Source organism: Coffea eugenioides, chromosome 2 (genome assembly GCF_003713205.1).
Source record: "Coffea eugenioides isolate CCC68of chromosome 2, Ceug_1.0, whole genome shotgun sequence".
Classification (NCBI taxonomy): domain Eukaryota; kingdom Viridiplantae; phylum Streptophyta; class Magnoliopsida; order Gentianales; family Rubiaceae; genus Coffea; species Coffea eugenioides.
The window spans coordinates 29,595,844-29,667,932 of NC_040036.1; the positions used below are offsets into that span (position 1 = coordinate 29,595,844).

The window sequence follows — 72,089 nt, forward strand, 5'->3', positions numbered from 1 at the left end:
ATAAACTTTGCTGCAAGAACCTGAATATATAGTCATTTAACTAGCCGTTAGTATCTACCGTTAGTATCTACCGTTACTTCATATATTGTTGGTAAACTTCATTCAATTGTATTTACACTCCTTGAATTTTGCTAATTCTTAATAGCTTTTAATATTTTGTCATTCCTTTGTTAATACAACTTGGCAAGCAGCATGAAGGGTAAATCTGGTACAAATTTCTCAATTCACTTCTTAAAAATTTTTTTTAATGGTAACTTTTTTGGCATGGACTGAATCTGCAACACAAACCTTAAGTTCAAGGGTGTTAAGTGCTATTTTCTAAATCATGAGGGAGGTAAGTGATGGTGTCAGAAACCTGAGGGAAGGTTTCTGCAATTATCCTTTTCGTTTATCTACTGAGCAATTTCCTACAGCAACGTTGGGTAGACATGGATTCTAATAGAGCAAAACTCGAAAATTCAGATCAGTCAAAGGTTTACTCCTTTTTTTAAAAATTTTTACCAATCAATCTAATGTTTTCTTATGAAAATATATTTGAATTTCTCATGTCCTGCTAAGAATCAACCATGAGGTCCATAACAATAATCAAAGTGACGGAATCTATTTTTAATGGTGGAGCCTGTTGTAAAAGACTGATAACCTAGACATATAAATGTAGGTAGAATAACATTTTAACCCCCTGTGATTATATTTTTTTTAATAAAATTTTCCTATAATTTCAAAATCTGTATATAACTCTTATGCTTAAATGCACAATTTCTGCCATAATATGGAGTAATTCTAGACATTTCATTGGCTACTGAGGGCAATTTTCGTCATTTAATACTTCTATCTAAGACTCGAATATGATATGTTTAGGCAAAAGATTATTTAGAATTTTTTTGTAAAAAATTTTGTAGCATTTGTTTTGTGATTTAATACATGTGAAATAAAATATGGTTAAAAAATAAAAATGTGATTAGAAAATGTATTTAAGAGACAACAAATACAATCTTTTCCACGTAATAAGCTATCTAGATAAACAAATTCTAACAGTTTACATGCAAACCTAAATGGAGAGATAAACCTCAGAAATCAAAGATTGAAGGACGAAACAGGTACAGAAGTTGGAAAAGATGAGTTCAATATCAACGAATATATATATATATGTATATTATCTTATTAAGTATTTTTTATGCACATGATTTGTACCAATGTCCAAGAATGTAGCAGATTCCCAAGTCCCCTTTTGAGGATGTTTGCGATTTGTGTCAAGGTTTGTGATTGATTTTGTCTTGATTTAGATTCGGGATCTGACAGGCGGCCTATGCAAGGAAAACATGTAGTTTTTTTGGCATAATGATATTGACATGCTGTAATGGGAAATCATGCCAGTCTTAAAACTTCGACTAGATTACTGATTTAGCTAGTTAATACCTTCTTTCTTGGAAAAAACCGAAAGAGAAGTGAGATTTAACACTTTGTATAAATGATCTGCTGAGCAATTGCCAGCAGCAAGAGTGTTGAGACATGGATTTTGATCTAGCAAATCTGGGAATTTCAGAAAAATTTTCTGGGTTTCCTGTAACTGATGAAGAAAGCCAATTTCCTCTTTTACTCTTTGAGGAAAGCTAATTTTCTCCTTTATCATCAATGGAACTTCTGAGGCAACGAGGTGCAAAAGGAAAATGTTTGGGGGATGAAAAGTTGAATCCTGAGCAAAGCTTTGATTCACTGTCATTGCCGACTGAGAGCATCATGAGGCTAGCGAGAGCACAAAGCAATGGCAAAACTCTGGTACAACACAAAGCAATGCTTCTAGCCCTCCAAATATGTCAACTGAAAGCATAGTGAGGTTAACAAAAGAACTACTTCTTCAGTCAAATTCCCAGAACGTTGATGTCCTCCAAAATTTTGCTGGTTCCATAGGAGCTCAATCTGGTCTCCCTTCTGAAATTTCTGAAGACCTCGAACTTGCACTATTATTGCAAGCTGCTGTTGAAATGGTTGCAAATCAACAATTTGTTCACGCAAGAAGATTGCTTAGCGTGTGTGACAGCTCTGCTTGTAAAAGCAGGAATCCTGTTCAAGGAATTGCATACTATTTTACAGAAGCTTTTAATGAGAGGATTGATTTGTCAGTGGGGAATCAATTCATCCAAAAACCTGGAAGGGCAGCTACCGATGACAACGGACAAGAAAGTGGCTCTAATTAGTCTGCAACCTGTAGACTGTAGTGTTGGCAGGTCAAGGAGCATCTATTCGCCCTAATAACTCAGTGTGCAGCAACTGAAACCATCCTGGAAAATGTAGCATCAGCAAAAAGGCTTCATTTAATTGATTTTTTGATTGATAATGGATCACACTAGACTCTAATGATGCTGCCCGATGTGAATGTCCACTTGATCTTCTCAAGATAACTGCTGTAGGAAAACCTGTAAACAGATGATGGAAGAGACGGGTAAGCGGTTGTCATCTTTTGCTGAGACTATCAATTTACCTTTTACATTTAAGATAGTTTTGTCGAACTTGAAGACCCTTAAGGAGGATCTCTTCAGGCTAGAGGTTGATGATGTCGCGCCCATTTTTTTTTAAAAATAAAAATCAGAATTAAATGTTTTGTAGAAAAATGAATTTTGGCTTATTTTTTTGATTGAAAATGAGTTTTTGATTTTTGATGAAAATGAATGAAGAAAAATGAAAAGGGGCCTAAATGGAATTTGAAAGTGCGACGATTTGGGCCCAAATTATAGTTTAAAAAGGGTTTTTTTATAAAAAAATCGGAGTCGCCACTTGGTATCGAGTTAAGGTGTACCAAATCACCTAAAAATGAATTTTTTAAAGAAAAAGTAGAAAATCCTTTTTAAACGACTCCTAAGTCTACGAAAATCAAGAAAGTGTTCGGTAGTCACATTTGAAAAAAGGGAAGGCAAGGATAAAAATCCGAGACACCCTTTCGACCTAACCAAGGCTAGTTGCGTGATTTAGTCAAAGATTTTCTTATTTTTAACCCAAGAATTTATCACATTTGGATGTACTATATGGATGCAAACCTTAGACCTAAGAGGATGTCGGGAGGTCGGAATTTCTCCTCAAAGCTTAATAGGTGCCAATCACATTAATTGTGACGCCCATTAGGGACTCTTTGAAGAAGTCACGAATAATGCAAATAATATGAGACTCTAAGAAAAGAAAAGAAAAATACTAAAAAATAATCATAATTATACAAATATACATGTCCTAAAGGAATACATCATGTCGGGTACGAGGGACTAATGTTCGTGATTCAATTTTCCCTTTTAATAGAGGGAATACGAGCGTGCTAAGGCTAGAAAAGCCAAACTCGTCCATATCCCATGTCCAAGGGGTTATTTCCTAATCTAATCAAGCAAATGTACTAACATAGTTCTAATACTTATATGAAATGCAAGTCTAATGTCATGTTTCCATACAAAGGGATAAAGAATATACATATAAGGGGGAATACGGGATAAGGACTATACATATAATAGGGAACATGGGGTAAGGGGTATATGTATAAGGGGGAATGTCATGCAGAAGTGATAAAAAAAACCTAGAACATGCATGAGATGAAGTGTTTTTATCTAACCTAATCAAGCAAATGTACTAACCTAGTTCTAATACTTATATGAAATGCAAGTTTAATGTCATGTTTCCATACAAAGGGATAAAGAATATACATATAAGGGGGAATACGGGATAAGGACTATACATATAATAGGGAACATGGGGTAAGGGGTATATGTATAAGGGGGAATGTCATGCAGAAGTGATAAAAAAAAACCTAGAACATGCATGAGATGAAGTGTTTTTATCACATAATCATGATCTAACGTTCGAAGGGCTCCTAAGGGTCTAGCGTTGGACTAACCCATATCTATGAATTCTCACTAGCATTGGACTAGTGAAAAATTGTAAAAAGGGACCACAACTAGCGTTGGACTAGTGTGGTGACGGGAAAGGAACCACAATTAGTGTTGAACTAGTGTGGTGACATCGCACATCAATTATAACTAGCTAATCATGTAAAACAAAACAAGTAAACACATAAGATCACGTAACACATAATCATGATATCTAAATACAAGACCCTAAGAAAGCGGTAACACGTAGCACGTAAGCATGCAAATCACACCAAGCAAATAAAAACCCTAACTATTACATTTGAGGGGGGGCCTACTACAATCTAAAAAGAGGAATGTGATAAAATAAATAATTAAATCCCTAACTATTACAACTTTGACATTTAAATGCCTTTCAAATAATTACAAATTAAACTTAAATAAGTATACAAAATTGCAGCAAATAAAGTAAATAAATAAGTAAAATAAAACATTCAAAAAGTATGCAATTAAGCACATAAAGTCACATAGGGGCACATAGAGTCAAATAAATTAGAAATAAGGGATAGAGTGTACCTCCCTTGAGTTGGGGCCCTAATGAAACGAATTTATTTATTTACCCTCCAAAAATAAAAAAAAAGGTTAAGGCATCACTTTAATTAATAATTAATCACATGAAACGGAAATAAACACTAAATTGAATCACTCAAAGCATTTAAATAAACTAACAACCCATATTCATTAAATTGAAACAAACAAAGACCCATTTGAAAGAATTGAAGAAGTTTGAGGAATCAATTTATTATTACAAATATTGAGGGGTCTCAATTAAAATAAGGGGAAACCTACCAATCGAACGATAAAGTTCACAAAGATAAATGAAAACCAATTTGCTACGATTAAACAACAAACTTTTCCTAAAATTCCACAAAAATTCTAATCAAATCTATAAATCTAGAAAAAGTTATCAAAACCCTTCAAATTCATCCTAAAAAACTCCTTACAAATCTATCCAAGAATCATGTTAAAACATATTAAAGAAAAAAGGCATGTTAAGGGGATAAAATTGATTAAATTATTCAATTAGTTGGGCCATAGTAGCATAAGGGGAAACTTTAAAGATAAAAATGTAATTTTCTGGAAGTATTTTGCATGCAAGCTGTGACGACCCCACTTTCCCCTAAGACGAACCAGAGGGTTGGCGGGCCGTCTGCCTATCTCTCGCCAGGACTCACACAAGCAATCTAGCCCAAATCCTTCCGAAGAATAAACTAAATCCTCATTTAACTTCAAAGATAACAACATTTATAAGATAGCCAATCGACGGCTCTTAAACACTTCGTGCGTTATTTACAAGGATTAAAGCCATACCACACAAATACGTACATACAAGCCGGATACCAGACTTAGGGTTACACTTTTCCAGCTTCAAGTGGCAACCAAAAATAAAAGGTACAGTGCGTAACGTAGAATTCATTACAAATCGAAATTTAAATTCAAGTTGTTCAAGTACATTCATAGGAAATATAAGCTGCTCAAATGCTTTCAAACTTCCCATCCTGTAAGGAAAACAAATAAACGTGGAGTGAGCTAAAGCTCAGTGGTGCCCAGACATGCAATCATATAAACGAATAGCAAATAATAGCTTCAAACTTATATTCACAAGTAGGAAAGCGTATAACAGCACAGGGTAGGATACAGGGGCTCTCAGAAGCCATTTTCCTCGCTTGATCAAAATTACCCGCAGTTGACCCTCCATCAACTTTCACTATCTAAAGTCCATGTAGATTCATTATTATTATTATTATTATTTATAGACTAGTCGAGGGATTCACCCAGCGACGTTGCGTCCAGCATGAGATTAGTATAGACTGGTCGAGGGATTCACCCAGCGACGTGGCGTCCAGCATGAGGTTATTATAGACTAGTCGAGGGATTCACCCAGCGACGTGGCGTCCAGCATGTAGATAGTGCAAGCAGGATATTCACGAAAATATTTCAAGCAAGTCACCACTCGAAAGAGCTAGTGCGATAAAGTACACACTGCCCACTTCGATAGATCAGAAAACCATTTTTCCAATTATCACATATCAAATCAAGAAAGCACTTTAATCAAGTAGGCATAGAATAAGTAGGGACACTCACCAAGAGTGGAGTTCAGATATCAAGTTGGGAATCGAATTCCGCGTCCTCGCAATATCCTAGAATATCAAATGTTGAAACTATGAGTTTTTATTCAGTTTTTAAGCTTATACACATCGAGGTTTATCTAATGTATTACTAGTTTATTTTCCCATAGTAAATCCAAGAATCTACTTAGGTTGAAACTTGACAAAACTAGTAGAACTGTTTCTTATAGTTTTCCTTGAGATATTATTCCTTAGAAAAGGGTAACTAGTATTATTTTCTTGAAACAATTCGACCATCCACTTAGGATTGAAATTTAGGAAAAGTAGGAAATGTTTTATATGGCTTTCCTTAAAAATATTTTTCTCTATACGAGTGCGGCTAGTACTATTTTATTTAGAATAAGTTTTCTTGCCGAGGAAGTTTTCATCTATTTTTAGTTAAAGCCACTAAAATCTTGTATTTTGGAAATTTTCCTCTAGACAATTAGCCAGGGACAATTTTAAGAAAAGAAAAGGAAATAGATCAAGACTTAGGGTTTTAAAACTAGTGAAATCATTTTCTAAAAGTAATAAGGCTAGTTTACGCTTAAAGGAGAGATATCGAGTTGGCAAGGTTTAGAAAATCCCTACACGAAATTTCTAACTTTAACATACAGTGCTAAGTTTTATCGAACCATACTAGAGTGAAGATATATTTAAATAGCTTGCTTAAAACTTCCTCAAGTGCACAAGACCAAAGCGGATTCCTTACGATTTCGATTTACAAGCACATAATATTTCAGATTTGTCAATATAACCAACTCACAATTCAAGTAGAAATCTCACTAGGGCTTCGTCAATCATTAGCCCTAGGTTTCAACAGATTCAATTCTGATCAAGAACAAAACGAATAACCAAGGCTTCGTCAATCATTAGCACTTGGTTTTGGTAAGCTCATATCACATCTTAACTAAAACAAAAAGGAAGGTAAGGCCTTCAAGAAATTTCAGCAATCAAAGTTCATCACTCTTTAATATTTATAAAACCATTCAAATGGCCAAGGGTTTCATCAATCATTAGCCCTTGACAACATCAATCACTTCCAACCACAATTCAATCAAGAATTCAAACCACAAATAAGCTAAATGTTCGATCCAAGTCAAAAATTCAGTTTCATAAAGAAACAGGACATTCAAGCAGGACAGTCTACTTTGAGGAGTCACGGACAGCAGTACATATGGGGGAAAAATATGAAATTTCTACAGAACAAAGGCCCATGAATCTAGTTTCAAAGGCCACTGACGGCACCTTAATCGGATTTTCCTACACCAAGATATAAGCATTTTACTGAGACTGGTCAGTGAAATCCGAAAATCTGGAAACTCATTTTTCACTTGTGAAAAACTCCTTTTTCTCCTTTAAAACCATAAGACTTTTATTCAAACCATCCGTACATTTAAGTATGACATTCATACCAGCATATACCAAGGCAAATAATGCTTAATTCCAATTCTTATATTCCAGCAATTAGATGTTTATAAATCCAACTTTTCCTCGGCTAAAACATGGTTTTAGATACTCAAGTTTGTCATGCACACATTTAGCTAGCTAATTACATTTCTGGTTCAAACTCAACTTCGAATAACAACTACCTCCATCCCAAAAATCCAGAAATTTGTCCAGCTAGTCATGGATGAAGTTGCATGCATAAATTTTCTATTTTCATTTTATTTCCTTGGTTAGCCGAGCTACCTAGCCTCATGCAAGCCTCAATCATCATGTTGTTAGCTAGATAAACATAGGTATCAACTCAGATCCTCATAATGTAGAAGATTAAGAACTACCTTTCCAATTTAAACTCACGGTAGTTCCATTTCATCAAAACAGAATTTCTTATGCTTCTTAATTCATCATCCGAATGCACAAAATTAACATACAAAGCCATAGCCAGGTAAATCAACTAGTGATTAGTCATATAATCCACAATACAGGCTCAGATTATCAAATTTAAATAGATTACAACTGCAATTCAGATTTCTGGTGCACAAAAATTCCATTTCACTAAATCAGAATTTTTTCCAGGTTCCTGATTCCATCATCCAATCACATAACTCCACATGCAAGGCCTTAATTGTATAAATCATCCATGTTTCAGTTAACTAATCATAATCTCGGTTGCTTATCATCACAACAAAGCAGATTACATCATGCAATTCTTAAATCAGTTTTCGGCCAACCATTTTCTTATCAAAACAGAATTTTCTTGAGCCTTAACATCATCATCCGAATCTAGCTTCCACATGCAACCCTTAATCTACTTAATCATTTAATTTTAATTAGTCAAACACCTAACCAAGTGGAAATCAAACACGTTCCAGCACATTTCATGCTAAAATACCCAAGCAATATCCAAAACAACTTCAACGGCTAATCTGGAAAAATTAGTTCAGCAGCCCAGAAATTTTCTAATAAGTTTTCCAGCCATGCAACCGAAATTCCTAGCCATAAAGTTCACATGCAACACTAAGTAAGGAACTTATCTATCAGGTTGATCCAAGATTAAGCTCAAATCATCACACCCAACAAATTAAAACCAAAATTTCCAGCTCAAGCTCTCGGCAGAACAAATTCTTACGCATATCAGATTTTCTTTCCTAACCCACTCATCCGGCTGTCCAAACTCAACATGCACGGCTATATCTAGCTTAAACCTCTTGTTTTTGGTTGGTTAATCACATAGTTAAGCCCAGATTGTCACGGGGAAACAAAATTAAATCGGCATCTCCATCTCTGTTTCTCGGCAACATCATTTTCTCCCAAAATCAGATTTCTCATGTTTTAATTTTATCATTCGAATGCACAAATCCCACATGCAAGCTCTTAAACACTACCATCTACCTCTAATAAGCTCCTCTAAAATCAGAATCTACCTCTGCTGAAAGCTTGTACGCGTGACCGAACAGAAATTCTATCTCTCTTCCTCTCGGCTTGCTTGCGGCTGAATGGTTGTCCTGGTGATGTTGCAGTTGCGATGGTGTGGCGGTTAGAGAATGGTTTGCAGCTGGTTGAGGGTGCAGTCAGGAATGAAGCTCACGTAGTGTCCCTCTCCTTTCTCCCCTTTAGCTCACGGAAAGAAACAGAATGGTTGCAGCTCGCGATTCCTTCCTTGTTCCAGCTTCTGATCAGGAAGGGAATGGAGCTCTCTCTCTCTCTCTCACTTCCGGTCGATGTTTACGAGGTGAAGGGTTGTGGTGATGTGAAGAGAAGGGAATGAAGCTATGAAGAGGGTGGAGTGGTGCGAGGTTAAGGAAGTTGGAGTGTAGGAATGAGCTTGAGTGTAGAGTTGGTGAATATGGGATTGGCCGAATAGGGAGGTGAGAAAATCAGGTTGTCCGGAATTTGTTGGGTTTGCATGGTGGTTTTGGTGAGATTGGGAGGGTAGTTTAGACATTTCATATTGTCCTACTAATGACCACTTAAGACCCCAATTCCCATTTAACTCCAAAAATTATTCCGAACGTAAATTAAATTCCTAATGATGTACTAATCTTGCAAGGCTTCAATTATCGAAATATTTACGTCCCACGCGTAATTAGTATACTTGTATTATTCTTATCTAAAATTTGTCGGCTTTATAGTTTTGACGTTATTCACTAATTAGAATTAATTATTGGACTTTAAATAATTTATTTTAAGGTAGTAAGATTAATCGGCTCAAGTAACGTTGATTTAGCGTAATAGAGACTAAGTGTTCTAACGTTTTATGTTAAGGCGATAGAATCATTCTAATTCCAAATGTATTAATATATTTAAGCAAAACCAAGAAATTTCATAACTTAGAAAAATTATATTAGTTCACACATGAAAAGTGTTTTTAAGTACTTATCTGCGAACAAGTGAAAGTAATTCTAAAATTACTAATGAATTAAATATGCAAATGAAATACGAAATGATATTTGTATATATATATTTTCAGGGTTCTCACACAAGCTACGACAATAAGGCTTTCTTTAACACATTCTGCATGCCACTCTTTCTGCAACATTGGAATCTTAAGAGATGCGATCTTCCTTTCAATCAAACCAATCAAACCAAAAGAAAAACTGGAATCAAAATATCGAAACACAAGGCTTGCTTTTCATTTTCAACACAAAGATTCAAGAAAATCATGCAAATCTGGAAATAAAAACTGCAACTTCCAACTATGGCATTCAGGACATACGCAGCCAACAAAATTCAAGCAAACGGCAATCTCTTCGAACCAAAACAACACCTTATGCGTCCTATCATCAAAACCCAGCCATAAATTATGCATTCCCAGAATTCTCCAACCCAGATTGCGCACAAAGACAACCAAAGAAACAACCATGAACTCTCACGAACCCATCAGCTAAACCTATAGAAAAGATCCCAAACTTCCGTCCCCAAAAACCAGACCAAACCTACGGGTCATACCCATTCAGCTTCACGGAGGAAAGAAAGAAAGAAAATTGACAGCATTTGGGGTTCATGAGTTTCCAGTTGTGACGACCCCACCGCACCCAGATGCGTACCAAAGGGTTTGGCGGACTGCATGCCTGGCTCGCGCCAGGACTCGAAAACGAAAAGCAAATAAAAGAGACTAAATATCAAAAGATACTATTTACAATCATACATCTTTCAAAGTACCGTCTACAATATGTACATCTTCAGAAGGGACCTTCCAGTCCACTACAACACCCAAAAATGAGAACTAAAACAAAAAAGTAGACCCTAAGCAGCGTCCTAACCCTAACTATGAGAATCAGAAAAAACATCCTAAAAAGTCCAACTAGTATAATTACAAAGGTCAATTCTAGGGATATAACTCTCGTGAAGTGTGATCCCCGCGTACGGCCCCTGTTAAGGAATTAACAAAAAAAAAACTGATAAGCTTAAAGCATAGTAAGCAAGCAGGGGCAAAATGGTAATTTTGCGTCAAGTCAGAAATTTATGCCACTAATATATCAAAATTAAAGCAACAGTAACAATAAAAGCAAAAGTAACAAAACAATGCGAGGATACGGATTGGCTCCAAAGCCAAGTCATCCGCCATGCGTGATCACCTGTTGACCCTCTGTCGACCACAAGAAAAGGTCCGTAGAACTCCACTTTCTTCCTCCGACCACCTAACACCCACTCTGGCTAGTGTCCACACACACACAAAATGGCTCGAGCTTTGAATCATAGTCTAATTGTATTCACGAAATTGGTGATCTTAAGGATAGTTTGGACTAACTTCGACCAAACCCTAACTGGCTCGAATAGTCCGTCTAGTCCTTTAGATCAGGCCCACACATAGCTTCACATCACACACACACAAAAAGTCACCCTGAACCACATGCTCCAAGGTTCAATCCCAATACAGTTCATATGTCGTAATTCATATCAATTGCAAGTACAGATTAGGGTTTAGGTCGAGTGAGATAAAGTACACGCTCGCCTAAGCACCCTTATATCACATACAATTCACATTGGTGACATTTAACACATAACAGATAAACACTCCGTTACTTACGTAGAGTCCAAAGGTAGACAAAAAAAATGGCACTTGGTCAAACTCGACCGTCAGTGGGTCCCACCGTCTCCGTTCACCTCGTCACCGTCTGTGACAGAAGATTGAGTCATAACATAGCTCAAACAAATATCAAAATGCACACAAACAAGCAAAGCAGCAAAAGCGACCCATGCGCGCGCGCGAAAACGGAAAACTGAAACGGAAACGGAAACGGAAACATGTCTGTTTTGGAGTCAAAAACTATTTTGAACACAATGTAGGCTACGAGTATCAGATCGAGATGTATGAGGTACCGTTGTGAAGCTAAGGAGAGGAGCTACAATTTTCATGAAGACACCTCAATCCAGTTCTGAACGGAAACAGGTCAAAAGTATAAAACAAAGGGGTAAAAGTTCGCACGTTTGGGTGACGGACAGGGTCTAGTGGAAGAACCATAACATACAGATCACAGACCCAAATCAAGAAATTCCAAAGGCATTGGAAAGCTAAGACATAAGGCTAAAACTTTTATGTTCTGGCCAAGATCTAGATCAACTCAGAACAGAACGAAAACTAAGTGCCAAAGTACCTGTCAGAACTGTCTAGTGTTCAAGGCAGTTCTGACACACGATCTTATTTTGGCCATAACTGGAGCTACAAAGCTCGGATTTGGACGCACTTTATACCGTTTTCAATCTGAAAGAAAGATATACATTTCTTATGAAGAAACGAACACCCAGTTCCTTCGTTATCCATGCGAATTGGGCATGGTCAGAAGCTAATTCACAAAACGTGACTAAACCAGAATTTGAAAGTTGAGTGAGGGTTTTGGCTATAACTCAGCCTACACACCTCCGTTTGACCTGAAATTTTGTAGGCACACAAAGGACTCCAAAAGCTACAACTTTATTGTTTTGGTCAAGCCCTAAATCCATGCGGAATATACAGAAAAAATGAAGCCAAAACCAGAGGTCTGGGCTGCCCTGCTTTTGGTTTTGAACGGTTTCACGCGTCGCGAACGCATGGTCCGTTTCTATGAGTATCATGCAAGTTTTCTAACCAAATTCATATCAAATACACACCCTTAAATCAACTCCTATGTAGCCTTCTAATGATCCAAAATTGTACCGACAAATTCCCTAAAACTAACCAAACACTAACTACTCTTTCTAACCTAACTTCATATGTACCCATTAACTTAATCTAACCATTAGTGCATCAAACCCTAACCAAGCTAATCCTTAACCAAGCTTATACTCCTTGCTTTAGCCTAGGGTTTCTTAACCCAAATCAGTTTTTACCATTCACTCACCAAACAAATGAAGCCAATCATCAAACACAACCACTACAAGTTCAATAACACAAGATTAGAGCTAACTAAAATGTTTAGCATGAAACCCTAATTAGGGTTCATATGGCCGAACATCAAGGCCCCAAATTTCACCAAATTAATCCATAAAAACAAGTGGGAAACATAAGAGGCACCATAATCAATCACAATTAACATCCTTTACCACAATAACCACTAGTTCTTGAATCATTAACCAACTTAAACCTTCAACTAGACTTTCTTACCTCAAGATAATGTATGTATGGTGGCTAATGACCTTAAGCCAACTCCAAGGTGGATTCTTTATGCTTCAAGATGAAGATTTATGGAAGAATTTTGGTTGAACTTTGCAAACTTTCCCTTGGTTTTTCTTCTTCTCCCTCACGGCTCACTCTCTCTCTCACTCTCTTGTTTTGCTTTGTTGTCTTACTAATGACTTGGTTATGTCTCTTGTGCCTAATATGTGGTGCAAAACCACTTAGGAAAGATATTTCTTATGGCTAACCAATCACACAAAAGTACCTTATTTGCTTCTTAGCCCTTGCACTTCAACTTAGCTTTTGTTCCACTCTTGCCCTTAAACCTTTCCTTTCCTATCAATTTACTCCATAGGTTGTAAACTTAATCTAGTCCCAACTAATTAATCTTCTTAGTTTCTCCACTAATCACCCTACCAACTTAATCACCTATACTTAAACATGTATTAACATACACAAATGCAATTAATGCACACACTTTATACCATGGATGAAATTAGAATTTTAAATCCAACTTAGGGTTTTGGAAGGTTCCGATTAGGGTTTTGTCAAAAACGAATATATAAGGAAATTAAATAAATCTTAAAACTTCCTTTGCAACATAAATAAACCCTTATTCACATATTAACAAAATTAAGGACGAACCGGGGTCTCACACCAGTCAAATACAATGCAAAACACAGCTTTTAGTTCATAAGTTTTTCACAAACGAAAAGCCAAATTCTCGATAAACATGAAGCAGGGGTGAAGGAACAATAAGCAACGAAAAACAGTTATCCTAAGCAAACTCAAGGAAAACATGCTTCGAAGGCTTCAAAAATCTAAACTTCGAGAGAAAACTGAAATTTAAAGGGAAAAAGAAAGCTCACAATGCTTTCTTTCAGTAAGGATTCGCAGGAGATGGTGGATTGAGGTGATTCCTACTCTGGTTCCTCCTGATCTTGGAAGAGCAGCACCAGATCTCTCCTCGTCACTTGTTCCCTTTTCCTTCTTGCTCTCTGGTTCACTCTACATCTCTCGATACCTTTCCCCTTTACTTTGTTTTTCCTCAGCCCAAAAGCCTTCTCTGTTTCTCCTCTCTCCAGTTTCCCGTCCCTCTGTTTTTCCGTTTCTCCTTCACTCTCCGCAAAAGCTTTCTTCACTTGCCTAGATTCTCTTGCTTTTTCCTCAGATCTCAGGCCCTCTCTTTCACTCTATCTCACATTCAGCCGTCACCCCTCTTTCTCCTCCTGAAGCTCTTTTTTTTCCATTCTTTTCCTCTAGCTATCTCCCTCACTTTCCCTGTTTTCTCCTCAGTTTCCTCTCTTCCTCTCTTGCTTTCTATCTCACCCCCCCAGTCGCCACTCACTTCTCGGTCTCCCTTTTGTCCAGCCGTCAAAAACCCCCTAACTGTTCTCAGATTTTTCTTTTTATATCAAATGACCCCCCTTACACCCTTATTTGGACGGTTGAAGAAAAATTGATTTCTGTTGCATTTTTGGAGCCCTTGATTCTCATGTTTTTCTAGAATCCTCTTGATAGATCTTGAAGGAGTGGTGTGGCCTTGTACTGAGGGCTTAAATGGGAAGAAACAAAGCCGAAAAAAAATTAATGAAAATTAGACCACAATGGCCGCTGCGATTTTTTCTTCTGTACTGACCTTCCGCTTGCATTCTTGGATGAAAGAAACTGGCGCGTGCTTGCCACGCGCGCATGGAACAACCTTTTTTTTTTAAATTAGGTAAACAAACATCAAAAATTTCATAAACTGAATCTAAAAGAACTAAAACATATTTTTGTGGAGATTTTCCTTTTTCCAGTAAATTTTATGCTAAAACAAATGTCTTAAAAAAATTAAAGATGAATAATAATTAACATTTAACCAATGAAAAATAAAAGTAAAAGTAAATAAATTAAATTAAAAATTTGGTGTCTACAGATGAAGCCGTGGCAATTTACTCTGCATTCCGTCTTTGGACACAGCTGTTTTGGCCCAATCATCTTCCACCTCTCAGGTGGCCTCTTCCACATCATGGTTTCTCCATAAGATCTTCACCAAAGGTATCTGCTTATTCCTCAACTCCTTCACCTTTCGATCAAAAATTTGTACCGATTGCTCTTCACAGGTGAGGGTCTCGTCTAACTCGACGTCTTCTGTGTGTAGGATGTGTGCGGGATCTGGATGATACTTCTTCAATAACGAGACATGAAAGACATTGTGGATTCGGGACATACTAGCTGGTAACTCCAACTGATACGCCACTGTCCCGACTCGCCGTTGAATCCTATACGGTCCTATATATCGAGACTTCAACTTCTTCCCTTTCTTGGCCGCAATCGTTCCTCGGAGTGGTGTTACCTTGAGAAATACCATGTCTCCCTCTTCGAACTCCAGATCCTTTCTTCGGTGATCGGCGTAACTTTTCTGCCGACTCTGAGCCGTCTGTATTCTCTGACGAATAATTTTAACTTTCTCTACTGCTTCTTCGATCCATGGCACCGTAGTCGAATCCAAGACCTTTCTTTCGCCAACTTCATCCCAAAAGATCGGTGAGCGACACTTACGTCCATATAGTGCTTCATACGGTGCCATTTGTATGGAGGAGTGGTAACTATTATTGTATGCGAATTCTATTAATGTGAGGTGTTGGCTCCAATTTCCCCCAAAATCCATTACACACGATCGGAGCATATGTTCAAGAGTTTGTATCGTTCGCTCCGATTGCCCATCTGTCTGAGGATGGTAAGCTGTACTTAGATTGAGTTTAGAGCCTAAAGCTTCTTGCATCCTTTGCCAGAACCGTGACACGAATCGTGGATCTCGATCCGAAACTATGCTCACGGGTACGCCATATAGTCGTATAATTTCGTCCATATACAGTTGAGCTAGTTTCTCTAGGTGTACTTCATGTTCACGGTTAGGAAATGAGCTGATTTCGTCAAACTGTCTACAATTACCCAAATGGCATCATGCCCCTTTTGTGTTCGCGGTAAATCGGATACGAAATCCATAGTAATGTACTCCAATTTCCACTCCGATACTTCTAACGGTTGGAGTAAACCTGATGGTTTTTGGTGCCCAGCCTTTATTTGCTGACAGGTTAAACATGTTTGCACAAATTGAGCGATTTCTTTTTTCATGCCATCCCACCAGTATAAACTGTTCAAATCTTGGTACATCTTCGTCGTACCAAGATGTACTGTGTACCGCGAGCGGTGAGCTTCTTCCAACAGCTCTTTCTTGATATCCGTATCTTGCGGTATAACCAACCGATTTCTATACCTTAACATCCCATCCGAATCCACATTAAAGTCGGATATCATCCCTTTCTCGACTTTTTCCTTCCACTTCTGTACCTGGGGGTCCTCCTTCTGAGCCTCCTTTATCTTAGGCAATAGCGTGGAAGTCACCATAATATTGCTAAATAACACTTTGTGTGGCTTGAGTTGAGGATTCAATTTCCCAACTTTTTCTAGCAGCTCCCACTCTTTTACCTATAGACTCGAAACCTGGGCTTTCCGGTTAAGGGCATCAGCTACTACATTAGCCTTACCGGGATGGTATTTAATGATGCAGTCATAGTCCTTTAAGATTTTCATCCACCTACGCTGCCTCAAATTCAGCTCTTTTTGCGAAAATAAATACTTGAGACTCTTATGGTCGGTGAAAATCTCAAAGGTTACCCCATATAAATATTGTCGCCACTTCTGAAGAGCGAATACCACCGCAGCTAATTTCAAGTCGTGAGTCGGGTAGTTTTGCTCATGGGGTTTCAATTTTCGGGATGCATAGGCTATTACTTGTCCATTTTGCATAAGTACACATCCCAAACCCATCCGAGACGCATCCGTATATACCACAAAGCTGTCTTTCCCGTTGGACAAAGTAAGAATCGGTGCAAAAGTTAATCGCCCTTTTAACTCTCAAAAACTAGTCTCGCACTTCAAAGTCCAGATGAATTGATTGTGAATTTTAGTCAAGTCCGTCAGAGGTCCAGTTATCTTAGAAAAGTCCTTTATGAAGCGGCGATAGTATCCTGCAAGCTCTAAAAAACTTCTAACTTCAGTTGGGCTCTCTGGCCGTTTCCATTCTGTGACGGCTTTCACCTTAGCGGGGTCTACCGCTATACCATCCCTTGAAATCACGTGTCCAAGGAAAAATACCTTGTCTAGTCAGAATTCGCACTTACTAAACTTAGCATATAATTGGTGCTCCTTAAGAGTCTGTAGCACTAACCTCAAATGCTGTTCATGATCCTCACGAGTCTTCGAGTAGACCAGAATATCATCAATAAACACTACAACAAATTGGTCTAGGTAAGGTTTGAAGACTCGGTGCATTAAGTTCATAAATGCAGCTGGAGCATTCGAAAATCTAAAGGGCATGACTGCAAATTCAAAATGCCCGTATCGCGAATTAAATGCTGTCTTAGGGATATCCTCCTTCCGGATCCTTAGTTGGTAATATCCCTGTCGAAAGTCCAGCTTAGAAAATACAACTGCACCCTGCAGTTGGTCAAATACCTCATCAATCAGTGGCAGGGGATATTTGTTCTTAATCGTGAGATTATTTAGTCCCCGGTAATCGATACACATCAGTAAACCTCCATTCTTTTTCTTTACAAATAGTACCGGGACTCCCCAAGGAGATTCACTTTCCTGAATAAATTCTCGATCCAATAATTCCTGCAACTGTATTTTTAATTCCTTCAGTTCCGCAGGAGCCATGCGGTAAGGGGTTTTCGATATTGGTTCTGCCCCTGGGTGCAGATCAATCTTAAATTCGATTTCTCTTTCCGGTGGTAGTGAGGTCAACTCTTTGGGAAACATCTCAGGAAACTCACACACCACTAACACCTTTTCTACTTTTAATTGCTCTCCTGGGGTATTAATCAACATGGCCAAAAACCCTCGGGCACCCTTACTTAGTAATTTTAGGGCCCGAATCCCAGAAATAAGAGTGGTGGAAGCTAACTTTCCTCGTACATCTAATTGCAATGTAGGCTCACCTGGTATGTGAAAGTCAACCTTTTTCGTACTGCAGTCTAGGCGTGCATGATACTTAACTAGCCAATCCATACCTAATATAAGATCGTGTCACTTAAGAGCTAACTCTATTAAATCTACCGATAACTTTCATTCCCCTATCCACACGTCACAGCCTTTGTACATCATATTGGCAATGATGCTCTTATTGGTAATGGGAGTCTTTATTTCTAAATCATATGACAGCTTTTTTGCTTTAATATCTATATGTGCCACAAATGCAGGACTCACAAAAGAATGGGTAGCACCAAGATCTATTAATACCCTTGTGGTATGCCGAAATATAGAAGGCGTACCTTCGATGACTGTCGAAGGGTCAGTCACCTCCTGATGGCCCATAGCATAAACCCGCGTAGGCACTTTCGGTCGGTTCCCTACTGCATTTGTTGGTTTTGGCATAGTCCCTTCTGCCCGTGAAATGCTTCCTTCAGTTCACATATTTGGGCATTGTGCAATCAGGTGCTCTGTACTGCCACACTTAAAGCATTTCCTAACTGCACTATTTTTCCAGCAATTATCGGTGGTTAGATTGCCTCCGTAAAAATCACTGGTCTGTCTCGTCCCTGCAGTCGCCCCTCCTCTATGGGGCCCTCGCCCCGCTTGTCCCCTTCCGGCATTTCCCTGGTTTGAAGTCTCCGCCGGTCGTGGACCTCCTACTCCTCTACCCATTTTAGTGGGCGGCTCGTTCCTCGAGTTTTGTCCGATATTAAAGTTTTCAGTGCCCGACTGCCTTCTCTTTCTGTCATGGAATGCCTTTACTTGACCCCGGGCTGTCTCAATCCTTTGCGTTTTTTTTAACGCCTGACTAAAAATATCCAATTGAGCGGCCACCAACGCCTCTTGAATTTCAACGTTCAACCCCTGAACAAAGCGTCGGATCCGCTTGTGCTCTGTTAACACTAAATTCGGAGCGAAACGAGACAATTTAGTGAATTGGGTCTCGTATTCGGCAACACTTAACGCTCCTTGGCGCAGGCGAATGAAATCGTTCTCCTGTCTTTCCTGTACCATCGGCGGAAGGTATTTCTCATTAAATTCCATGGTAAAGTTAATCCAGGTCCAGGAGGTCCGCTCTCGTTCCCATTTTGCTTTTACCACATTCCACCACGCCCGATCTGGCCCTTCGAATTGAAAGGTAGCGAACGATACTTGCCGCTCCTCCGTATATCCCAAGGCGGCAAAAATATCCAACATACGCTGCAACCAGCCCTCCGCCACGTCAAGGCTGGGTCCTCCTATGAATTTAGGGGGTGCAAATTTTTAAAACCGCTCTAAAGCGCGGTCCTCCCCCTCATGGTTCCCCCTACTGCTCCCAGGGTTTCCGACGTTATTTCCCTGACCCTGGCCCTGTTGGGCGACCATTTGCTCAAGTAAATCAGTCATTCGCTGGATGGCTGTAGTTACCTGATTAGTTTCAGGTTCACTTTCTACCTCGAGGCGTCGACCTCGCCCCCTACCTCGACCTCGACCACCGGAGTCCATTTTTAAGTGCAAAAAAACTAAAAGAAAAATGGAAATGAATTACGAAAACATGAAACACAAAACATTTCGTAAAACATAAAGCAAACGCTTATATATACTAGCCAGAACAGTATGTACACACATATACAAATGCACGCTAAAACTATACAAATTACCAGACATCCGGTCGGGGCAAAACCCATTATATACAAGCGCACTTCAACTCCCAAAAACTAGCGGATCAAATCCGGATACAAAAGATGGATAAGCAGAACAAGAGTCACATAGGCGGCCCTAAGCGCCTCCCCTAGGGGCCCAGTCCCCAACCGAGCCCAAAGTATCAACATCCTCCATCGGCTCCGGGCCGGTGGCCCTGGGTGGCGCCTCCGCGACCACATCTAACACAATCTCACAGTCGGCTATCACACCCCGGACCCTCTCCCGTAGCTGCCTCTTCATGGCGAAGAGGTGCTGGTGCGTGTCGTGTAACTGACGACGGAAGGAATCTGTCCTCTCCTCCTCATCTCTAATGCTCTGCTCCATCTCTCTAAGGTGTATAGTCTGACCGTGGGTCACTCCCCTAACCTCCTCAAACTGTCTGGTCAGGCAATCAACTGCCTTCCCCAGGCAGCGTCTCTCGTCGTCCACCGCCAGGACGACCTCATCTGGATAGCCATAGGTGAAACGACACTCACAGGGTCGGTGCGGCATCCTATCAAATGGTGAATATAGAGTGCAGGGCTCCCCCGGCCTCTTCTGGTAACGGATCACCCGTCTACGCGCTACCTGGTTCACCGGACCCCCCACACTCGGAGGTCTTTGCACCGGTCCCGGTCCCACACCACTGGATCTCGCACCACATGAATTGCCTGGATCCATACCTACAAAACATTAATTCGTCAGTTTGCCGGCATTTCAGCTTAAAATCTAGCATTCATTTTAACTGAATCAAATCTGCCTAGTGCCTATCGTGTACATCCCGTTTACACAAGTCCTCTAACCTAACCTCGCTCTGATACCACCTGTGACGACCGCACCGCACCCAGAGGCGTAACAAAGGGTTTGGCGGACCACCTGCCTGGCTCGCGCCAGGACTCAAAAATGAAAAGTAAATAAAAGAGAATAAATATCAAAAGATACTATTTACAATCATACATCTTCCAAAGTATCATCTATAATATGTACATCTTCAGAAGGGATCTTCCAGTCCACTACAACACCCAAAAGCGAGAACTAAAACCAAAAAGTAGACCCTAAGCAGCGTCCTAACCCTAACTATGAGAATCAGAAAAAACATCCTAGAAAATCCAACTAGTATAATTACAAAGGTCAATTCTAGGGATATAATTCTCGTGAAGTGTGATCCCCGCGTACGGCCCCTGTTAAGGAATTAAAAAAAAAAAACTGATAAGCTTAAAGCTTAGTAAGCAAGCAGGGGCAAAATGATAATTTTACGTCAAGTCAGAAATTTATGCCACTAATATATCAAAATAAAAGCAACAGTAACAATAAAAGCAAAAGTAACAAAACAATGCAAGGATACGGATTGGCTCCAAAGCCAAGTCATCCGCCATGCGTGATCACCTGTCGACCCTCCGTCGACCACAAGAAAAGGTCCGTAGAACTCCACTTTCTTCCTCCGACCACCTAACACCCACTCTGGCCAGTATCCACACACACACAAATGGCTCGAGTTTCGAATCATATTCGAATTGTATTCACGAAGTTGGTGATCTTAAGGATAGTTTGGACTAACTTCGACCAAACCCTAACTGGCTCGAATAGTCCGTCTAGTCCTTTAGATCAGGCCCACACATAGCTTCACATCACACACACACAAAAAGTCACCCTGAACCACATGCTCCAAGGTTCAATCCCAATACAGTTCATATGTCGTAATTCATATCAATTGCAAGTACAGATTAGGGTTTAGGTCGAGTGAGATAAAGTACACGCTCGCCTAAGCACCCTTATATCACATACAATTCACATTGGTGACATTTAACACATAACAGATAAACACTCCGTTACTTACGTAGAGTCCAAAGGTAGACAAAAAAAATGGCACTTGGTCAAACTCGACCGTCAGTGGGTCCCACCGTCTCCGTTCACCTCGTCACCGTCTGTGACAGAAGATTGAGTCATAACATAGCTCAAACAAATATCAAAATGCACACAAACAAGCAAAGCAGCAAAAGCGACCCATGCGCGCGCGCGAAAACGGAAAACTGAAACGGAAACGGAAACGGAAACATGTCTGTTTTGGAGTCAAAAACTATTTTGAACACAATGTAGGCTACGAGTATCAGATCGAGATGTATGAGGTACCGTTGTGAAGCTAAGGAGAGGAGCTACAATTTTCATGAAGACACCTCAATCCAGTTCTGAACGGAAACAGGTCAAAAGTATAAAACAAAGGGGTAAAAGTTCGCACGTTTGGGTGACGGACAGGGTCTAGTGGAAGAACCATAACATACAGATCACAGACCCAAATCAAGAAATTCCAAAGGCATTGGAAAGCTAAGACATAAGGCTAAAACTTTTATGTTCTGGCCAAGATCTAGATCAACTCAGAACAGAACGAAAACTAAGTGCCAAAGTACCTGTCAGAACTGTCTAGTGTTCAAGGCAGTTCTGACACACGATCTTATTTTGGCCATAACTGGAGCTACAAAGCTCGGATTTGGACGCACTTTATACCGTTTTCAATCTGAAAGAAAGATATACATTTCTTATGAAGAAACGAACACCCAGTTCCTTCGTTATCCATGCGAATTGGGCATGGTCAGAAGCTAATTCACAAAACGTGACTAAACCAGAATTTGAAAGTTGAGTGAGGGTTTTGGCTATAACTCAGCCTACACACCTCCGTTTGACCTGAAATTTTGTAGGCACACAAAGGACTCCAAAAGCTACAACTTTATTGTTTTGGTCAAGCCCTAAATCCATGCGGAATATACAGAAAAAATGAAGCCAAAACCAGAGGTCTGGGCTGCCCTGCTTTTGGTTTTGAACGGTTTCACGCGTCGCGAACGCATGGTCCGTTTCTATGAGTATCATGCAAGTTTTCTAACCAAATTCATATCAAATACACACCCTTAAATCAACTCCTATGTAGCCTTCTAATGATCCAAAATTGTACCGACAAATTCCCTAAAACTAACCAAACACTAACTACTCTTTCTAACCTAACTTCATATGTACCCATTAACTTAATCTAACCATTAGTGCATCAAACCCTAACCAAGCTAATCCTTAACCAAGCTTATACTCCTTGCTTTAGCCTAGGGTTTCTTAACCCAAATCAGTTTTTACCATTCACTCACCAAACAAATGAAGCCAATCATCAAACACAACCACTACAAGTTCAATAACACAAGATTAGAGCTAACTAAAATGTTTAGCATGAAACCCTAATTAGGGTTCATATGGCCGAACATCAAGGCCCCAAATTTCACCAAATTAATCCATAAAAACAAGTGGGAAACATAAGAGGCACCATAATCAATCACAATTAACATCCTTTACCACAATAACCACTAGTTCTTGAATCATTAACCAACTTAAACCTTCAACTAGACTTTCTTACCTCAAGATAATGTATGTATGGTGGCTAATGACCTTAAGCCAACTCCAAGGTGGATTCTTTATGCTTCAAGATGAAGATTTATGGAAGAATTTTGGTTGAACTTTGCAAACTTTCCCTTGGTTTTTCTTCTTCTCCCTCACGGCTTACTCTCTCCCTCACTCTCTTGTTTTGCTTTGTTGGTCTTACTAATGACTTGGTTATGTCTCTTGTGCCTAATATGTGGTGCAAAACCACTTAGGAAAGATATTTATTATGGCTAACCAATCACACAAAAGTACCTTATTTGCTTCTTAGCCCTTGCACTTCAACTTAGCTTTTGTTCCACTCTTGCCCTTAAACCTTTCCTTTCCTATCAATTTACTCCATAGGTTGTAAATTTAATCTAGTCCCAACTAATTAATCTTCTTAGTTTCTCCACTACTCACCCTACCAACTTAATCACCTATACTTAAACATGTATTAACATACACAAATGCAATTAATGCACACACTTTATGCCATGGATGAAATTAGACTTTTAAACCCAACTTAGGGTTTTGGAAGGTTTCGATTAGGGTTTTGTCAAAAACGAATATATAAGGAAATTAAATAAATCTTAAAACTTCCTTTGCAACATAAATAAACCCTCATTCACATATTAACAAAATTAAGGACGAACCGGGGTCTCACACCAGTCAAATACAATGCAAAACACAGCTTTTAGTTCATAAGTTTTTCACAAACGAAGAGCCAAATTCTCGATAAACATGAAGCAGGGGTGAAGGAACAATAAGCAACGGAAAACAGTTATCCTAAGCAAACTCAAGGAAAACATGCTTCGAAGGCTTCAAAAATCTGAATTTCGAGAGGAAACTGAAATTTAAAGGGAAAAAGAAAGCTCACAATGCTTTCTTTCAGTAAGGATTCGCAGGAGATGGTGGATTGAGGTGATTCCTATTCTGGTTCCTCCTGATCTTGGAGGAGCAGCACCAGATCTCTCCCCGTCGCTTGTTCCCTTTTCCTTCTTGCTCTCTGGTTCACTCTACCTCTCTCGATACATTTCCCTTTGCTTTGTTTTTCCTCAGCCCAAAAGCCTCCTTTGTTTCTCCTCTCTCCAGTTTCCCGTCCCTCTGTTTTTCCGTTTCTCCTTCACTCTCCCCAAAAGCTTTCTTCACTTTCCCAGATTCTCTTGCTTTTTCCTTAGACCTCAGGCCCTCTCTTTCACTCTATCTCATGTTCAGCCGTCACCCTTCTTTCTCCTCCTGAAGCTCTTTCTTTTCCATTCTTTTCCTCTAGCTATCTCCCTCACTTTCCCTGTTTTCTCCTCAGTTTCCTCTCTTTCTTTCTTGCTTTCTATCTCACCCCCCAGCCGCCACTCACTTCTCGGTCTCCCTTTTGTCCAGCCGTCAAAAACCCCCTAACTGTCCTCAGATTTTTGTTTTTATATCAAATGACCCCCCTTAAACCCTCATTTGGACGGTAGAAGAAAAATTGATTTCTGTTGCATTTTTAGAGCCCTTGATTCTCATGTTTTTCTAGAATTCTCTTGATAGATCTTGGAGTGATGTGGCCTTGTACTGAGGGCTTAAATGGGAAGAAACAAAGCCGAAAAAAATGAATGAAAATTAGACCACAATGGCCGCTGCGATTTTTTCTTCTGTACTGACCTTCCGCTTGCATTCTTGCATGAAAGAAACTGGCACGTGCTTGCCACGTGCGCATGGAACAGCTCTTTTTTTTTTAAATTAGGTAAACGAACATAAAAAATTTCATAAACTGAATCTAGAAGAACTAAAACATATTTTTGTGGAGATTTTCCTTTTTCCAGTAAATTTTATGCTAAAAAAAATGTCTTTAAAAAATTAAAGATGAATAATAATTAACATTTAACCAATGAAAAATAAAAATAAAAGTAAATTAACTAAATTAAAAATTTGGTGTCTACAGACCAAGCCATAGCAATTTACTCTGCATTCCGTCTTTGGACACAGCTGTCTTGGCCCAATCAATTAGAAGTTCTTATAGGAGTGATAAAAAACCTTAAGCATTGTGGTCATAGAATTGGAGTTGAGTACAAGCACACCAATATTCCTAGAACGTTTTCATGAATCACTGTTCTATCTTAGTGCAATGTTTGATTATCTGACCGCTTGCTTGGATAATCAGATTACATGAAAGGGTCTCCTTCTGGAGGGCCCTTATTGAAAGGTGTGGTTTTGTCGAAACAGATCTAAGCTACTTATCATTTCTAGAGGCAAACTTTCTGAGTTCTTGCTCTATGGTTATGGATGGGAAATGCCTAATCTTTGGTTGGGAAGGAAACCCACTCGAGTCCATTTCTGCATGGAAGTTAACGTGTGACAAGTTGACCAACTAAGGCTCCAACTCGGAACTGCAATTCATGTATAATTTTCTATAGCTTACAACGTATACTTTTATTCTCTGATTGAGTGTCTCTAGCTATGTGAAAACCGTTGCATCATGCATGTCTCTTTCTTCTTTTTCCCGGTCAAAGTAATAACTCTAATGTAGGAAACTAGCAAACTTACAAAAAAGCTGAGCCCGTGCCTGATAAGATCCCAATTATTGAGATTTTTCATATAGATGTTTGTAAGGTTCAAGAACTAGGCCGGATCTTATCTCCAGGGACAAAAAAAGAATTCTTTTCTGTTTTTGTGAAGGTAAACAAGTTCCTTGCAAGAGAATCATAATTGAGTGCAACAAACTCTCTGATTGCCATGATCAGTGATGGCATCTTAATATACCTTTTCCCCATAATACTTCCTGCATTCACCAGCTTTAAGCTCTTAATTGCTCAATCACTCGCAAAAGTTATTATGTTGAAGAACACAACTACTGTCATTATAAAGTCCCTCCACCAATGGTGCATTGTCAAAATCTCTGAAGCACTTCTTCAGTCTGCAATTATCAGTCTTTCCTTTCCAATGTTTTTAAACTCGGACCGGCCAGTGAACTGGAGAGGGGGCCGGTTCGCGGTTCGATCGGTCCCACCAGTCCGACCGGCCGGTTCACCAGTTCTCATTTTTTTTTTTTGCAACTTAAATGCTAAATACTTCATGGGTCTTCACTCTACACTTGAATTTGACAGCTGATGTCTAGTTTAACATGGTTATTAATAACTTAAGTCCCTAAAATGCATTTACCAGCATAATTTAAAACTAAATTTAAATTGCGATAATAATAAATTTCTAAAAGTTATACATGAAACTCCAAAAAATTGTAAAATTATAATAGTAGATAATACAATTATCATAAGACAAACGGCATCTCTGTCATGGACTAGTTGAAAATTTTCTTTTGATAAAATTTTTCGCATATTTGTTCTGAATCATTTGCAAATAGAAATAGAAAACAAAAATCTTGAAAAGGAAAAAAATTAAACTCATCAAAATGAAAAAACTCTTATGAAAGTTGAAGCTTCCAACTTGCTTATAAATCAACTAAGATTATAACTTGATGATAATAGGGAAGGCTTGAAAAAGATTTTGTCATGGATTTGGAGGTGGAAAGGTTACAAAGAAAAAAATGAAAAAAAAAAACAAAAAAAGAATCAAAGACAGAGAATTGAGGATAAGGGAAGCAAAAACAAAATGTGTTGTTTGATGTCCGTGTCTTAGTGCTAGGGTTTTCTTTTATTTAATTAGATTTTAGTTTTTAACTTAAGATAAATAGCATTGTACACAAGAAAAATCTTGTCCTGTGAACATAGTCCAGCGGTAGCAAGCCTTTGATGTGATTGTGGAGACCTAGGTTCGAATCCTAGGAGCTCTATTCTTATTATTGGTTTGAAATTTGGGTGAATATTTGAAAATTTTAAAAAACTGCCGGTTTACAGTTCGGACGATTTTTAACGGTTCAAACGGTTCGCTCGGTTTTCAACGATTTTTCATCATTTTGTAGCTTTAACACTAGACCGGACCGGTGACATGTCCGGTTCGCGGTCCAATCGGTCGAACCGGCTGGTCCGGTTCGGTTCTGAAAACACTGTTCCTTTCATTACAACTCTCCATCTGGACAAAAGAAAAAGATCAATGCAAAAGTTCATGCCTTGATTCTCATTCCATGCATTATCAAGAAGCATCAAATACTTTTTACCACTCAGTTCTTCTTTAACGTTTTCCAATATTACTTCCAAAATTGGTTCAGTAAGCACACTCAAATCCATTTCAAGAGCCTAAGCTATTTACATTCTGATCATCAGCTTCCCTGCCCCTAAATCTTGTCTCTAAACCTTGTCTTTCCAGTAAGCTAGTCGTGTCATCTTTCCTTCACCAGCCATTTTTGTAATGATGATGATTCTTTGAATTTTTTCCCTTGTCCAAGCTAGTCACCTTATTTAAAGGTTTCAAGAAATCATCATTCTGTTCCCACCATCTATAAATCATCAATAGAGGTGTGAATCATTGATATCCAGTGCATTGTACACTTCAACTACTTTTATGTGCTTTACTCGAAACTTCGTCCAAATTGGTCAATTTTATGTGCCATCTCAAAAAGAAACAGACAAGTATTTGAGGGAGAAACGGTATTTACGCACTTGGTCCTCCTTCGTTGGCCATTTTTCGATGCAGAACTGCATATGCAACACGTTAGAGCTTTTTCAGCCAAAGTGTTTCCAGCCAGCCTCCAAAGTGCTCTCTTGAAATGCTGCACGAGCCTGATATCTTATCAGCAAGTAAATGACACCAGCAAGAGTCTCGGCCATCTTTTCACCTGAACAGAAAAAGCTTGATATCTTGGGCAAAGACAAACTAATAGAAAAGAAAAGAAAACAGAACATTTAAGCAGCTATTTGGGGTGTAAATCAGAATATTTAGAATAGACTTGTTAACCCCCAAGTCATGCCGCATCACAGAGGAAAGTCAAATGCTAATGGTCCTAAGACAACCCCCAAAAACATAAAGAAGCATATGTGGCTCGCCCCTATTCCAAACGGGATACAGACATACAGCTTGTCTTCCTCTAAAGAGTACTAGAGGTGCCCCTTAGAAGTTTAGTTAAACATTGAGTAATAAATCTTTTTGGTAAATATAGGAGAAAATTTGAGTATCAAAACAATTAAAATTTGCTATGAAGAGAAATTACGTTTATGAAGTTAGTCCTCTATTTATCGTGATTTGGGCAAAGATTTTTGAACCAATACTATGTGTGCATAATAATACCAAAAGAAGGAGAGATAATAAGTACACTACATTGCACAGCATAGCTTTAATTGTGACTGAACCAAAAGTAGTCATAATACTTCTCACAGTTTAATAATTAGAAAAGGTTTAAAAAGTTGTCAAGATCTGTCACAATTTTCAACATCAAGAAAACATACAAACTTGCACATTTTTCTATCCCTTTCAAAACAGACAAACCTACATTTTTTTTTTGTCTTTTTCAAAGAAAAAATGAGTTGTTAATCCATCCATTTAAATCCTTTTTAATAGCATTGCAAACAGGTGATAATATTATCTACCAAACAACTTGAGAATACAAATAGCGATATTAGACAAAAATATGAACTGCCATTTTGCAAATGTACATGTACAAATTCGAAACCAACCATTTGTTTGATCGTGAAAATGTCTTCTTAATCAAGATTGAATTTTTTAACAATTTTTTTTATCGAATGACACTCTAGGCTAAAAGTCTCAATTTTGACTTCCACTATCAATTGCCATTCCTTAACAACAGCAATCAATTCAGCTACTTGAGTTTATAGCAAATTACATTTTACCCCCTGTGATTTTTGCAAAAATCATATAACCCTCTCATGATTCTAAAAACTATACATAAATCCCCTGTGGTTTGGGTTGAAGTGTCAAATAGACAGAAAACACCCATCATGATGATTCGTGGGTTAAACGCGCTTGTACTACTAGTAGCAGTAAGAAACATTCCCATATTACCCCTGACCACTTTAACGCACCCAATAAAGTCTAGATCTGTGCTCCTTATCTCTTTTCATGAACCGAAAGTACTTTGTAGCTGACTTTCCATTGAATCTTGGTGAAGGCAATACATTTACTGAAGAAACCAAACCAAGATTTAGAAAGAAGGAAATCTGAAGATGAGTTACAACATCAAGGTGCAGTCTTTTCCTTTTTCCTGAAATATAACTTGAATGGATTATTAATTTTTTTTTAATAAACTCTAGATGTCATGCTCAGGCAGTGCTGGTAGAAGTACTCAAGATCTAAGGTACCAATACTTGCATTGTTCATGTGGGAGAAAAACAGTGGTAAAAATTGTTGAATCCGACATACCTTCAAAAGGAAAGCTATATTTTGTTTGTGCGACAAGAACTTGTGAATTTTTCTCATGGTGCAATCCAACAAGGAGAATAAGACAAAATTACACCAGTGATTTGAATGTTACAAGCAGAGACATATTTAGTGGAGAATCAAGTATTGATAGTTCAGATTTGGAAGGCTTGCACATGGATTGTGGTTTATATTTGAGGAAAATGAAAAACATTGAAAAAAGCTTAGGAGTCATGAAGATTTGCGTGGGTGCTTGTTTTGCTATAACTGTGCTATCATTTCTCGTTTTGAAGTTCAAGTGAAAATATATCAGATGAATTATGGCTATGAAAGTGTTGTAAATATGGACCTGCTGCCTTCAATGAATGAATGAATAAACTTGTTTTGGTAGTCAATTGATATAAATAGGCAAACACGATTTCCAGTTGGTATGAACCTGCTTTGGTACTCACAGGTTGAACTTTGGATTCATTTGACAATATAGTTGTCCAGAAGTTCAGAAAAATTTGGTAATACATCAACCAGTTTTTACAAAACCAAATAAGGTACATAAGTACCTAATCAAAAAGTCCAGCAGACACCAAGATTCAACAAAAAGTCTAACAACATACTATTAACAAAAAGCATTGAAGACAAATAACTTAGTTGAATTGCAGCTCCTTAACCAATGGTCATCAAACACATTTAGCTCTCTTAGCCGTCAAATTTTCCAACACACTTGGAACTGTTAGTACAAGTTTTTTGACTCTAGTTGATCTTCTAGTATCCAAAACAGGTTCAACAACAGAAGTTGATCTTCTAGTATCCAAAACTGGTTCAGCAGCAGAAGTTGCACAAGGCTGCATAAATAAATAGATTTAAGTCAATAAATTGCAGTTAACAAAGTAATAATCAGCATCATTAATAGTACCTGTGACACTGAACCCTATTGTGGGACAGATCCAATACTTGTTGCATTTTCAGCAATATCCGTTTCATTTGCAACATCATTCCTTACATTTCCAGTATTTGCAACATCATTACTTGCATTTCTAGCATCACTAGCTCCAGCAGGCACCTATTTTAATAGTAACAAATTAAGTACAGATTTAGGAAAAATAGAAAATAGACAGTAACACTGATTACAAATTAACAACTACTACAATTTACCTTATAAAACTTGGACTTTGGATGGATTGGGAATTTACAAGTCCTAGAATTATGTCCTGGCCTAAAACACTTCTTACAGTGCACAACAAGTTCTTTTCTTGTAGATGTAGTGCTTCTAACTTCATCAGCTTCTCTTCTTCTCACTTTCTTGGGTGTTGCAGCTATAGTATAGTTGTAGGTGCTCAAGTATGCTTCTTTGCTATAACAAGGATCAACATAGTGTTCAGGCTTTGATTTATCCCTTTGAATGGCAGCAATAGAATGTGAGCATGGAATCCTAGTTAGTTGCCATAATCCACATGTGCATGTCCTATGACTTATATCAACAACATATCCTCTAGTCCCACAGTCCACTTCATTCTCAGCATCTCGAGAATAATGAGCTATGGAGAACCTACTGTTCAGCTTGTTCTTCTCAAGTCATTCTTGTATGTTTGGACAGAGGTTCCCTTGATACTTTTGCATGCCTTCCCTTTTCACATTTAGCCTCTGCATCAGTTTTCTTCTTATCCACTCAAACATGGAGATGATTGTAAACTCTCTTGCTGGAAGTATGTAGGAATTAAACGACTCATTCAAATTATTAACAAGAATATCATTCTTGCATGAGGAGCTGAAATGTGACCTGGACCATAAATGTGCAGGAATCCTACTTAACCAACCAGTTGCATTCATAGCTTCTCCTACCTTTGGATCAGCCCTTTCTAATTCAGCCAATGCTGTCTTAAAGTCACAAATGTTCCCAGTAGAAGCAGCTGCTCAAAAGTACTCCTTCAACTTCTTGGCCTTGAACTTCTGTTTGAAGTTTTGATATAGGCAGTACCTATGCTCTGATTCAGGAAACACATCATCAATTGCACTGACTAACCCCTTTTGCCTATCAGATATGAATGTCCATGGAGCTCTATTTTCAACACCAAATTTAGTTTTCAACTCCATCAAAAACCATTTCCATGAGTCATATCTTTTGGCTTCCACTACAGCAATTGCCATGGGAATCATGTTATCATTGCCATCCCTGCCCATAGCTGTCAAAAGCTGTCCATCAAATGGGTTTTTTAAAAAACAGCCATCTAATCCAATTATTCGTCGACAACCAGCTAGAAACCCATCCTTCATTGCACTTAAACTCTAGTACATTCTTTCAAATGTCCCAACCTCATTGTCATCCAGTCTAGCCACTTGCAGGACAATATGGCTACCAGGATTTCGGATCAACAAGGTAGCAGCATAATCTCTGATGACATGATACTGTCTCATATCATCCCCTTGTAGTGCCTCTCTTACCAACCTTTTAGCTCTATAAGCCTGTCTAATGCTTATGTCAACCATAATCTCTCTCCTCACAGTTTTGACAAATCCTTCAATAGAAGAATTTGGTTCATCCCTAAACCTGTCTAAATATTTTTTGCTCAAATATCTTGCATTTGCATGATGATTGCTGTATTATCTTCCACACACATGTATTCCCTTTATTGATTTGATCTGAAAAGTGCTTTCTTTTTGAATTGGGCTTGCTCGTATCCTCTTGGAACAACTCTTTTTGCACATGGCAATAACTTTTGCTTTTTCATTTTTTTTTGTACTTAATGGTGTAGCCTTCTTTGACATTCCATTCCATAAGTGCTTCTCTAAAGGCCCGTAAGTTCTTAAATTTATCCCCAACTTTCAACTCTAAATTTGATTTTGTGAACTCAACTGCAGCATTAAAATCTCGACAACCATTACCTTTCCCATTTCTTTCATCATCTCCCGACATAATGTCAAGCAGTTCTTCATCATCAACAGCAAATTCATTTCACTCTTCATTAGTTTTAGAACTCTCCCCTTCTTCAAAAGTGTTTTTATCATATCCCGGTGGTTGCAGATCCTCCATTGTATATGTCTGCTTTGTTGTTGCTGGTTCTTCAGTTGTGCCTTTGGCTGCTGCTGATTTTCTATTTCATTAGTCTTTGCTCTGTTTGCAAAAATATCCTCATCTTTTGGTCCTTCTAATCCCTCTTTCAACTACTTAGGCTCTTCTAAACTATCAGATCTAGTATCACTATCATCATCTTCACCTGCAGGTTGTTTTCCAACTTCATCTTGTTTTTCTACAGCTTTTTCACCTTTTTCCTTTGCTGAATTTGTGACTGCTTTGCTGTGCTTTTTGTTTCCAGTTTCTTTGGTAGGTCTTCTCATTGACTTCTTGACTAATTGTTTTCCCTTTTGTTTGCTAACTTTTTAGGGGTATCTTTATCAGATGTCATATTTTGTGCTCCACTATCCTCTCGCATGTTCTTGCCTAACAAGTTGTTTCTTTCATCATCATGACAGCTCACAAAATGTGGGGCATTAGTGGTGGCACTTTTAACATGACTTTTTACTCCAACAGAAGCAACTTGACTAGGCATTTCATCACGCAATTCAGCATATATATTGATAACATCTACGCCTTCATGCGCAGTTAACATTAACTCTATTTCTTTATCTCATTTGATTTCAGTTACTCCAACATACAACCCACAATTTGGTATTTCAAAATATAGGTTCACATTTGAGGCATCACCATACCTACGATACAATTTACACAACATATCCCTGGACAATTTCCTTGTCTCACAATTTTTAAATATGGCACAGTAATTCGTTTTGAAGTTGTCATTTTTTTGAAAGCCTGCATTAGAAATAGTGAAACACATGATAAAAAAAAACACAATCTGATTAAGAAAAAGACATATAATATATTACACACTTCAATGAAAACACATGATAAGAAAAAAATACAATCTGATTAAGAAAAGGACATATAGCATTTCACATACTTCAATGGGCCACATGATGGCCAACAAGCCGACAAGCAAGAATTAGTCAATGTCCAAATTGCCAAAACTTTATTGGCAGCCAAATCACTCTATATTGCTGACAATCAAGCCACCCAAATTTGACACTAATCAACATTTTTCAAACTAACAAAATCATATTTTACTTATGTTTAGCTGAAATTTCAGTGATTTTAGAACTCCCGAATGCAATTTTTTTTACCCTAATCTTAATGCATAAGTTCAATTCTAGTCGATAAAATACTCTATGCTTAAATATGATAATACAGGTTGTTCCAAAACAGTAAAATTTTAAATTAATCAACGCTTAAGCATTATAATCACTGATTTATTAAATTTCCAACGCTCGATAGTTTCTGTTCAAAATGCTCAAGTGTATCTTATATACCAAATTGATGTCAAAAAAACTTACCAGAAAAAGCAATAGCTTTCATGATACTCTTTCACAGCTACTTTTTGATCTTCAATGGTAGATCTAGGGTTTTAATTTTGTGGGTTAAAATTTTCTCTCCTTCATTTGTCGGTGGTCTTTCTCTTTCTTTCTCATGACAAAGACTAGAGTAAGGGAAAATCTGACTTCATCTGCTTCCTTTTTGTATTTATATTGGGGTAATTTGGACATTTTGCCCATGAATTATCATGATGGATGCTTTCCATCCATTTGACACTTCAACCCAAACTATAGGGAGTTTATGTATAACTTTTAGAATCATGGAGGGGTTATGTGGTTTTTACGAAAATCACAGGGGAGTAAAATATAATTTACACAAAAATTTATCAACTCCTTCAACCAAATAGTCATGATATATCCAATTCCACATCTAGCTTATATTATCATGAGGGACAATGAAAGTGATAAAATATAAATTCATAGAACCAACTTAACCAAATGATTTTAAAATCTAATTTTACACTTCTTTTCTTCTCAAACTATCATACCATGAAAGTAAACCACCTATCATGGATACAAGTCAGTAACCCAAAATGAAAAGATTGTACGAAATATTTTATTCATATCCTAAATTGCTAGCCCCAACAATTCCTTTACATATCATCTTTCTCATCTAGTAAATAACCATTTTCAGTATTAAGAAACTTTAAATAAAGGATTAATCTTTCCTATTAAAATATGGAAATATAATTGTCTATCTATAAATTAAGAGACTTTGATTAATTTTAAATTCAATAGGCCTCTCTATTTCATTCCTAGTCATCATTCACCGTGGATCTTTACTTGTCAAATTCTTCCTCCTCCATCCCAGCACTATCAGCCTATTATCAAATAACAATTTTAATAAATGAAAACTAAAATTGGAATGAATATAAGTTGAGAAAAAATTGTTATCTTCCCTTAACAAAATTTGCTATCTTCCCTCATCTACTCTAACAACAAAAATCATTCATTTAGTTAATTATGGAAAAATTGAAAAAAAAAAATGCATCAACTAATTCAATAGAAAAAAAAAGTAGAGTAAATGATTAGAGTGAAGGAAAAAAAGAGAAAAAAAATGAAAAGAGTACAGAGTCAAAATTGAACGTGCAAGTGATAGTGTAGATGATGTTAAGGGTTCTTGTGGTTGTCTTTTGCCAGAAAGAAAAGAGGAAAAGAGGGGAAAAAAGAAAGCCAAAAGAAAAAGGGAAAAAAAAAATAAAGATAGCTTCCTTAAATGATTAATAAGCCACATGTCAAAGTAGATGGGAACCACTTGGCAGCCATAGAGACTGCTATAGTAATCTCACTCCTTTCTTATATAATTCGTAGAAAAAAATCTAGGGAATCCTTAAACTATTGCCGTTGTCTACTTTTGGCTCCTAATCTAAATTTTGTTTTCGATTGGTCCTTGAACAATTAAAATTGCACACTTTAAGAACTTCCGGTGACTTTACGCATAAATTTGACCGGATTTAAAAGGCATTTTTATCCATTTGTAATTGAAGTTTTGGAACCAGCATTAAAAATCCTAAAAAGAGGTAACCATTCAATTTTTTAAGCACACCATTAGATTTTTCTTTATAAATCCTTTGAAAATCGAGTTTTACCCATAAGAAAAAAGCTTTGCACCATGACTCGCATGTGGTGTTTTTTTTTATTATTTAAAAATTTCATTGTCAAAATCTATTGGGTAAAACTCGATTTTCAGAGGAATTATGAAGAAAAATCTAATGATGTGCTTAAAAAATTGAAGGGTTACCTTTCTTTAAGATTTTCGATGCTAGTCTCGATGCTTCAGTTATGAATGGACAAAAATGCCCTTTAAATTCAGCCAAATTTATGGATAAAGTCACCGAAAATCCTCAGAGTGTGCAGTTTTTATTGTTTAAGGGTCAATCGAAAACAAAATTTAGTTGAGAGGAAACAGTAGACAACGGCAATAGTTTAGGGGTTTCCCAGGTTTTTTACCCTCCTCTAAATAGTACCCGGAGAAAATATACCCAACAAGTATAGATAATTTCTTTTGTAGAAATTTGGCTAAATTCTTTCTTCAAAAAAAAAAGAAAACAAACCATCTGTGATTAGCAACCTCTAATAAACAGGGCCTAATCTGCAAAGCAAAAAATAAATCTTTTCATGATCCAAATTGAAATACCCTAGAAATTTTATCGGTTTTGCTACATAAGTAAAAGTAATTAAATTGTCCAATCTTGCATAAGGAATATGGAACGTGGCATCCACAGTGCACCGTGTCCACTCCACATAAATATTGGGGAGCTTAATTAGGATTGCTTCAAGAATGATGTGTCTGTAAAACATGCTTAGATTTTTGTAACAATTGAAAGATTCTAATGGACTAAATCTTGAAGAAAATTCAACAAATATAATAACTAAGAAAATTAATTGTGTAGCATGTTGCAGCAACGAATATAATATATGCATCCAAGCTTGTCAAATAAAAGTTTAGCATTGCCTTACTTTTAATTTTTATTGAGTCCCCAAGATCACAGATTTTAAATCTTGATCCTTCTTTGAAACAAGGAAATTACTTTTCTCGTTATTCTCAGTTCTCTCTATCCATGCAAAGCTTTGGTCCAGGTCATGAAATATATGAAAAGTACTAGTGTACTATTGTAGCTTGGATCAATGCCCACAGGCCTTTGAATAACTGAAAAAGGCGCCATGGAACCATGAGCCAACCGTCCTTTTACAGTTGACATGTTTCTACCAGAACTTATCTCAAAATCCACAACAGTTCACAGGAGATTCCATTTATATTCTTACTCAATTTCTAGTTTCAGTACATTGGCTGCCTCAAATTTTCACTCATACTGCCAACAAATTCTTCCCAAACCCATCTTCGCCAACCCGCCGGAGGACCCGATTCAGGCACCCTTTTCTCCATTGAACCAATACAAGAAAAGCCAAGAAGAAGCTCTGCCATCCTATTTAAGAAAAAGCCCTTCATTTGACGAGATACCCGCTTGTTTTTCGCCTATAGTTCCTGAAAAACGTGATTTTCTGATCAAGAAATACCAATATTCATGCTCCCAATTTGATGCTGAACAGCTTCATTTAGAAGTAATAAGAAATGGGTTGCACAAAGATTTGTTCTTGTGTAACACCCTCATTAGTGTGTACGGTAGAGTTGGGGATATGGTATCTGCATATCATTTGTTTGCTGAAATGTGGGAAAGAAATTCAGTTACTTGGGCTTGCCTGGTTTCTGGTTACAACCAGAATGATATGTTTGAGGATGCGTGCCACATTTTCCGAGAAACGCTGGTCTCAGGGCTTTTCCCAAATCACTATGCTGTTGGTAGTGCTTTGAGAGCTTGTCAGGGCTTACGGGCCTCTGCTTTAAGGTTCGGTATGCAAATTCACGGTTTAATTTCAAAAACGCCACATTCGTGTGATTTTCTTGTGTGCAATGTATTGATTTCGATGTATGGGAGTTGTATGAGTTCTGCTGAGTATGCCTGGCAAGTTTTTGATGGTATAAAATTTAGGAACTTGATCTCTTGGAACTCCATTATTTCAGTCTATTCTCAAAGAGAAGATGCTGTTTCAGCTTTCAAGCTCTTTTCTGGTTTGCAGAAAGAGGGTTCAGTATTTAGTTTCAGACCCAGTCAGTATACTTTTGGGAGCTTAATTACTGCAGCCTCCTGTTCTTGTGTGTTTGTTCTTGAGCAGACTCTTGCTGCAGTAGAGAAGTCTGGATATGTGCAAGACCTCTATGTTGGTAGTGCATTGGTTAGTGGGTTTTCAAGGTTTGCTATGCTTGATACTGCTAATAAAATCTTTGAACAGATGGGCACAAGGAATGCAGCGACCCTCAATGGACTAATGATTGGATTGATAAGGCTAGGTCAAGGTGAACAGGCAGTTAAGGTTTTTATGGAAACAAGAAATTTAGTTAGAATCACTTCTGATTCCTTGCTGGTTCTGTTGAGCAGTTTTCCTGAATTTTCATCATTGGATGTAGGACGAAGGAAAGGTAGGGAGCTACATGCAAATGTTATTCGGAATGGCTTAGATTATTCCAAGGTTTCTGTTGGAAATGGGTTGATTAATATGTATGCCAAATGTGATGCAATTGAAGATGCTTTTTCTGTTTTCAGACTCATGGTAGATAGAGATTCAGTATCATGGAATTCTATAATATCAGGTCTAGATCATAATGAGTGCTTTGAAGATGCACTTATAATATTCCGTAGAATGAAGAGTACTGGACTGGTGCCTTCAAACTTTACTATCATAAGCATATTGAGTTCATGTGGAAAATTAGGTTGGATCGCAATGGGAGGACAACTACATAGTGAAGGACTTAAGCTGGGACTTGATTTTGATGTTTCAGTATCAAACGCTCTTCTTTCACTATATGCCAATTGTGGATTTATTGCTACATGCAGGAAGTTATTCTCGTTGATGACTGAACACGATCAAGTTTCATGGAATTCTATTATTGGGGCCCTTAGCTGTTCCGACATATATGGTCATGATGCCATAGGGTATTTCAAGGAAATGATGCAATCTGGATGGAAGCTTAACAAAGTCACCTTTATAAATGTTCTTGAAGCACTAGTGTCTCCTTCTCTTCTTGAGCTTGCTCATCAAGTTCATTCTCTTGTGCTAAAGTATGGTGCTATGAATGATAGTTCAATTGAGAATGCACTTCTCTCTTGCTATGGAAAGTGTGGAGCAATAAATTTATGTGAAAATATATTCTCAAGAATGCTAGGGAGGAGAGATGATGTCAGTTGGAACTGCATGATTTCAGGTTACATACACAATGAGCTCTTGTCCAAGGCCATGAATCTGGTCTGGCTTATGTTGCAGAATGGCCAAAGACTAGACAGCTTCACCTTTGCCTCTGTTCTTAGTGCCTGTGCTTCAGTTGCTACATTAGAGCGTGGTATGGAAGTTCATGCTTGTGCAGTTAGATCTTGTTTGGAATCTGATGTTGTTATTGGTAGTGCACTTGTTGACATGTATACTAAATGTGGAAGAATTGATTATGCTTCACGATTCTTTGAGTTAATGCCTGTGAGGAATGTCTATTCTTGGAATTCTATGATATCTGGCTATGCTCGGCATGGTCATGGACACAAAGCTCTAGATCTTTTTTCAAGAATGAAAATGCAAGGTCAATCACCAGATCATGTCACCTTTGTTGGTGTCTTATCTGCGTGTAGCCATGTGGGGTTGGTTGAGAAAGGTTTTTATCATTTTGAGTCAATGAGCAACTTATACGGCTTAATTCCTCAAATGGAGCACTACTCTTGCATTGTGGACCTACTTGGACGAGCAGGCAAGCTTGAAAAAATAGAGGACTTCATTAATAGGATGCCTATGATGCCTAATAATTTAATTTGGAGAACTGTTTTAGGGGCCTGCAGTCGAGCAAATGGTCGCAGGAGAGATCTAGGCAACAAGGCAGCTCAAATGCTCATGGAGTTGGAACCTCAAAATGCAGCAAATTATGTACTTCTCGCTAACATGCATGCCTCTGGTGGAAGGTGGGCAGATGTTGCAGAGGCTAGACGTGCAATGAGAGAAGCAGCTGTAAGGAAGGAAGCTGGATGCAGCTGGGTCAACATGAAAGATGGTGTTCACGTTTTTGTTTCTGGAGACAAATCACACCCTGATAAAGATGCTATATATGCAAAGCTTAAGGAACTACACTTGAAAATGAAGGATGCTGGATATGTGCCAGAGTTGAAATTTGCCATGCACGACCTTGAACAGGAGAACAAGGAAGAGCTGCTGAGCTACCATAGTGAGAGGCTAGCGGTTGCTTTCATTCTCACTCGCAAATCGGAGTTGCCAATAAGGATTATGAAAAATCTTCGGATATGCGGGGACTGTCACTCCGCCTTTAAATACATATCAGAAATAGTGGGTAGACAAATTATTTTAAGAGATTCTAATAGATTCCACCATTTTGTTGGTGGTAAGTGTTCGTGCAATGATTTTTGGTGATTTGTATCTGGATTGCATTGTCAAGGGACCACAGATTGCCTCTTTGTACTCCAATGTTGATTTCTGCTCAATACAGAATACTGTGATTGCTAACAAGGTTTTGTATTTAGCACAGTATTAATTTTGTGTATCAGATGTATGTGACTAAGTATAACTTGGATCTGTCCTCTTCTTTTCGTTCATCTATCATATGGCTGTAAATTATATCGTAGTAGCTGTCTATTGGGGTAAAATGCATTTTCCCCCCAAACATTAGTCACATGTCATTTTGCCCTTATGAACCGTCATTTTTATGATTTTCTTTTTAATAAATTACTCAAATAATATAATTCTTATTGTTAGGAGAATATCAGTATTCTTGTAGATAATATTAGTAAGGGTATTCTTGTAAATAGTTGGTTAGGTTTGTACTCCTATAAATACTAGTTGGTCACTCATAATACTGTGGCAAGATGTTTTTCTCCCAAGAAACCTGTTTACATGGTATCAGAGTAAAAGTCCTAGGGTTAGGGTTAAACATCTAGCAAAAGTACTGTTCATCATGGCACTGTTCACGCCGACACTGCTCACGGCACTGTCCGTCTCGAGTTCACGGTACTATTCACGGCACTGTTCACGTTGTACTGTTCACGGCACTGTTCGTCTCGAGTTTTGACCTTTTATTTGGATTGAAGTGCTATTTGCTATGGTTGAAAGTTTATCAAAAGGTACTGTGACATCCACTAATATTATACCAATGGTGATGTCTCAAATCACAAATTGGAAGTTAAATGACACCAATTATCAACAGTGGTCCAAAGCCGTTAAGATTTATCTGACAGGTTTAGGAAAGCAACGATATCTGACAGATGACTCTTCTACGGAGGACGGCAAGAAACTAATGTGGATTCAAGAGGATGCTCAAATTCTTGGAGCAATATGGGATTCTATGGAGCCACGAATTGCTTACATGCGTTCTCATTGTGAGACAACAAAAGAAGTTCGGGATTATGTCCGGTAATTATATTGTAGTAATCTCTCACGGATGTATGATATTTCTTTGGAGTATTTTCAGTTGCAACAAGATAATAAGACAGTAACTGAATACTTTGCTGATCTTAAGCGAGTCTCAGAAAAATTAAATGCTGTAATGCCTCTCTCAAGTGATATTACGGTGATGCGGAGGCAAAGAGAACAAATGATTGTGCTCAAATTCTTGGCTGGTCTCAAGCCATAATTTGAACCAATCAAATCTCAAATTTTAGCAGGTGAACAATTACCATCCTTTGCAGAGGCGTATACTCGGGTCTTACGCTCTGCATCTAAGGACAATGCACAGGGTGACGGTGCTCTAATTCATGACAAATCTACTTTAATTGCTAACAACAATCGGACAGAACAATTTAATTTTGGACGTGGCTCTCGTGGAGGAAGAAGTAGAGGAGGTCGTGGGGGTCGTGAAGGTCGAGGCACCCGTGAATGCAATCATTGTGGTTTAAAAATTCACACTCGTGATACTTGTTGGGATTTAAATGGAAAATCACCTCGGTTTGTTAATACGGTTACCACTGACCAAGCTGAATCAAGTTCTTCAGCGCAAGAGTCCCAGAAGACTTTTACCATATCTGAGAAAGATTATGTCAAATTTTTGCAGTACCAAACTGCAAATCACGCATCTCTTCCCTCTACTTTTTTAGCACAAAAAAGTAATGTTATGACTTGTCTCTCCACATCATCTAATTTTGACTCATGGATCATTGATTCCGGAGCTACTGATCATATGTCAGGTACCTCTAGAAATTTTTCTAATTTTCAAGAGTCTCCTTCCTTCCCTCATGTTACTTTAGCTGATGGATCCACAACTAAAGTTAAAGGACTAGGCACTGTAGAAATTAACTCATCTCTTCTGCTGCCTTCTGTTCTTTATGTATCCAATTTGCCTTTTAATCTAATGTCGGTTAGTAAGCTTACTAAATTTCTATAGTGTTCAGTTATTTTTTCTCCTGATTTTGTTGTCATTCAGAATTTGAAGACAAAGAGAACGATTGGTAGAGGACATGAGCATAATGGTCTTTATTTTCTCAACTCTAATGGTCCGATTGCGTGCCCTGCTACTGTTTCTTCTCTTGAAATTCACTGTCGTTTGGGTTATCCGTCTCTACAAAATTTGAAAAAGTTGGTTCCTACCTTGAGTCAGTTGTCTTCATTAGAATGTGAGTCTTGTCAATTAGGAAAGTATCATCGTGTTTCTTTTGCCCCTAGAATCAATAAACGGTTTGGGAACCCTTTTTGTTAGTTCATTTTGATGTTTGGGATCCTAGTTGAGTCACTTCAAAGTTAGGTTTTAAATATTTTGTAATCTTTGTTGACGATTTTTCCAGAGTAATATGGTTTTATTTAATGAAAGATCGTTTAGAACTATATTCCATTTTTTGTGCATTTGTTACAGAAATAAAGAATCAATTTGGTGTGCCTGTACGTATACTTCGCAGTGATAATACGAAAGAATATTTTTTCACTTCTTTTGATACCTTTATGACTAAGTCCGGTATTCTTCATCAGTTCTCTTGTCCTCACACTCCACAATAGAATGGAGTTGCTGAAAGGAAAATTGGACATTTAATCGAGATTGCTCGGACACTTTTATTGCACATGAATGTGCCCAAACATTTTTGGGGTGATGCAGTTTTAACTACATGTTATTTAATTAATTGCATGCCATTCAATATTCTTAGAGGTCAATTACCTCACTCTATTCTTTTTCCTCATGACCCTATATTTAAATTACCTCCTCGTATTTTTGGGTGTGTGTGTTTTGTTCATCAGCTTGCTCCCGGGATGGATAAATTAAATTCTCGTGTCATTAAATGTATTTTCTTAGGATACGCACGAGCGCAAAAGGGGTATAGATGTTACAATCCAGTTTTAAATCGTTTTTTCACTTGTGCTGATGTTACTTTCTTTGAATCCACTCCTTATTTTATGAAGTAAGGTATGTCTTGTGAGTTAGACCAGTGTTCCTCTTTTCCTTCTCCTGTTTTGCTAATCCCTTCACCTTTATTACCTGAGTTATCTAGTTCACCAGATTCCATAACTCGATTATTTCGTCCTAATTTTCAAATTTATTCTCGTCGTTCCACGGTTGAGAAAGCTCCTGATATGCTACGCACTTCACCAATTAACTCTCAATCTTCAAATCCAGGTATGACGCCCTCCTGTGAGTCAAATCTTCCTATTGCTTTACATAAAGGTAAGAGACATTGTACTTCTCATCCTATTTCTAATTTTGTCTCTTATTCTCGTCTCTCTCTGTCATATTCTTCTTTTGTTGCTTCCCTTGATTCGGTATCCATTCCTAAGTCTATTACCCATGCTCTCAATGATCCTGGTTGGAGTTTAGCTATGCAAGAAGAGATGCTTGCTTTGGAGAAAAATGGTACTTGGGATATTGTTCCTCTTCCTTCTGATAAGCCGGTTGTTTGTTGTAAATGGGTGTATACTATAAAAGTACAACCTAATGGTTCTATTGATAGATTGAAGGCTCGTCTGGTAGCTAAAGGATTTGCTCAGGTGTATGAAATCGACTATTTCGAAACATTTTCTCCTGTTGCAAAGATTTCCTCTGTTCGTCTTCTTATCTCTTTGGCAGCCACTTATAATTGGCAATTGCATAAGTTGGATGTGAAAAATGCATTTTTGCATGGAGATTTGGAAGAAGAGGTATATATGGAACAACCTCCTGGATTTGTTGTTTAGGGGGAGAATCCGCGGTTGGTTTGTCGTTTGAAAAAATTCTTGTATGGATTGAAACAGTCTCCGAAGGCTTGGTTTGGCCGGTTTAGTAGTGTTGTCATGGAGTTCGGTCTGATAAGATGTGGAGTAGATCACTCTGTATTTTATCAGCATTCTAATGCTGGTAAAATTTTATTAGTTGTTTATGTGGATGATATTGTGATTACAAGTGATGATATTGTGGGGATCCAGAAACTTAAATCCAATCTGCAGGCAAACTTTCAGACAAAGGATTTAGGTCATCTACAGTATTTGTTGAGTATTGAGGTAGCTCGATCTAAATATGGAATTTATTTATGTCAAAGGAAATATGTACTCGATATGTTGAGTGAAGTTGGGATGTTAGGTTGCCGACCTGTGGATACTCTTAAGGATCCCAATGTGAAATTAGTAGGAGATCAAGATGCATTACTTGATGATCTTAGACAATATCGAAGACTTGTGGGTAAATTAAATTATCTCACTGTAACGAGAACTGATATTTCGTTTGCAGTGAGTGTTGTGAGTCAATTTCTTGATACCCCTCGTACTAGTCATTGGGATGCTGTTATACGAATTCTCAGGTATCTTAAGAGTGCTCCTGGAAAAGGGTTGCTGTATCAAAATCACGGATACACTAATATTGAAGGATACAGTGATGCAGATTGGGCTGGTTCTGCCTCAGATCGAAGATCGACCACATGATATTGTATATTTGTTGGTGGTAATTTAGTGTCGTGGAAGAGTAAGAAGCAAACAGTTGTCTCCAGATCAAGTGCAGAATCTGAATATCGCGCTATGGCTCACACTGTGTGTGAGTTGGTTTGGTTGAAGAGCATGTTATTTGAAATTGGGTTTGAGCATAAACAGCCTATGAATTTAGTGTGTGATAATCAGGCGGCTGTCCATATTACGTCTAATCCAGTGTTTTATGAAAGGACAAAACATATTGAAGTTGATTGTCACTTCATTCGAGAGAAATTGCTTGACGGAGTCATCAAGACATCTCATGTACCGTCTGTAGATCAATTGACTGATTTATTTACCAAGAGTTTAGGGGGCTCTAGGGTGAAATACATTTGTAACAAGTTGGGTGCTTATGATATATATGCTCCAACTTGAGGGGGAGTGTTAGGAGAATATCAGTATTCTTGTAGATAATATTAGTAAGGGTATTCTTGTAAATAATTGGTTAGGTTTGTACTCCTATAAATACTAGTTGGTCACTTATAATACTGTGACAAGATGTTTTCCTCCCAAGATACCTGTTTACACTTATGTTATTGCTTTTTTTTTTTTTGGCTGTGGGATGAATTAGTCAGCATGCTATCTGTTTTCTCTGTCTCTGCCTGATTGTTTGATCTACAAGTTTAAGGTACATTTATCTAACTTGCTTGAGTGGAAATGCTGTTTATTGTGCTGGATAGAACTCTTGTTGTTGTGCTTTCATAGACTCTTGATATATACTTTCCCTTTTATAGACTATATTTGACAGCATTCTGTTGTATGATTGCAAATAATTTTGGTGAGATCATCCTGTTTCTAATTGATAAACTTGCTTCTTTGAAAGATTATAATTAACCCAACTTTACAGACTTTCATCTAGGATTATATGTCTTATCAGTAAGAGTCTCATGCTGAGGAGGTCCAGTTGAATTGCCAATTGTTGCAATCCGCGTACTTCCAAACCTTGAAGACTGGGATTAATGCTAAGTTTTGGTGCATGAATCAATAAGGGCACCCACATAAAGAATATGATAGATCTTCTGTCCATTTCATTCTTCTTTTTTGTTGTTTATGAACCCTAGAGGTATTTTCAATTTGTCATATATCAGAACATGAGTATGGAAACTGATATTTGATAATGTAGAATTCTACAGAGAGGATTTTGGGGGTACCTTCACTTTGTAAATTAGTGGGCTTAATGATGCTGCATTCATGATAAAATGAACTTGCAGCTGAAAAGGAGCATAAACCTCTCTTCATTAGAGTATAATTACCCTAGTGTACCTCCATAGTTAACACTCACTAGGGATGAGAGAATGATAAACCTGGAGTACTATTGTCCATATAAGTTCTCAAATAATGTAATTTTGCTTAAAGTTGTATTAGCAGCATGATTGAGTTATTAGCCAGAGGTAACTTAGGATTTTTGACAGATATTTTGATGCATTTAGTGTGTTTTGGGCATCTATAATGCCAGTACTTGTTGGTAACCATTTAAAAGTATTGCGTTCTGTATGCTAACAACTATGTGACTGGAATTTATAGTGCTTCGTCCCAGTCCTTTTGTAGCCATTTTCAAATCTCTTTGTCATCTGTAACTACTTCAGCAACCATCAGTATCACTACCACATGAGATTTTTGTTCCCCCGTAATTTATCTGGTATTTGATGCACTTGAAGCTACCTTTGCAGGACTTCCAAGGCCACTGTAAGAACAAAATTGCAGTAGGCTTCTTTATGAAGTGGTGGTCTTCTGTGTGGTGGAGCTTGTAGCAGGGTTAAAGGGTTACAAATTACAACTGATGATAAAGATGGAGCACTACTCTGTTGGTCAATGTGCAAGTTTTCTGGATGTCTGTTGGCAGCTGTTATTCCTATGAGTTACTTCTACCTCCTAACAGCAAATAAATGCCTGGCATTTGATGCAAATCTTTGTAATATCTTATTCATTGCCTTCTGCTATTTTGCTGGATCTCTGTAAGGCAGATGACAGTTGAACCATAGAGGAGGAAAAGAGGGGAAGGCAATTTCAAACATGATATCTGCACTGATGAAATAATACCAATGTGCTTTTCTCTGCCAATATATTTAAATAATTCCCTGCTTTATATCAGTCTTTACAATAACCCAGTCCAAGAGCACTACTGCAATTCAAAAAATGTGATACTATTTTCCTAATTCCAGCTGAGCTAAAGAAAAATCTAAAAGAAGGCAAATTTTACATTTGATTTCTCATCACTCACCACCAAAAAAAAAAAATTAATGAATAATTGAAACAAAATGGCAACTAAATTGGTATACCTCCAGTGGCTGCTCTAACTGCTCTCAGTCAACAGTAAAGAAACGTGTAGATGAGACAAGAAAACTCTTAATCTGTTTGCTGCAATAGAAAATGGAAATCAGATCTTTGGCGAAGGAGCAAAGGTGGATCCAAATCAGACAGCCTCATATCATGGAAGGATTGTGATATCTCTTCAACGGAGAAAGGTATGCTGTGAAATGTCAAATCAGTTAGTCATGACTTTGTGGCACTACTTTAGCATCTGGTGGCTGTACAGAGTGTATTTGTTACCTTGAATCCACATCAAGCAAGAAAATATTGTTTGACATTGTTGAATCTTCCACTGTTAATGCTCTCATCTTGCCAATTACCTGAGATTCCAGAGACTATTCGTGAATTCCAAGCTACATTATTATATTTCTGGTGGTGTCTCGTATTAAATTTGAGTAGACATGATTTCTCGCACATTTAATGTTGTGATGTTAAAGAATTTAGTTCACTATCTAAAGGACCTGATTAATGTAGTTTGATCACATTAGATTTATTGCCCAAATTCTAATTTAAAGGTAGAATACATAATTGAGTCTAAAAAATGCTGTTACTTTAATTCTAATTTATTGCCTAGTGACACCATTTACTACAGATTTTGTCTGAGTCTGAATCATGTAGTTAAATAACTTTCTGGAAGAAATAGTAGAAACCCTCATGTCAATGAATAATATAAGGAGAGTCCTTACTTCTGGAGACAAGCCATGTGTTCCATATTTGTCATCCCAGAACATTGTCCCGATGCGATATATTTGCGCGATGCTCAACATCTGAACAGTAGGAAATAATAGAGATTGAACAATAAGGTCAGACTTCATTTGGTGCACATCTTGGATATTCTAATTCTTTTTATCTAAGACTAAAAACTGGAAGGTCACAATTGAATGGAACTTTTATACTCTACTCGTTTATGTTCATAGTTATATATTGGATGCACATAATCGATTACCGGACATATTTCGTTCGTCATGTCCTCCAAGGACTTTTGAGCCTTTTGATGTGAAACCTGCAAAGTTGAAGCAATTTTAGTTTAATATTTAATCTTAAGTACATGCCATACCAGTCTGAGATTTGCACCTTTTGTGTACTACACACAGACAAAAATATTTTGAACTGGAATAAAAACACCTTACCAAGAACCCCACTGCTTGCCTTATGTGCTGAAGTTCATCCCAAGATGATCCAGTGAACTGCAGAATAACAAGCAGTTATGTTTTGCGTTCTGTTTCCTTGAATAGTAACCAATAAATGGTTTTTCATTTATCGATTACCTTTTCTGTTACTTTAATACACCAATTTTCCAGCTCTTGCAAACCTGCCTTCACAAATTCCCCATTGCTGAATGAGCAACACTCACGACGGAGCAATAAACTGCATAAAAATTGGCATGCCTTAATTGTTGAAACTTAAAGTAACTTAATAAGCTGGTGCTTTTTGCAATTTTAATGTCATCTGTCTCTGTTGTAAGATTATAAGGAGGCTGCATACCTGTTGAGGAGCTGAACATTGATGAAGGAAAAGACCTGATTGAAAATCTTCCTTATAAGAACAGAAGGGACCTGAAAAGAAAGAATGGCTCATGAATTCTGGCAAAATAATTCTGTTGTTACATGAACCAAGGCAAATCCATGGAAATTATAGTTCAGCCTACATTGTTTTCAGAGAGTATGCTTAAGGTATGATCCAAGTTGTTGACAATATTTTGCCAGTGTACATTGGACGCCTGTTGCTTTGCAATGGAATTGGAATGGATAGTTTTAGACGACCCTCTCAGCACTCTGGTCCTTGCAGATCTTGGTGCCTGTTATTGCATTTAAAGATTTTGTTAGAAACTGTTTAAGACTGTTTTTAAACCATACAGTTGTTTCCTTGTAAATGTGCTTACTTGTATACATAAGTTGAGGAAAGGACCAATGTCTTTCTTTAAGTTGTCACGGATCATGCCATATATTTTTTCGACACATGCAGTAAGATGTTGCTTAAACAACAGGGCCGGGTATTTAGCTTCTATTCTAGATCGCATATTTGAGTTTCCTTCCATTCCGCTGTAACCGCTTGAAGTTTCTGTCCTTATTGAAGGTTCACGAAAACCCTGAAAATCAATCCAATCATTGTAGGAGCTTGACTTGAAAATTTGTTAGTAAATTCAATTGTGGGAAACCTACCTGTGCCATTCTTCTGAAGAAAGTGCTGGGCGGACTCCTGTTACGATGAGATACTATATTTGGTGTATTACTTGCTTTAATTGTATGTTGCACCAGAAGCAAAAGAGTTGAAGTGGTTGACAACCAATATGCTAGAACTTTAGAGTTGTCCTGATCCTGCATGGACATGTAGTTTACAGTAGTTGTTTTATGAATTCTAGGGTTGAACATATATTATGGATGAATTTTTTGCTGGTAAATGTGCGACACACATTAAAGTATGTTGTAGTCATACCTAACATTTTACATAATTGAAGGGTCTTACCTCTATTGATGATCGGATAGTATGAATAATCCTGTCAAATATTGTTGTCTTGTCTGCTTCGAAGGATCTCCAGTGAAGTAGTGCTTTGTACACAATGCAGGCAGCAACTGGTCTGCTTTCGCTAAATCTCTTATCTTCCATGAGACATTTGATCAGGATATCATGGTTTTCCTGATTGCATGGAAACAGAAGAGGGTTTCTGAGATATTGAATAAATGGCTTGACAATCCACTGAATCATACCAGTTAATGTCTCTGAGAAACAGGCATGGTTTTTGGCTATTACCTGCTGCTTGTCTGTAAGGGATCTTTGTTTAGTCAGGAAGGGAACAACATTGCTGGAATCCTGAAAATGAAAATTTTGGGTTATTTCAAGAAAGGAGTATAGTCTTAATCAAATATCATATCTTTTTTGAGAAATTGTGCAGGGAACTTGATATACCTTGGCTAATTGTTGTTCAGGCATTTTCCTTTCGTGATCTTCCTCTGTTTGAGGTCCATTACTGATCTTCAATCCATTGTCCAAACTCTGCATGTCCAAAGAGGAGCAGTTAATGCTGCAGAAAATTACCATTTTATAAATAGTGCAATCAGCCAGAGTACCTTTACTGTGGAACATTCCCCATCAGAAATTGATGTTGGCTCCACCACAACATTTTGGCTGCGAAGGGTTTCATTTTCTGACTCCAAGTCACTGATCTTTCTCTTGAGTCTGGAAAAGAATGAAATCTTTTAGATTTTCTATTGTGAATATTGTTAAGAAAAAGGTTTTTTATGACAACTGACATAAATGTTGTGAATTGAAGGAAAATTTAGTCCAAAATCATTTTGCCACTATACTGTCAAAGAAAGGTACATGTTTGCAGCTTTACTGCAATGAAAGAGGCTATTTCTGTGTATTGAAGCTGCGTAAACTATTGAGCAGACTTACTGTTGTGCATTGGTCTAGCCGTAGTTAAAGTTCTAGAGCTGTATTATTAGAAACTCATTTTGACTGAACATATCTCCACATTATGCACCAAGAAATCTAGGAATAGGTATAAGAACTTAAAATCTCATATACAATTTGGATAAAACCTCCATTATTGCTTTGATTCAAGAATATAATTAGCTGATTCAAGGAAAATGGGCTAAATGTTAATCATATCTTACGCTGCTGTGAGCCTCTTCCGTTGAACAAATAGAAGTGTAACTTTATGAAATAAATTTCACAATACAGGGAGTCTCCAGGTTTCAAGCTCAACCCATAATATCTTCTTTTATTGAATATTGTAACGATTATTGTGTTTGTCATGATGCTAGTTTTGTGATATAATATGTGGAATAGTGAGAAAGCAAATTACGTTGAACTTCGTGAACTGAAATGGATATGCATACTCTTACATTTCCATTTCTTCAATAAATTCCTCAGTAGCTGGCGCAGCTAAAGCCTGTTGGCGGATAACCTGATTCTCGGATTCAAGGTTTGATAAGTTGAGCTCTAGTCTGAGATTGAAAATTTACCTGAAATTGTCAGAAGAAAACCCAAAAACTTTGGAGATGTTGATGTATGCCAATGTATGCTATTCTATTACCTTCCAATTGTCTCTTGAAGTTGCAAAACCCTGAGTTGTGACTCCTCTGCCTCTCTAAGTCTGGCCTGGCTCTCTTTCTGCACTTCAGAGTATGTCTGCTCAAATTCTGCTACCCTTTTGTTTAATTCTGCTATCTCTTCCTGCATGTGAAAACTCTCTTTGTCAAGGATAACATGCCCAGCAACTATATTCTTTGTGCTGCAATCACGTAGCAATATCTTTATAGGAGACACTAATCAAACTGCATTTTTGTTAACTCTGTATTATAATTAAATTCCTCTATTCCAAGATGCAGGAAATTTTTGTGTTTTATAAGAAATTCATAGTGATATGTATTGCTTGTTTTACCTGAAGTTCCTTATTTTGGTCTGTCAACATCTCTACCTTGCTGTTGTCCACAACTGGTACCTCTTTGATGACTGGTGGGGCTTGCTCAATTGCTATTTTTGCTGCTTCTTTTTCATGTATGATTGCCGCATGTGCTTCATCTAGTTGTGCTTGCATTTCCTGCAATGTATTTTGTAATTTGGTAATCTCTAGTCCCTTGGCTTCTTCGAGATCAATCTGCAAAGATGCCAAGCAAATTTTATGATAGTATGCACATTAAGAAACTAGTGCGACTGAAGTACAAATTTATTCATAGTCAAATGGTCTACGGGCTACAGTTTCTGAAGTATCTTTCAATTCTGGTTAAACATATTAGTTCAGATCTTTATAGATTAAACAAGATTTTCAGGTTCATACCCTTAAGTGCTTTTCGAATTCTAATCTCCATGTCAGCTCTTCTACACGTTTTTCTAGCTTGTCCTTTGCTTCTTTTAGTGCTCCCGTTTCCCTTGCAGCCTGCATTTGTGGAATTTCAGTTGATTATTGATCAACTATGTGAGAATTGGTGAATGCAGAATATTTTGGTAATATCTTTGTTAGCTGATATATTATCCAAAACCGAGGAGAATATGCTTACCATTCTCAGTTTCCGAAGCTCCTTCCTTGCTATTCTAGCTCTCCAGAGGCATTGAAGAGTGAGAGTTGCTTTCTTTTGCTGATTATAGGCAGTAACTGCATGGAATCTTCGCCATTGTGTCTGCAAATGATAATAATGAACAGAATTGTGAAAGACAGTGTCAAGACATTGTTTTCCATCTTCTTCACTTTCATGATCTAATGAGAATCTAAGTTATTTTGTTGTAGCTCATGACTATCATGACATCCCACTCTGAAATTTTTGTAAATTTTTATAGACATTACAAATTCATGTTAGAAAGAAGACTGCACAAGGGACATATTCTGTGGTGTGAAATTCAATTTGAAGAATTATGCAAAGAAAGTCAATTGCGAGATTCAAATGTCATCTTCCATCATCAACACCCTTCTGACATATTAATTTTTGTTAATATTGCTTTATTTTGCCCACAAGTTTGGTACCATTGGACAGCAATCTAATTGGTTCCTATGTGGCTGATGTTGACTTGTGTCGAATGATCAACATAATAACAAATTGAAATATATTCATATGAATTGTTGTTTGTGACTCTAGCTTATCCTTTAAGCTGACAAAAAGTTTCATTCAAGAAATTTGAGCCTGTTTTACAGGAACACATGTCAGCTCAGAATGTGGTACTTTTTGCAGTATGCTAATGTGTGATCAACTTTGTCTTGAATAAATTATGATCTAAGTCACCTGAATAGCAGTTGCTGCTTTGTTTCGTCTCCTCTGTCTGTACTCATTTCGAGCTGCCATTGCTCGCATTCCTGTTTGAATGACTGTTACTGCTGCTTTTAGTGTTGTGTAAGATTTTCTTGCTGCACGAGCACGTTCATGTTTTTGTATGCGGATTGAAGCTGCTTCCTTCCTCATGAAATCATAAAGTCTACGTGCAATTTGTGCTGTATAAGTGGCATAAGGGATTATTAAAATATGTGCATGTCCATATAGTATTGAATATGCACAACGAACTGGTCTTGCATTTGTTTTTAATAATAAAAGAGAATGCCTTTGAGCTAGTATGAAATTGCAATTACTCCTACTTTAAGAAACTGGACTTGCTGAAGGTTAAATCTGATGCATGATAAAAAAATGTATACGTCCTGCAGCAATATGATATGAAAAGAACAAGTGCACTCTGGTATGAAATCCACCAGCATCGTTTTACTGTTTTAAGTAATTTGATTAATGCAAAAAACTTGATACTGTCAGAACTTACAGAATTACCTCTTTATGTTGATGCATGCGTGAACAAGACTGGACTTCATGAAAAATCTTTAGGCTTTTTTTATTTTTATTTTTTTCCTTACCCATCCAAATTATTTTTTCTCACCTCTCCAAAGTTTTTGGGTATCAATTGCTGCCTTTCGTAGAGTAATGAACTCCTTCCTGGTAAGGTGTGTCCGGATTTGCCTTTGGATTCGCCTTGCTGCAAGAGCCAGAATTTCAGCTCTTCGAGCATCCAGCTCAGCCATCTGCCCAGCTCTGAGAAATACCTTACTTTTGCCAATCTAAAAGATGGAGGATCATTTAGCTAGGATGCTATCTTAACCATGGAAGTCCCTTAATTTCATGAAAAAGGTACTTCTTATTCTGCATCACAGTTATGTATGCTATTAGATTTGCTACCTGATAGCCCTTTAAGCCCATTCTGTCACAAATTGCAATACATGCTGATTTCTCCTCATATCTGCATTTTCAACACATTAAACACCTTTGAGATCCAGCAGGCAAATTATTAAGTCATCCTGAAGCTAAGCTAAATGGGATGGGTATGGTGCTCTGCCCAAGCCGATTGAACATTTGATTTTGGAAAATATTTCTTTTTCAGTGGATGGCTAGTATCCTTGGTGTTACGATTCTCTGGATTGGAGACCTCTTTTATTTGTATACGTGCATGTAAATCTGAAGAAGGTAGGTTTTGATAATACATACCCATCTAGAACATCTGGAGCTAACATACCAAAGCGGTCAAGAAACTCGTCGAATGTTCTCTTTGTTGGATATCCTGCACAACTTATCCTAATTGCCTCTAAGACGCCCTGCCACAAGATGCAGCCAGAGCACGTTGGTAGAAAGATGCAGCCAGAGCATGTTGGTAGAACTAAATTAATCACCCACATTTAGGAAGAAACCTTTGTTATATGTGTATTGGGAAAACATGCCAGCATGCACTTGAAAAGGAAACTTACCCCACATCTCAACTGGTTTAAGACATTGTAATTCTCGAATATCCCTGGCTTCAACACTGCATTAGGCTTTATGCATCTGATATAATGTGGCTCTGTCGTATTCAAGGTTTCCATTAAAGATTGTAGCTGTTGCTGGAAGTTTGAATGAGGAAGTAAAGGAACATTTTTAGAATTCTGACAATTATATATCTAGATCCATATTTATGCAAATGATATTAAGCTTACCTTAAAGCGGGTACCGATGGAAGAAAACTTGGATTGCTTAGATGTTTCCTCTGGTAAAGAAGGAAAGAGATTTGCAACAAAAGGGCATTTTGAGGCAGTCAATAGATCTTGATGTTCTGCAATAACATAATCCTTGTTTTTGTCTAAGAATTGATCTGCTTGGTAAATAACCTGTTGGGCCAATGTTTCGAAGATAAGGAATGGTCTGGCAGATGACTGGATGATGGGAAATAGGAATGAGATTAACTCACATCACCAGCATAATGATTAATTGTGAAATCAGTTCGAGCTAGTTTTGGCTTGCTGAAGCGTTTGTGTGCTTTGTATGTCTGGTACATCTTCTGTGCAAATGTCTCATGAGTTGACTTGGGAAACATGCTGCAGAAGACATAAGCAATATACGTGTCAACTGATTTTTTCCATTTTAATTTCCTTGTTATAAAGTTCTTTTTATCATATCATAACTGCTGAAGGGATGCTGACTTGTAACAGGCAGCACTATTGCTCTCTGAGATTTTAATTTACCAAAAGAGGTTCATTTTGAATTAGATTAGTCACGAATCATTACCTAATCACAACAAATCAGAGAAAAGAATTTACTTACCAGGCTTCATCAAGAAGTGCAATTATGCCACCAGGTTTCTGTGCATTAAGGTCGAATGTTATCATCTGAAATGCCTTCTTGTATTCAGTTTAGGGCTAAGATGACATTACCTTCTCAATAAGATCCAGAACATCTTGATTGTCTACAAATTCTACATAACTCCAGTCAATTTCCTCCCTTGTGTATTCTTCTTGTTCCATCTTGAATACATGCTGTATACATGACATTTTCCATTTAATGTTACTTAACTCTACATGAATGTGCTGAGAAGAAAAGTACTGGAGAAATCAATGAACTTTCATTCTGACCTGATTAAAATGCTGCTGCAACTTCTCATTTGTCAGGTTTATGCATAACTGCTCAAAACTACCACGTGAAGCACATAGCATGATGCTTTTGTTGAAATTAGTTACTATTATAAGAACATGTCACAAGTCAAGTAGCACGCACCTGTTGATTTTGAAGGTTTCAAAGCCATAAATATCAAGAACTCCTATTATGCTTTTTGCTTCAGGATCTTGCCCGATGGAGCTATTTATCTTGTCCACAATCCTACATGTTAGCCGTTAGATGTGCTTAATTTGCATAATTAAGCCCTATATTTAGGAAATATTAATTTGACAATGCACTTGACTCCTAGTTTCTTCTAGTACTACCGTTTGAACTGTAAATGTGCAATCATGTGAGAAAATTCTCATTTATTCAGATTCTAAATAAATGTGCAATCATGTTTTACAAAGCTAAACATAGGGGAAAAAGAAGTGGTGATGTATCACTTCAAAATAGGCATAAGCTAATATAAGTTGTAATTTTGAACAGCAAAAGTTCCAATCCATAAAGGAACTATTTACCAATCAAACAATCTGGAGTATATGGTCTTTGCCAGAGCATCACGACTAGTGGCAGCTGCAGCTGGATCCAGTGGTTTGGTGATGTTTCCATCTGGAGTTACTATTACACGCTTGCAGAGCAAGTCTTCCAGTGCCTTCTCATTGCACCTGTAAGAAGTAAACTGACAAGAGTATAGATTCGTGTTCAAATCTTGGAATGCCTAATCAAGGGTCGAGGTGATCAGAGTTCTGACATTAATAACTCTGCAGCTGTCCAGAGATGATAGAGTGATTTCTCATCTTTCACTTTTGAAGAGTCAACATCCTTCCCTTTGATGAAGTCAATGTTCCCCAGATGAAGTATTGCAGCAACCACTCGGAATATAGCTTCCTACATAAGTAAGTATAGCAATGTCAAAGGAAATTAATACTGTGGCCGGTTTAACTTGCGGTCCTGCCCCCCCCCCCTCCCTGCCCCACCTCCATCTTCCCTCTTTATTCACCTGTTCGTCCTGGTGTATCCCAACAACATCCATGGCCTTCCTGGTTTCTAGATACTCTCTTGCATCATCTACATTTGCCACTTCATAACAATTTGTTTGGTTCAGATAGTGGAATGTTCTTGGGTCTCCAAGTTTGTATTTCTTCACATCCTGCGTATATTTGAACAGTTAACTGGTTGAAGTATGTAGAACTTTTTAGAGTCAAGAACAAATTTAATTTTGTGAGATCACCTCAGGAGGTGATGCACAAAGCATGTAAAAACAATGGTAATTCCTTTCTGGATCAGAAACTTGGCAAACACGTGATCTTTCAAGTAGGTATGTTCGAACTGCAGCCCCAGAGATTTTTCCATGCTTATCGAATTGGATTTCTACAAATTTACCAAAACGACTGGAACAGACACTCAGTCAATAAATCTCTTGTAAGTCCATCCATAACAAAATGGAAATTGAAAAGGAAAATTTGGAGATTGGTAGGGAGTTAAAAATAGTATTCCTATATTGTACCTTGAGTTGTTGTTTTTCACAGTTTTAGCGTTGCCAAATGCTTCCAAAACAGGGTTGGACTGACAAGGGGAAATGTGAGTTTACTGACTTGTTGTGAAAAATCTTGTAAGTGGCATTTAAGATTACTTACTTCAAGAACTTGTTGTTCAACTGTTCTTCCTTCAGTACCTGATCTACCACCCATGAAAGCAAGATATCTCATTAGCATTTTTGTTGTCTCAGTTTTTCCAGCTCCACTTTCTCCACTTACCAAGATAGACTGGCTTCCCTGTTCATTTATCATTGATCTAATACATGGAGTTTGACATGTCAGCTATAGCATCTTGGGAGGATCTTTTTAGTGAAAATTAGTACAGCATATTACTGAGATACCTGTAACAGGTATCTGCAACAGCAAAAAGATGGGGACTTAGCTCTCCAAAAGCAGCTCCTTTATACTGCTCCATCATGTTGACATCATACAAATGTGGAAGTCTTCGGAAAGGGTTCACAGCTATTAGAATGTTCCCAGTGTAAGTCTGCTCAATCCAGGATCATGTAAAATTAGGAGTAGCTTTACGTGATTGTTTCACATAACTTTAGACAGTGTTTTGAGTAGTAATCTTCTTACATATATTTCATTTAGAGCATAACGGCATGCAAGGTTGTAGAGTACTCCAGGCTCATGGAGGTAAGCTAATTTGGTCATGTCATCGACCCCGGCTGGTGGTGCTTCAGTGTCCTTGGGGTATATGCTGGAAATGGGTGCAACTATCTGAAATTTGAAGGATGCAACATTTAGTTTGTCTCATCTGATCAATTCATGGTTTCCATACAGTTTCATCTCTTTTGCCAAGAAAGTTGGGGAATATTGAAAATAACCTCACCTAAGCTGAACATAAAACATCTGTGATCAATTTCTAACTCTGGCTAGACATATTTCGTATTACATTACCATTAATAATCCGTACAAATGGTTATTGTAGATTTAGCTAATATTTGGTTGATAGGTTGTTCCAAACAAGAAGTTCTCTTCTCGTACTTTTAGTTGGTCCCTGAGTTCTTTAAGCAATCTTTAGTGTACAAGCTAAGCTTTAATAGGATACTCTGTCATGCTTCTTAAATTCACATTTACTTTCAACCTTATCATACTGAGCCAGCTTATATTTCTTCTTTCTGTCATGAACAGGATGGCAATACAAGTATTAGCAGTTATAGGTATAGCAGGGCAATGTTGGCTTACCGTCTTCTCACTTGTTGTGACTATGGTGGCATCGTTGCCCCTGATTTCTGTAACTTCTCCATCTATCCAGGCAACTTCAGGATCCTCAGCCCAGACATGGGATCCAACTATGATGTTTACAGGAGTTCCCTGGATCATCAAAGAGCACAACTTGATCAGAATCCTTTTCCTGTGTTGAGAAGAACAGAACGAACGCAAAAATTGAAGTGCATAAAGTAATGGTCATCAAGAACAATCTTACCATTGCTCTTGAATTATATGATCATTGAATTCAGAATGACAGTATGAAGGCTGTGATAAATTTTCTTGTCTTTGATGAATGTGTGAGGGCAGGGAGAAAGATATTTAGATGAATGGTGTTTCTAAGAAATGATGGCTTGGGGGTGGTGGAATGTAGAATTGAAAGCAGGAGAAAAAAAAAAGAATGTTGTCAAAGTAAATGAAAAGCAGAGGTAATGAAGGTGGTAGTAACACAAAAGCAAAAGGCAGAGCAGCCACCCTTCACCTCCCCTCCCCCACCTGCTGTCAACTTTTTGATCTCAGTCCACATAGGATGCTGACTTGGCAACACAAGAGCCCCATCACTATAAAACTGTGCCATTACTTTTTGGGCTGGCCAGTTGTGTGCATCAATTGCTTGAGCAATAAGGGTAGTTAAATTTCAAATAACCACAGTTGATGATGCAGGGAATAGTTGCTTGCCACTATTACTTTTAATTGCTTATTGCATCCCCTCTTCACAGTGGACCTAAAATTCCTGCTATTGGAGGCCAATGTGTTCCTAATTATGGTGTGCATTAGCATCCCAGTTGGCAGTACTAGCTCTGACAGCATAGGTACCTTATGCTTTAGTAGTCTTTTTTTTTTTTTTTTTAATACTTTACTTTCTCCTAAACAATGCAATTTATAATTTCTCAAAACCAATGCCTCATTTAGTAAATTGACAGCCTAATAATGCCCACAATAGTTTCGTGTCAACTAATGCAATTGTAACTTGTGATCACTTTGACATTCTTGAATTTGCACGGCATGCTTTCATAGTTTTCTTAAATTTTTCTTCTTTTGAATACGGTCAAGAAAATAAAGCATGTGACATACGTGGTTAGTTAATATTGCACTAACGTCACACCAAATTACATCAAGAAATGCTTCCACCATACTATATAATCGCTCGGATTAAGGATACTATGTGTTTCAATTATGCACAAGAATGAAGAAACTTGAATCTGGATTCTTGTATGGCTGCAAGAATTTGGCAAAACTTGTAACACGTTTAGTACAAGAATTTGGTCCATCTTTGCTAGGCTGTCGGCATCAAGGGACTTTTCCTACATCCCATGGTCAATGGTGGGGGAAAAAAAAGGGAAGGAAAGGATCATATGGGGATCCTAGTTGCAAAGTCTGAACAGATTTTACCTTTCATATGTAGGACACCTGGAAAGCTCTGACCTCTTTAAGGGTTCCTCATTTTCTACTGATTCTCCAAATTCCCAGCCCACATCATCCACCAAACTTTTTTGGTATGGCCATCCGGGCCTATGTTGTTGTGCTGAATTGAAATCAACTTCCTTGGATTTAGGGCGGTGGAGATGGTAGAGTTCTTGAGTTGAAACATCTAAGGGATTAGTCCATTCACATGGGAAAAAGCTATAATGTGTGGGTCATCTAAAGCCTCCCTTGCTTTCCAGCCAAGCTTTCTTCATTAATTTTCTTTTATCTTTTTGTTATTTAATTCATTGTTTTTGCCTCTAAGAGTTGCTCAACTAAGACTAATGATGATTTTCTAAGGTTCCAAATCCAGGGGGGATTGATTTCAGACCAAAAAGAATTTGAGAAGAACTCTGCAATCTGCAGCCGGGTCTCCATTATGACCACCATGTTGATCTGTTTTGCCAACTAAGGCCAGATTATTTATATAATCCGAATCTCTTGAATTTTTTTATGACTTATGTGGTGGGTTCATTCTACGTTTACATTGATATGCTACTAATTCTTTTTCCTCATTTGCTTCATCTTTCTTCTTTATCAAGATCTCCATTTGCTAGATCTTGTTTGGTATGCAATTTTTCTCTAAAAAATATTTTAGAAACACATTTCCTAATCACATTTTTATTTCATACATATCAAATCTCTATAGTATATTTTTCTACAAAAACTTCAGAAAATAGCAATTCAGAAGAGGATCAGTTTCCTGTTTATCTTTATTAACCAAGCTCTATTTTATTGAGTTTTGCTTCAAACTGAGAAATTCTAATTTGGATTACTTCAATAAATTGTAGATGCAAAGGTTTCTCTTGAAAAACCAATTCATGCGACACAAAAAAATGGAGAATCTTGGACTCGTTTATTTGATTCGTTTTTGTAGATTATCTTTTGACATCGTTTTCATTGTTTTTCAAGATTTATTTTGGGTACATTATATTCATGTATGCCCATGATTAAATTGTTTCGACTTTTGTGCAATGTCACCATTTTGTCATCTATAATTTCAGAAAAGAAGAATGAAAGAAATAACTTATAAACATCTATTTGATTGGTTTCTCAAAACATAGGGAAATAATGTTTTCCTATGTCAAAACAACTGAAATTTGATCATCTAAATTGAATCCAAACTGAGATTAAAAATCATTTTGCACTCTTGTCAACCCCAAAGGTTGGCCTATTTTTTTTTTTTTTTTTTATCGCAATGATAACATTTGAATAATTTACTCTAGTCTAGTTTAGAGGGAAGAGGAGTCTAACTGATTGGATTTGTCGGAGGAAGCCTAGGCATAGGTTGGCCCGTTCTGATTTGAAGGAACTAACCAAAGTTGGTCTACTCTTGTGAGGCCAAGCTAGGTCTACTCAATTTTTTTACGTCTTCGGTCTTGCATTGGACCAAAGCAATATTTGTCAAGTACCCACAAGGCCACAACCCATGTACACATTTTCCATAGTTTTTTTTTTATTTTTTGATAGGTAGGGAATTTTAATGATTTAGAGGTTCTGAATTCTAATTCTTTTACATCCTTTCCGTTTTTAAAATCACATTTTTCCCCTGCTAGAAATTTTTTTTATTTTAAAATAAAAATAAAAAATTGTTTTAGTATAAATTGCATTGAATGAGTGGTTGGCATTTAAGTTTGGCGCAAAAAAAGAAAAAAAAAAGTGACACTTGATCTTGCTCAAACTTTGGAAGTTATAATGTATAATTGTATATGTTTTCTTTATCACTCGTTACTAGTAGATCCACTCTAAAATGTAGTAATTATCATTTTAGTATTACTAATAAAGTTGTTACCCAAAAAAACAGATAAAAGGAAAAAGAGCTGGAAATTGAACCTGCTCCTGTTAACAATATGACTTCGGAGTTCATAGGTCTCTGTTAACATTACAAGGCATTTCTAGTGAACCTGGAAATTTAGAAATAAATTAACCAGTATTGTCATAGACTCATAGTTCCATAACCTGGAGACTACAATTAATTTGATCTTCATTTTCTTTATGTTTGAGGTATGTTAATCCATTGCCTAATTCCTTGCACAAAGATGCTGCTATAATTTTGATCTACAACTTTTTCTTTGAGGTACTTTCTTTATTAGTGTAGGCCTTAAAATCTCATTAAGACATCCAATTTTCTGGCTCTAAATTTAAAGATTATGATCAATAAATGGAATACAAGATTCTAACAAACCCCATATCACTTTCTTATGGAAATTCTAATCCTACTTTACTTAACAAATTAACAATTGTGGGAAATGCATGTTACCTTTAGGCCTTTAGCACCATCCAAAGTAATCTTTGTCAAGAAATTAACGACCTCATCTAGCCTAGATGTAGAGTCCAAGAAGGAGCACCCCAAATCATGAATATGGTCAGGAAATAGCTTAGAAGATTTCAACAACCTGCATATTAACTTGTTATGGAAATGTTTATCCTACTTTACACCAACAAATTAACAAGTTTTAGTATGCTAAAATATTGTGACGACTTGTTCCCCTTCTTTAATTCCCTTTCTGGTTTTTGTGGGAAATGTTAGTTCTAGGCTTTTGGCATCATTCTTAGTACCTTTTGTCAACACATTGATAGCACTATCTAGTGCTCTAGTGCTCCAGAAAGGTGCTTCCAAAATCCTGTATCAAACTGTTAGGATCCAGACGCGGAACAAAACAACTATTGAGACACCAAGTGCATAACAATTTAATGGTAAAACAAGTCACAAGCATGAAAGATAAATGACACACAATATTTAACGTGGTTCGGCTCCACCATTAAGCCTACATCCACGGAGAGAAACACGTTCTTTATTATGAGAGGAAAAATCCTATACAAGAATACAACTTGAACCCAAGCTCAACCCTTGTATACCATCTCTCATATCTCAAGAACCCTCTCTCACACCCCATGTATAAGGCTACATGATGCCCTTTGTATCTCCTTGTGTGTCTCTTGTGTAGTTTGCCAACCCACCTATTTATAGAGAACATTACTATCAAAAAACCAAATAACAATTGGAAACCAATATTATTTCCTAAACTCATATAGAAATAGCATCTAATTTCTACTAAATAGGGATTTACTTGACTACTACTTCAAGTAACTAAATCCAATTAGGAAACTAGTTACTTCCCACACCAAATAAGAAACTTAACTAAAAGAAATTAAGCCAATTTTCTAACAAATCTCCACCTTGGCTAAAATTTCTTTTAGCAACCATTTGCCTTCAACTACCAAATAATATGGTACCAAACTACACACCCGAATCAATACAGTCCTGATACCAAATTGATTCAATCGGCAAATGAACATGTGTAGTTGCCCCGAATCTAACCTCCTATTGACTCGCGAGCAGGTGCCTCAATTCACCGTCTCCTTTTACAGAATTTCTTCTCACCACCACTTGCACTATGGGATCCCCTTTTGAGAGTTCTAACCCTAACCATTGAGGCAACCAAGTGATAAAATCACCATATTTCTTCCCATTCTCAGGACTGTCTCGTCACGTGTGATTTCCAAGACTCCACTTAAAACGAAAAATTCGTAACTGTCAGAGTTTTCTGGCGCATGAAAATTAGATCTCCTTGTTTCTTTGGGACACTTGCCATACCGCCCAAAAAATATAATCGAAATCTAAAAATCACCGGGATGAAGTATCAACCGTTGGAGGTGTGAGAAAGCCTCCAACGATTCACGTTCAAAATCAATATTGGACTCCACCTTTTCCTTGACCCTTGAATCGCCTGCCTAGATTCACCATCAAGCATCTCCATGCTTTTCGACTTTTCATCCTTCACCATCAATACTTTTGTTAAGCCATTGAAACAAGGATACCATCCATTAAATTGTTCAATTGGTGACAGCTACCAATCCACTTGATCTCAATAGTTAACTAGGATCCAACCACGAACTTTGCTTTATTGCCCAGTCTCGTAATCTGAAACTCTGATACCACTGGTTAGGATTCAAACGCGGAATAAACAACTATTGAAATATCAAATGCACAACAATTTAATGAGGAATAAGTCACAAACATGAAAGAGAAACGACACACAATATTTAACGTGGTTCAACTCCACCATTAAGCCTACATCCACGGAGAAAAACACGTTCTTTATTATGAGAGGAAAATCCTATACAAGAATACAACTTGAACCCAAGCTCAACCCTTGTATACCATCTCTCATCTCCCAAGAACCCTCTCTCGCACCCCATGTATAAGGTTACATGATGCCCTTTGTATCTCCTTGTGTGTCTCTTGTGTAGTTTGCCAACCCACCTATTTATAGAGAACATTACTACCAAAAAATCAAATAACAATTAGAAACCAATATTATTTCCTAAACTCATATAGAAATAGCATCTAATTCCTGCTAAATAGGGATTTACTTGACTACTACTTCAAGTAACTAAATCCAATTAGGAAATTAGTTACTTCCCACACCAAATAAGAAACTTAACTAAAAGAAATTAAGCCAATTTCCTAACACAAACTAGTGGCTTGAATGAAGATAAACCAGCTTGTTCCAATGCGATTTTTGATAAAGGGGTACCAAACAAGTATTCCAACTACAAACTGTTCTTCTTTCCTCTCCCTAATCTACTCCAGTAATTTCATATCATTTCTCCTCTGAAATGATAAACTCTCTGATAAGCTCAAAGAAGTCGGAGGATTTTCTTGGCTTTTACTCAATAAACTCAATTAATATTTTCAAAATGTTGGTTACAATATACAAGAGCTGTGAAATAGTCCTAGAGGTTCAATGTTCTACGATAATTAGCAAATCAAAGAACTCCCTGGTAAAGTAGTTGGAGACCCTTATAAATACCGGTAGTGAGCTCATGAATTGCAGCCATCAATTGTTGAAAGAATTCGGGATATGCATCTTAGCATTGTGAAGATGGAACTCAAGATTTTGTGCATTGGCATGTTGTTACTGATGATTATTGCTTCACGCGAAGCCTCGAGATTTAGCCAATTGAGCAAGACACCCGTCAAGTCTATTAAGGTGACTTGCCACAATATCTCAGTATAAGCCCTTTTGCCCTCTGAAACCCAAAGTTGTGGATATGTTGTCTCAATGATAAACTATTTGACCATTGTATTTGTGTCGCAGAGCCAAGATGGAGATGTCATCGATTGTGAGCATATCTCTCAGCAACCAGCATTTGATCACTAGAATTGGTTATTGGCCCCGTTCTTTATTTACCAACCTAGCAGATAGTGCTTCTACTATTGAATGGGGTGGCCAAGTTTTGGACTCTCGATCAGATGGGAAAGCAACTACAACCCAAATGGGCAGCGGTCAATTTCCCCAAGAAGGTTTTGGGAGTGGAAGTTACATGAAAAATCTACAAGTAGTGTATGACTCATCAAACCTGAGGCCCCTATACTACCCAAGAACCATAGCTCAACAACCAAATTGCTATGATATAACATTCGGAAACAATGATGCATGGGGAGATTTCATTTTCTATGGAGGACCAGGGAGAAATCCTAAGTGTCCATGTACAGATTCATAGGTTTTGAGCTTTCATGATATTGTCATTGTTGCAATGCCAATGGAGAAGAGAATTTTCAAAATTGAGAGGATGTAATCATAAGAAAAACTTAAAAGTTTGTAAAACTTTCAAGCCTATTTGTTAATTTTTGCCAAAGTACGAGAGGGCATGCAAATGCCACAGTCATCTTTACTTGGCTCTGGTCCTAACTATGGCTGAGCCAAAAAGGGTAATGTTATTGTAGATATCCAAAAATTTTACTAAAGAACTATAGGAGATAAATTTCATAAAATTCAATATATATGGAGAAGTTATTTACATACACATTTGGCAATTTATACACATACAAGCATGTGTGGAACCAATTTCCCAGTGTGGCAATTGCATGGGAGGTGCCCGAAGGAACCATTCCAATGAGAAGAGGAAACAAGAAGATGTATTAAGAGCTACCTGGATTGAATCTTTGTCCTGTCATCTGTAACGGACGCATTTAGTCATCTAACTCGAAATTGGCCTTGTGAAGTTGATTAAAAATTAATCTTCCTGTAATAGATCACCTGAGACAAAGCTGTGAGATCTATGTTCAAAAATTTTTTCTGTTATAGACTAGGTATACAGGTGCACCGTGAGACAGACATGTGAGCTCTCTTAATACATTTGAAGAGTGGAAAACTTAAAAGGGTGAAATACCAAAATTGAACTTATGGGGTCTGATTTTGAGACAAAAATTAAGGTTTCAAGGCCATTTTGGAAGAAACAATTTTCTGTTCTGATCTTATTTGTACATCTTTCTCTTGGTTTTGGTTTACCTAATTGTCTCTTTTCTTTGCTACTCCTTTTGCAGTACCTGAGTCTCCAGCAGATTTGGTAAGAGAAGCATTATGTGGCATATTCTTGAACTTATGCGACTCCAAGTAGAGCAATACAATGAATTTAGCGCGTCCCAGTTTTGGATTTTGGGAGGTTCCTTTCATTCAGATTAAAACACACTGGTTGGCGTTTAAGTTGTCAATCAAGACAAGCTGATCCTTTTACTTACAAACATATATAAATTACGAAAAAAGATTTTTTTGGTTCAAGAATAGAAAAAATGAAGTGTTTTATTTATTTATTTATTTTTGTCTTGTTTTGTGTAAAAATATTGGATAAAAACAGGCTGTGAGCTTTAGTACCAACAACTTCGTTTGAATACGATGTTATCAGAAAGAGGGAAAAACAAAAATCTTTCAGTAAAAACTTCGGTACTCTCACATCCTTGTTCTTCGCCAAGCATTACGACAACATACTTTGTTTCTCCGATTAATCCAAGGCTTGGGATTAGTTTCTTGGCTTGTTGTTTATAAACACAATCGATATATCCAAAAGGGTGCATACAATCAAGATTGCTGTGAAGTTAATGCTAGATTTAATTAATACAATATTCCATAGCATATTCATTATTGGGAAAGCCCTATAAATACATCTAGTTAACTACATTAATGCATGCACAGCTCTAAATTAGGAGCAGTTATTTGTGGTTTAGAATCGGAAAGATGGACTTGAAGGGATCCTATTGTTTCATGATACTCTTGATAATATCATTTTCGGATGCCTCAAGATTGAGCAAGACTCCTGTCAAATCCATTAAGGTACATTTTTGTGCAAAAACCCTTTAATTGTGCGGCCAAATCATGTCTTGTACTTTTGTGAGAGTCGCAAATTTCCTGATGATTAATGCATGGTATTTTTTGTTGGCAGAGCGAAGATGGTGATGTGATCGATTGCGTGCATATCTCTCGTCAACCAGCATTTGATAATCCCTTGCTTAAAAATCATGTTATTCAGGTTTGCAGCTTGTGTGTGGCACTTGATTTTTCACCATAACAGAGAAGTAAATAAAGGCCTGCAGAGACATAGGAAACAAAACTGTCTTTTTAACATGTTGTGTCTCTAGACTTATTGTTGTAAAAAATTACATATGAGGAAATATGGACAAGGTTTCACATCCTCAATTCATCCCCTTTGAATGAATTCCTGCCTAAGCATTCGGATGAATTTGCTTCAATGATTTTGGCAGACGAGGCCGAAATTTAGCCTAGAAGGGCTGCCTGCAAACAAATTGTCCAACAGCAAGAATTTACCAATTGCTCAGTTATGGCAATTAAGCGGAAGCTGCCCAGAGGAAACCATTCCCATCAGAAGGACAAAAGAAGTGGATGTATTGACCACAAGCTCGATCCACAGAAATCTTCACAGTACTGTAGCACGTCATCCAAAACAAATTAGACAAGCAGGCAGACCGAAACTGCAGGTACTGGCTAACAAATATATATATATATATATAAGCTTCATTGTTTAAAATATCTAGTCATTGAATCCATTATCTAATATCGTTCAGAAATATACTACTAATTTTCTATGAAGGAACTGTGTAATAATCGTATGTTTTACGTGTTTTTTTGTTTGTGACAATTTTAATCTGCATTTTGATTGATTATTGCTATAGATGCTTAAAACAGCAGGCGTATTTTTTACCCAAAACCATTCTAAATTCAAAATTTCTTCACTTTTCATGGTGAAAAGCAATAATGAAACAGTACTATATTACCATAGTTAAGAATCTCCAATTTGTCAAACGTCATGAACATAGCTAGGTAGATATGAAACTCTCTGACATTGAAGAGAAAAAATAAGTTTAGCTCTATCAACTTCACCCGATAGCTAGATTATGGCAATTAAAGAGACCACGTTTTTTTTCTTAGCGTAACAATTTGTTATTCTGCTGTCTTTGCAATCACCTTATTGATGCCTTGTTACTTGTCCTTTTGGGTTTCTTTAGCTTGCAGCTGCACTTGTCGAAGGAGAATATTATGGAGCAAAGGCAACCATAAATATTTGGGGACCTCTAGTTCAACAATCTAATGAATTGACCACTTCTCTGCTCTCGATTTCAAGGGGTTCCTCTTTATCAAACCTGAGCAACATTGAAGTGGGTTGGCAAGTGAGTTTTTATCATTCAATCATAGCTTAAGTTTTTATTCATAAACAATAAATTAATGACAATTCTTTTGAATCACACCCTTATTATCAGCTTTTTTTTTTTTTTTTTGTTCCTTTTGTTGTTTTGTTTGGAGGTAACAGGTCAACCCATCGTTATATAATGATAATAGAACAAGGCTTTTCACCTTCTGGTGGGTAAGTACCCAAGCATTTCCACAGAATCAGATTTCCCAAATAAAGCAGCTTCCAAAGAATCAGATTTTCCAAATAAAGCAGCTTCAAAATGATAGTGTATCTTTATTTTCTGCAGAACCGGTTCAAGGGATGCTACGACTTGCTATGTTCAGGGTTTATCCAAATCACCAATAAAATTGCACTCGGAGGCGCCATCTCCCCTCTATCCATCTACCATGGCGACCAATTTGACATCGATGTATTTGTTTTGAAGGTAGTACGACTCAAATTGATCGCCCTGAACCAAATTATCTACTAGCAAAATAGGAATGTTGCACAAGCTTAGCCACTAAATTTTTAGACTCATATTTTAGGCATTTTTGCTGCTTGATTTTCAGACACTCATGATTATTTAAAATTCCAAATGACAAAAATATTGATTGAGAGAGTTTTACATGTGTTTGCAACTTTTAAACTTACTGCATCTACCAATGTTTAAGATCATTCAAATAAATTTTCAGTCTATAGAAACTTATTTGTACTCAATAGATGACCAAAGATACTTACATGTAAGTAAAATCTAGATTCACTTGTGCACATGAAGTCTAAACAGTTTATAACTTTCTATTAGCTTAACCAAAATTTTGGGTTGAAATTTGTTGTAATTTGCTAGGATGCATCTCAAGATGTTTGGTGGCTACAAGTTGGCAAAGAAACACTTGGTTACTGGCCAACTTCCTTGCTTCCAAACCTAGCAAACAGTGCTTCAACGATTTTATGGGGTGGAATAGTTTTTGACTCAGAGTCAGATGGGCAACACACTACTACACAAATGGGCAGTGGCCACCCTCCCGAAGAAGGGTTTGAAGGGGCAAGTTATATGAAGAATCTTCAAGTAGTGGTTGAATCTGACAATTTAAGTCCCCTCAGTAACCCAGTCGCCATCGCCCAGCAACCAAATTGCTACAATATAACACTTGGAAAGAGCTCTTACTGGGGAGATTACATTTTCTATGGAGGACCTGGGAGAAATCCTAATTGTCCATGATCAAGTTCAAAAGATTTCACTGTGTTATGCATTTTCTTTATGGCCCAAATATTTGGTTTCGAGAAATTGGGTCCTAGTGTTTAAGTTTCTCTGCAATAAGCCAGACGAGGATGAGGTGGTCTAGTTTCTTCATGAAAAGAATAAGAAGCTTTTTGTGTTCTCTTGTGTGAATTGTAAACCTTCTCTTTGTACTTGAATTGGGAAAATAAGAAAGTTGTGACTTTGAAAGTTGCTAGCTATTGTAAAAGAATATTTTCCCAAGGCCCTTTTTTTTTTTTTTTAAATTGGATGCTCAATAAGACTCGTCAACACACCTAATTTATCATGTGAATTATTATCCTCCATTGCATTTATACAATTTCCTTAATTAACTTTACTTTTTTTTAAAAAAAGTTAGCACTTGAACTACACATGTTAAGGATTACTTAATGAGTATTGGTTGGACAGATCCTATATATATGCATGGATGCAAACATACACACACACACACACATATATATATATTTTTTAAATCTATACCTATTCTATCTCTTTATCTATAAATTTCAGGTTTATTTAGCCTCCAATTTTTAAACACTCATGCGTATCTTTAAATCTCATGTGATGAAAAGTACTGACGAATAAAGTTTTGGTAACGATTAAGAGAGTTTTATACTTGTATGTGCACGTGTGTGTATTGCAGCTATGAATTATTATATATTTTGTGTTTGTTATAAAACCCTACAAAATTTGAAAGTGAAGGAGAAAAAAAGTCTTTCTTGTGCAGAAATGAGAAGAGTCGAAGGAGACACATATTGTACTGTAGCAACATTAACAACAAGAAACTACACTTAATGACTTGTCTCTGGTGAAAATTAGATACCCTCAATAATCTACTTGTTTCTAATTAGTTTATGGATTTTTTCTAAAAAGCCACTTTTTGGCACTGTTTAGTAAAATGTAATTTGCACTCAAGTTGTCATTTGAAGATACAAGCTTACATTTATTGACACCTTTGTATTTTGATCCTTTTTCATTTTTTTTTTAATGTAAGTGGGAGAGGTCAAATCCAAAAAATTTCACTTACACTCTCTTCTCCCAAACCATTCAACCCATCCCTCTCTCTCTTTTCCAGTTAAATTTACTTCTCCAAAAATAAAACACTTGAAATCTATCTTAAAAAGTGTCCACCAAACACCATTTTATATTGAAAATCATTATAAGATATAATTTAAGCAAAGAAAATCATAATAGTTTGAAAGAATGACTTGTTACTATATTTACAGTTTGGATATGTGGTTTGTTGAATTAGAAGATGTTTATTAGGCATAATGGCCTTAAAATTTGAAAACTTAAGAATAAGCCTAGATACATATTTTGCAATGTTGTAATAGAAACTGAAAGAATTGAGTGTTCTTAATTTTTGTTCCAACTGAATTCATCAATCAATTCCAAATTTAGTTCTGTAAATAATCAATTTAGTATTTTTTAAATTTGGAATCAAAATCAATACAAGTTTTCCTAAAAGTAAAATTACTTAAAAAATCCAAAATCATTTTGCCCTATTATGGTTTTATGATCCCACTTTGTGTTTGGCAAACTTTGGATTTCCTTCTTTTCTAAAGACACTATTGTTTTCAAGAGCTGATATTCTATACACTGACAATGTATGCACCATCATTATTGGATGTATGATAACTCAATTAAATTTAAATTTAATATTCAAATTTTGCTCATTTATCATATTTCCAACCGTGATAGGGTATATATATTACCAGTATATACAAAATTAACTCTATTTTCAAATTAATGCTTATATCTTGAAATGTGTACATGCACACACGCGCCTTGATGGATGTCACCATACAAATATAGGCTTTTCAAAGTCGTTTTGTAGCCCCACATCCAAAAACTAAAAAAAAAAAAAAAAATCCCCAAAACACTAGCACATGCATTTTTTTTGGGTAATAACTGGAAAATGCTATAAAGGCGTGGTGTGTTTCATTATTTCATGTTATTGGTCGCCAATACCAGCTGGGAAAAAAACTCTTGTGTTTGCATTTACTAAGGGTCGTTCTTAACAAATTAAATTAAATTAAAGCAACTTGTTTGAAATTGAGCAAGCAACTGAAACTGACACTTTAGTTTTTCGTATCATGTTTTTTAATTTATTCACCATATTTTCACATCAGTTTCGTTTTCAATTTCAGATAAATTGCTTGCTAATGTGGAGCATAAGCATTAAAAAAGACGTCTATTTAAATTTTGGTTAAGCTCCACTTTGCAACCCAGAACTTGTACTATTTTTCCACTTTATATCATAAACCTTTAAACACTTTGTACCATAAACTCGCAATTTTATATAGTTTAGACTCTAAAATCTCAAGATTGTTCTATTTAAGTCCAATTAATAATAAAGTTCATAAAATTAATGAAATAGAGGATCACAAAAATTAATGACAATGTATTGAAAGTGGTCAAAAGGACAAAGGGATGGCAATTAAAACAAACTGATTAAAAGTTTGCCCCACTTAATAATTAATATTGATAATAAAATTAAAGAGATAAAAAGACGGTGCAAATTAATGACACCGTATTATTTTTTCTAGTTGCGATCTGTTTACTCCTTTTAATCACTTTTGACACATTGGCATTGATATGTGTGACCTTTTATACTGTTAATTTTGCTAACTTTATTATTAATTGGACTTAAACTTAAATAGGACAAATCGAGAGTTTAGAGCATAAAATGTCCAAAATTAAGAGTTTAGGGTGCAAAATATTCAAAAAAAGTAGTACGAGTTGGGGAATACAATGTGGAGTTAATCCTTAACTTTTTGCCCCAAGTGAACACTTTGGTTCCCTTTTAGAGTTGAAGTGGTAATTACAGCATTGATTCATTCTTTCACCTATCTTTTTCAAGTTTCATTCTTTCTGTTTACCGTACAATGGGGAATTATTTGTTATCAAGATGTGGGCTTTTGTGCATGAGTGGAAGATTTACTACATTTTTATAGCAGGGTACATCTGGATGTTTCAAATGAGATTAGAAATGGAGTTAAACTTTGAGACATTTGGATAAAATAAGTGACGGGTTCTTTTTGTATCAATGCAAGTTTAATTCCGATTTTACACCCGTTGGACTGCAAGTATACAGGTCGCAATTTTAGTACAAGATGTGTATCGGGTCGATCCCACGAGGAGCAATTTAAACAATTACTAAGCCCCTGTTCTCTCTATTATTTAGACTTACCAT

At 37.1% G+C, this 72,089-nt stretch overlaps 3 protein-coding genes across 3 annotated transcripts; 2 read left to right on the plus strand and 1 right to left on the minus strand.

Annotated features, from left to right (window-relative positions):
* Nucleotides 1-36,847: 36,847 nt before the first annotated feature.
* LOC113762071 (putative pentatricopeptide repeat-containing protein At5g09950) lies at nucleotides 36,848-46,275 on the plus strand. Its single transcript, XM_027305323.1, has 2 exons — nucleotides 36,848-39,732; nucleotides 45,929-46,275. The coding sequence occupies exons 1-2, from the start codon at nucleotides 36,936-36,938 to the stop codon at nucleotides 45,946-45,948; spliced, it is 2,817 nt and encodes a 938-aa protein (XP_027161124.1). The 5' UTR covers nucleotides 36,848-36,935; the 3' UTR covers nucleotides 45,949-46,275.
* A 4-nt stretch (nucleotides 46,276-46,279) lies between these two features.
* On the minus strand, nucleotides 46,280-58,066 carry LOC113762070 (myosin-12). Its single transcript, XM_027305322.1, has 39 exons — nucleotides 57,676-58,066; nucleotides 57,064-57,207; nucleotides 56,826-56,971; nucleotides 56,584-56,740; nucleotides 56,454-56,512; nucleotides 56,178-56,337; nucleotides 55,947-56,096; nucleotides 55,698-55,834; nucleotides 55,465-55,611; nucleotides 55,064-55,165; nucleotides 54,922-54,979; nucleotides 54,724-54,825; nucleotides 54,614-54,651; nucleotides 54,261-54,387; nucleotides 54,010-54,180; nucleotides 53,785-53,916; nucleotides 53,528-53,634; nucleotides 53,222-53,282; nucleotides 52,926-53,103; nucleotides 52,289-52,494; nucleotides 51,572-51,691; nucleotides 51,352-51,450; nucleotides 50,956-51,171; nucleotides 50,608-50,747; nucleotides 50,417-50,518; nucleotides 49,637-49,745; nucleotides 49,476-49,562; nucleotides 49,320-49,379; nucleotides 49,035-49,205; nucleotides 48,731-48,886; nucleotides 48,451-48,657; nucleotides 48,217-48,366; nucleotides 48,054-48,124; nucleotides 47,837-47,936; nucleotides 47,699-47,755; nucleotides 47,515-47,571; nucleotides 47,255-47,335; nucleotides 46,809-46,888; nucleotides 46,280-46,728 (listed from the first exon to the last, which is right to left on the minus strand). The coding sequence occupies exons 1-39, from the start codon at nucleotides 57,811-57,813 to the stop codon at nucleotides 46,605-46,607; spliced, it is 4,707 nt and encodes a 1,568-aa protein (XP_027161123.1). The 5' UTR covers nucleotides 57,814-58,066; the 3' UTR covers nucleotides 46,280-46,604.
* An 8,119-nt stretch (nucleotides 58,067-66,185) lies between these two features.
* LOC113759423 lies at nucleotides 66,186-68,854 on the plus strand. Its single transcript, XM_027301997.1, has 7 exons — nucleotides 66,186-66,281; nucleotides 66,391-66,477; nucleotides 66,710-66,943; nucleotides 67,472-67,633; nucleotides 67,774-67,827; nucleotides 67,943-68,080; nucleotides 68,480-68,854. Exons 1-7 carry the CDS (start codon nucleotides 66,186-66,188, stop codon nucleotides 68,852-68,854), a joined length of 1,146 nt encoding a protein of 381 aa, XP_027157798.1.
* Nucleotides 68,855-72,089: the final 3,235 nt, after the last annotated feature.

Bases quoted from the DNA above. Each gene is read 5' to 3' on its own strand.
- LOC113762071 (XM_027305323.1), top strand. From the start codon at position 36,936: ATGGTATCTGCATATCATTTGTTTGCTGAAATGTGGGAAAGAAATTCA. The intron at 39,733-45,928 runs GTAAGTGTTCGT...CTACCTTTGCAG, and splicing joins ATTCCACCATTTTGTTGGTG to GACTTCCAAGGCCACTGTAA.
- LOC113762070 (XM_027305322.1), bottom strand. From the start codon at position 57,813: ATGATCCAGGGAACTCCTGTAAACATCATAGTTGGATCCCATGTCTGG. The intron at 51,451-51,571 runs GTAAGCATATTC...CCACAAATGCAG, and splicing joins AGCTTCGGAAACTGAGAATG to GCTGCAAGGGAAACGGGAGC. The intron at 46,729-46,808 runs GTAACAAATACA...GACATTTCACAG, and splicing joins TTGCTTGATGTGGATTCAAG to CATACCTTTCTCCGTTGAAG.
- LOC113759423 (XM_027301997.1), top strand. From the start codon at position 66,186: ATGGACTTGAAGGGATCCTATTGTTTCATGATACTCTTGATAATATCA. The intron at 66,282-66,390 runs GTACATTTTTGT...TTTTGTTGGCAG, and splicing joins CTCCTGTCAAATCCATTAAG to AGCGAAGATGGTGATGTGAT. The intron at 68,081-68,479 runs GTAGTACGACTC...GTAATTTGCTAG, and splicing joins TCGATGTATTTGTTTTGAAG to GATGCATCTCAAGATGTTTG.